Below are 72,089 nucleotides of genomic sequence, written 5' to 3' on the forward strand. Positions count from 1 at the left end.
TGGTGGTGGTTGGCAACTTTCTCATTGATTAAACAATAGCTGTTCCTCTATATCACTAGTTAAGGAACTTCTGTATTTAATAGATCTCCAGAAAATTCCCCAAAGAACCAGTCTAACAGTTAAGTTAAACATAAAACTTGTCATTGTTGTTAACAAAACACTAAATTAGTACCAACCAGAAGAGAAAACCTGAGTGTGTATGTGCACGCATAGTTGAGAATAAAGCAATTTGGTATATTAATTCTAAATGGGTTTTATGAGTTACACATTTTTGCCATTAATCTACTTTGATCAGTTCCTCATCTTTCCTCACCACCTCCACCTCCTTTGTAACATATGCTTCTCAGTGATACAAGCATGTGCTCTGAAGGCACCTAGCACTGATAATGCCTAAGATCCCAGGGTACCAAAAGGCACTGTGGGAACATATCCTTGTGGAATGTCTCCCATCTCCTGATACCTGAGGTGCAGTAAATGGGGTGACAGGATGAACGCCAAGGAACTGAAGCAAGTAGAGTTAGATTTGTTGTTAAGAACTTGAAGCTGTGGCCCAGATTTGGAAACCTATGAACCACCCATCCCAGGGCTCTCAGTAATCCCATCATGCATTTCATTAGCACTCTTTGCACTCTTCTAAACGCTTTACAAATTAATTTTAATTAATCCTCACAGCCTTATGAGGTAAGTATTCTAATTTTCCAGATGGGGGACTGAGGTTCAGAGACATTGAGTATTTTTCCTAAGATCACACAGAAACTAAATACTAGAGCTGGAATTTGAAACTAGGCCTATTTGATTTCTACATTCCTACTTAACCACTAAGCTACATAGTCCACCTAACAAAAAGTACAAAAAAGGCCTTTTCAGCTCAGTAACACATATGACAAAGCTCCTATGAGACTCTGTGCTCCTTGTTCATCATCTGTCATCTACTGCGCTTAGTAGGGTACCTGGTAATAGTGGGTACCTAATGAACATGGTGAATGTGAAAATACATCAGTCAGAAACAAAACATTTGTATTTGAGCGGATCATTCAGAATGATATTTTAGAAATAATTACTAAATACTCTTATGTTTTAATTTTCCTTTATTTAAACTTAAAACATTAAGTGGTATATCAGCCATTTTTCCGGGCCCATGATAGGTGCTCAACTAAAAACTAATTTGAGTTCAACTTCTATATTTCTACCTCTGTGACTTTTTGCCCCTCTGTTTTCCCTATTCCCGATCTTTATGTTTTAATCTCTCCCACCAGTCACCATTTCCTTTTATCAGTTATGAGACTGATAAGTAGACTAATTTAAATTATTTGAAAATCTTCCTGCAAAAAATCAGGACCCCAGAGTAACCAGTTTTCCTCTTTTTGCCTTAACAGATGATGTGGATAAGAAATTTTTCATTTGTTTGGCTAAAAAACAAAACAAAATACTTAATTACCATATTGTAATTGATTAAAGTTTATAGAGCAATCTAAGTTTGTCTAAAAATAAAAGTTGGTTATTCTAGCCATTTATAATTCAATTTACCAAAAATACCTATGTATTTCTAGTGTAAACTTAACAATGTTACTTGTAAAAGAAATGAAAGATAAGTTCAGGAAACAACAGTTGTATATCCACCCTAACCTAGCAGCAAACCTTTAAGAAATGAATAGCCTAATGGTTTAAGTGAAACAACGCCCCTCCCAATCTAATCTGATTTTAATTTCATGCATCTATTGCCTGATTTCTAAAACCTATACAATAGGTTTTACTATTACTATGTTAAGTCTACTACTTTAATGATCTCTCTACCAACTGCCAAATGTTATTTTTTTTGAAGTAAGAATAGAAGAATAAATGGTGAAGATTCCATAGATAATATTTATATAATCACTTAGGTGGCCCACTTTCATTGCCTTCTATCAAACTCAAGGACCTATTCCTTGGTAACATATGGGTAGAGTTTCATAATAAGAGCAGGTGAAATTTAGCTACTTATAAATTTATATGCTGGTAAGAGGCAAAAGTGCAAGGGTTTAGAATGTTTGTGTCTCTAAATATTGGTAAATATAAATATTAACTAAATGACAATAGTGGCTTATAAATTCATGCTAATTTTGAACCAATTTAATACTACTTACATACTTACATGCACGTGCTTAGTTGACTTTAGCATTAAGAAGTTAAATCCATATAAGTTGCTCCCTTACTATATTTAGGAGAACCAAATCATTGAGGTCCATTATTAGTGGCAAAATTGTTCATCCTTTCTATCAGAATCCACCACAGATCACTAGTGGGCAGGAAGCCATTTATAATTTTACTCACCATCTTACTCATTTGCTGATAAAAAAGATGGTGTGAAGATTACAATTCAGTACTTGGCTCTGAATTAAATGTATCAATGTACTAATCACCACTGTAATAAGTAAAGATCACAGGAAACTCTAGGGCCAAAGGATGACACAAATGTAAAAGACATGATTTCATGAGTCAGGAATATTAATAATTTTAGGTGAAAAAATTTGCATAACTCTGTACTTACCTATTTGAGAAAGGAATAGTTAGGTAGACAGCTTATGAAATCCCAGTTAAGCTTTATTTTAAAAGTTACTATGTTGTTTTTATTCTACTTCAACCAGTTGCTTATACCAATCAGAATCAGCAGAGCTCATTTTTAGATGACAGAAATATAAACATCCAGATTATGAAAGTCATCGTTTCTTTCAAATGCTTATGTGTTCCTTGATACGGAAAAAAATATTTAAGAGACAATTTCTTTTTTACAAAATTAGGGCAAATCATTGCTGTGAAAAATATAATTCTACCCAGAATCACTGGGGCAGCTTAGGAATTTGAAGGAAAGTTCTTCCTCTTGTGTGTGTGTGTGTACTTTATTTTCATTTGCAGAGTGTAAAACACTTAACATTGAAGAGAACAATGTTAGCTTGATGGCTGAAGGCATTCAGTAAAAAGAACACAAACTTGTTAGATCTATGTTTCATTCAGAGATTTGCTATTAACAAGTTCATTGTAAAATTATTTTAGTTGAAAGAAAACACTTTTTAACTGCTTCCTTCCTCCCTACTTTCCTCTACCTGGCTGCCCTCCTATCTTTCTGTTACATATTTATGAGCCCTACCCGTTCTAGGTTAGCTCACGTAAGAAAAAAAAAAAAGGTGCCCCAATAGCTGAAAAATTATATTGGTAAAAAGAACACCTTATATTTAAAGGGTACGGTGAGTTACATTGGGGAATAAATTAAATAAATCTAAGTTCTAGGATCTGTGCTTTTGTTCCCATTCTTTATTCTAGTAACAGTGTGCCGGCCTGGTGCCAAAAGTCATGAAATTCTGACCTAAGAATTATGTTGTATCTTGTAGAGCAGTCAACTTGTAATATTATTTTTCTTGAGTTTTGTCTTTTTCTGTGTGGCAGTGGTCAAATAGGGCCTTCTAAACCTCTGGAGAAGTGAGATCTGAATTTGGAGAGGACATGGGGAAGAATCAATCTTCAACAGATAATCTTTAAGTCCAGACCCAGGAATATCAGATCTGAAGTGACAGCATCTTTTCTGTCTTCTGACAAACCTCATCAACCCCAAAAGTTCCAGTTGCAAGGATCCAAGAAAACTCAGTAAAGATTACTTTGGAATCACTTTGTTGTGACAAAATTGATTCATGGTGACTCTCCTGTTATTTGTGAAAAATCAGCTAAAGAAAAGTAACTAGAATATTCATACAACATCAGTGGTTAAAGCTACACTAAAATGAAACTCTATATACTAATTATCTTCAAGAATCCCTCCTAAAAGAAAAGGGCTTGCTAGGCTACTATAAATACATTATAAAGCGAGGTAATCACATATCTGTGTAAATGCATATAATTCTAAACTTAAATGGAATTACAGTTTACATATCATGAAATGTAGTTTCAAAAATTTCACCCCAAAATCTGTAGCTTAGAGTATAAATAAAAAGATGTGGGGACTTCCCTGGTGGTCCAGTGGTTGGGATGTCACTCTCCAATGCAGGGGGGTGCAGGTTCGATCCCTGGTTGGGGAGCTAGTATCCCACATGCCTCGCGGCCAAAAACCCAAGACATAAAAACGGAAGCAATATTGTAACAAAATTCAATAAAGACTTCAAAAAAAAAAATGGTCCACATCAAAAATAATCTTAAAAAAAAGAAGATGTGGGTACAGAGAAAAAAACGTGTAAGACCAATATTTTACCAAGAAAAGATAATCTAGTTATTGCTTACTGTAATGTAACATTTGCCTTTCTTCTTTTTTCACTGTTTATACCAGTCACAAACTTGATTATTAATATTAATGAGGCTCCATTTTAAGTCTGTTACTTGAAGGAAAAACAGAAGTGGTATTATTTCAACAGTGGTATATTTTCACAAATCACAGACAACCAAGAAGAATGTATCTTAAGACACATTATTTTCTTCTCAACTTAGCAATGTAACCTAAAAAAGCAGAATAAGCTTCTGTTAAATATTTATTCTTGGTATTAATATAAAATACCATGCTTCTCAGCTTTAAAATTTCAAGATAAAATTCAACTAAGTATTGAATGAAACAATGGTTAACATGTTTAAAAATCCTTTCATGGGAAAATGAAATGTTTGATGATATTTTAACCTGAAGATAAATAGATAGATAGATAGACAGATACACATTTCTCAACCATATGAATCTTATAGCCATATTATTTCCATATTGTGAGTATATTTGTAGTTTTGGTTAACTGCATACCCAACTCAATATCATCATCATCATTATTATTATTGTTTCTTCTGCAATATCAAGATGTTATATATTTTCAGAAATGTTTATTTTGTTTTTATGCCTATGTTTTCAAATGTTTTAATAAGGAGTTGCACGAAGAGATCTAACTTAGAGTATATATCATAGCAGATGAAGAATTTAAGTCAATTAACATCTCTAGCTATAAAGTAGGATAACATGACTATTCATTCTAATAATTAGACAAACAAAAAATCAGAAAGAGTTGATTAGAATGTGATAATGGGTACAGGGGTGAAAAGGGAGATGAGAAATCCACTAAAGACTTCAAATTCATATGAATTCACCTGCTTTAAGAGAAATATAACAAATAAGCTTAAAGAAGTGTTAGAGTCTAAAACAAAAACAAAAACTATAGCTAGTCTTCTAGAAACATGAAGAAGCATATAGAACTGCAGACTTCTAACAAATAAATAGGAAACAGTAAAGATGAATACTATCAATAATTAAAGGTGCCAGATCAATATAGTAGAAACTCAACAGATAATTTTTGATTTACTGGTGGAATTAGATTTACAAAAGAAATATGGCTTAAATTCTGACTGTACTAAACTACAAATGTAATGAATTACAGTAATTATAAGTGATATAAATGCATTCCATAATGTGATTATTTTCTGTATATTAGTATAAAATGGAGTTACTGGGTTACATAGAGAATTTTTGTTACATTTTTTTAATCTATTGCTTTACCTAATAAAATTTCCTCCTCTATGTCCAGAAGTTAAAATGTCTGTATATTACTTTTATTTATACTGTACTTTTCCAACCTGGCTCTTTTAAAAAAATTATTTGACTGAAAAGTTATCAATCCTTTTCACTCTATAATACCAAAATAATAAAGTATTTGATATAGCTAATTATGGTATTTCTGAGAAGCTTATGAAGTGCACAAAGATTTACTAAAATTCTTATTTCCAAATCCTGGTTTCTTTCAATATAGAATGACTAGAAAAGTACTATCTCAGAGCAAACACAAACGGCAACAAATTAGGTTTCCTCATAATATAAAAATAGATAATTATTTATAAAAATCCACTGACATAGTATTTAGTTCTTTTAGAGGGTTAATCCATTTCTCAAAATAATTTATTCAGAGAAATAACTTCCTTACCAATATAATTCATTTTGTTCATTTTCAGCTTAAGAAGTTGTTTTTCTTTTTTTTTTTTTATTAGCACCTTTTAATTATTATTTATTTATTTATTTGGCTGTGTTGGGTCTTCATTTCTGTGCGAGGGCTTCCTATAGTTGCGGCAAGCGGGGGCCACTCTTCATCGCGGTGCACGGGCCTCTCACTATCGTGGCCTCTCTTGTTGCGGAGCACAGGCTCCAGATGCGCAGGCTCAGTAATTGTGGCTCACGGGCCCAGTTGCTCCGCGGCATGTGGGATCCTCCCAGACCGGGGCCCGAACCCGTGTCCCCTACATTAGCAGGCAGACTCTCAACCATTGCGCCACCAGGGAAGCCCAAGAAATTGTTTTTCTTTTTTCAAGGGATCAGCAATGAGTTTTCTCTTCATTTCAGGTAAGTCCTTAAAGATAATTGCCATAATTTCACAGAAGTTAATAAGCATTAGCAATAATGGCATGTTGAATCTCAGTCTCCACTTGTAAGACAACAGCTTCACTTCTTTCAGATTATTTCAGACTATTCCACAAGAGTCTGTCCTCGAGATTAGCACTCTACAAAACTGAAGAAGGTACAGTTTGTCTGCTATTGCACAGATTCACTTCTTTTCTGGAAAAGCCTCTCTTCCAGGTTTGGGGCTTAGCCTTCCATACAAGGCATGGTAGTGTCCTACCCCAGGCTACTGTGTATCTACAGTTCAATTAGAACTTTTAAAGACTGAATTTTTTAAGACTCAAAGAAACAGATGGTGAAATTTTTCCTAGAGTGACAAGTGACTGGAGAAATGTTTTGGGACGAGGTACAGCCGAAGAATTATAAAATTGTAGTATTTATAGAGATCTTAAATATAACAGTTGAACTCCAGTTTGCTGATAGGTCCTCAAATTATAGGCTGCTACTGACTCCACCTTCTCTTCAGGCCAACATTACCTCTTCAAAACAATCCACAACCTTTATGAAGGTTGTGCCTGGGTAGAGATTGAGAGGGTTCCAGAAAATCTGTAAATTTTTTTCCTAGTAATTTTGGAAAAAATGTATTCTTGCTCACTTAGTCTCCTTAGGGCAGGCCTGACTACCCAAGCACACAGTTTTAGACCTCATCTTATTCATCTTTGTATCTCTAGGTACAAATATTTTCAGATGTGAATTTGTTTCAACTTTTGGTCTCTGCAGTATTATTTAGTTCAGAAATGTAAGAGGTAGGCAGAGAACCTTCCTCTTATACAGGAAAAAACAAGTTATTATTTCCAGTTTTTTTTTGTTAAATAATATGCCTCAGGTCACTTTTAATAAACATTGAGCTAGTAAATTACTACTGTTTTCCAGGTACTCTTCTGGGTTTGGGGAATTAATCAGAGAAAATTTGATACCTATTAAAGCTCTTGTTTTTTCTAGACTGTATAAAATCTCAGTCCTTGGATTTTAAAAATATTTTGAAACATCCTACTATTTATAATCTGTCAGATTATACCTGTTGAAAATCAATAGTAATTTCTATGTAAATAGTAGGATCAGAAAACTTTCAGTTGAATGTTAATAGTCAAGCTTTAAAAATCAATTGTAAAAGTACAAGAAAATTTAGAAAAATTACTGATAATCCTAGCCTCTAAAATAACCATTTTAATGCAATTTTCATATATATGATTATCCTACATATAGGATAAGAATATACAAAAGCCTTGTATCTTATTTTTCCCCTTAATTATACCAAGAACATTTTCCCATGTCATTAAAAATCTTGTAAACAATTTTTAGGGCTACATAATAATCCATGACTATAATTCAAAACATCATTTTCTCATTGTCAGATATTTAAGCCATTTCTCTTTTATCATTGTTATCATAAATAATATACCTGCATGTTTTATTATTTCCTTAGGATAAATCCCCCAGAGTAACGCTAAATGAAGGGTATGATCATACTTAAGGTAAAGAAAAAATATTGTCACATTGCCCTCCAGAAAGATTGTACTAATTTACATTCCCACCAGTAGGGTTTACCTGTTTTGCCACACCATTACTGGCATTGATGAATTTCGCTGGATCATAAATTTGCTAATTTGACCATTTTTAATGGGCTACATGTTTAATGCATTATAAGCCACAATCATCAAGTAGAAAAGAACATTTTAAAAAAATCAATACAAATAAGGAAAAATATAAAAACTCCAAGAATGGTCAGTATATGATAATGTTCTAGGATTGCAAAAGTTTATTTCATAGGAAATAAAAATGCAAACATTGTGTCTTTTTGAGAAAAGCTCAGGATGCTATTTAAAGTATGAAACTTATGAAATATCAATTTACTAGGTGAAAAGTTAGAGCAGAAAAAATACATATACCTAATGAAAATACAGATAAAATTGCTACTCTGGTTTCAGAAAGCTGTGTTAAAGATGAATGTGGGACTTCCCTGGTGGCGCAGTGGTTAAGAATCCGCCTGCCAATGCAGGAGACACGGGTTCAAGCCCTGGTCCGGGAAGATCCCACGTGCCACAGAGCAACTAAGCCCGTGTGTCACAACTACTGGACACGGAGCCTATGCTCTAGAGCCTGCGAGCCACAACTACTGAGCCCACGTGCCACAACTACTGAAGCCCGCGCACCTAGAGCCCGTGCTCCGCAACAAGACAAGCCACTGCAATGAGAAGCCCGCGCACCGCAACGAAGACCCGATGCAGCCAAAAATAAATAAACTTAATTTTTAAAAAAAGATGAATGTGGCAGTTAGATTGCAAGATTTGTTTGCAATAACTGTGCATAGAGGACATAGTTACTATACAAAAGAACCTCTCCCTTCTGAAGCTGTAATTTTAGTGTTTGCATGTAAGAACTGGCATGTCTGCTTTTTTGCAATCTTGCTTTGCTTGAGGTAAGTGTGTGAGGACTGTCTGAACACAAGAGATCTGAAGAGATTGTGTTTCTCACAATTCTCTTCTGCTTTCAGTTGTAGTTGGGACCCTGTCCCTAAATCATATCATATCATTAGTTCTACAAAGAATTTGTATTGCTCTCCAGCCCACTAATTCCCTCCGCTCCCTTTTTTAACTACACAAAAGACAAGAATTTCTAAGAATAAAATCAAGAAATCTGTACTCACAATTTAAGGCAACTTCAATAGAAACTTTTTGATCTTTGTTTTCCTAATTAAAAAAAAAAAGTTTTCCTGGTTCAAATTTTTTAACTGCTTTTGTGGAAAAAGAGATGTGAATTGTGAAATATTAACAAATTAATAGTAGATGTGTTTTTAAAAATTGGAAATTACATACACAACTAGATAAAAGAAACTTAAATGTCCATTGATTGACTTAATTGGATTCTGTCAACATTACTTTTTGGTCACAGATAACTTTTGTGTTTCTCAGACAAAAACTTTTCTCCAGCACTGTCCCAAACAACTTTGATATTAACTATACATTAGCCTCCTTCAAAGGAGTTTCCCCTTCCCACAGCCTCAGGAAAAAGATCACGGCATATAAAGCTCTTAAATGTATCTTGTCCTCCTGAAGAGACTGTTTCTGGTTCGTATCCCTCCCCACGTAGGGACACTAATCTTCCGCACTGAACTTGTAGTTGCCACCAGCACATGCCGCTCTCATCTTTGCCCATGCTACAACCCATGCAAAGAATGGCAAAGGTCAGCACCTGGCTCAGGCATGTCACCTCTTCCAGGAAGCCCTCAGGAACATACTTTATCCTGTCTAGATGTGCCCCCGCCTCTGTGTTCCCTATAGCACTTCTCTCGAATTATTTTTATCTCTTTATTGGGCTCTCAACCTCATAAAGACAGATTATTTTTGCATTTGTCTTTTTACCTCACATCCTGGGACTTCTTAAAGCTAACTGAATTACTGTCTCCAGCTCCCCCACATAATGTGAAGGGTTATCGCTGTTTTGTTACTGTCCTCCTTCCGGAGCCCATTTATAGGAGCCTGCCTCTACCACCTATCACTTGGTGCCAGACAATACCTCCAGACCTACTCCCATATATTCCTCTTAAACGTTACAGAATAAGTTGCGCTCCTTTTCACCTACCTTCTCTGAGAGTTTACGCCTCTAGTGTAACTTCAGCATAGCTAAAGAAAATAATCTCACTCAGTTGAGCTCATTCATAAACATAACTCAGTCATAAACATGATCGCGCGTGCTTAGCCTGGGGTTGAGAGAATCGTGAGAGGCGTTGAGGCTGGGTTATTTTATGGTACTTCAAAGTGTGGGTTTTGACTATAGACTTCCTCGTGAAGAACTCAAAGCGGCGGATAAAGCACTTGAAACGGAAAATAAGGAAAGCAGTGGAGAGAACAGGGAGGTGAAACTAGGAAGCTTAAAGTGGCAGGACAAGCTGGGAAAACGGAAAGCGAGGTCGAGAAAGTTTACAAACACTCTTGGGAAGACGAGTTGCAACCACTCCCGTCTCCCACTCTGCAGGCCGCCTCGCGCGCGGCGCGGAAAAACGGTCAGCCTCTCCGGGCGCTCTCCCGGGCTCCTGCTGTCCCCGCCCGCCAGGCAGTTTTCATCCAGCGCTCACACTCACTGAGACGCTGCGAAGCACGCAAAATTAAATTCCAGGAGGCCGACGGCCCATGCTAGGAACTTCCGCGTCATTTCTCTTTGTCTCCCCCCCACCCCCGCTCCTCCCCGGGGGCAGGAGCCGCCCTCACGCCCAGGCCAAGCCAAGCCAACGCCCACGCGCCGGCGTTAGAAAAATGCCTGCTCTGGCCCTAGTTCCTCCTGGTCACCAACTTAGAATAAATTGCCCCGCCCCTACGAGCTAGGTTGGTGGACACACTAGGAACTGGACGGCATCTCAGGCCTTAAGAACTGAGCGAAAGGCCAAGGTAGCTCCCCTCTCCGCGCTCCCCTTCCGCGCCTCCTCCCGGCGCCACGCCCCAGCACTTCCTTCCCCACCCTACTTGGGAGTCCGCGCTGCTTATTGGCCGCGTTTCCTGCCAATCCAACGGACGTCGACGAATCCCGCCTTAGGAAAGGCGAAGATCGCGAAAAGGCGTGGGGCGCGAACCTAAAGCCCCCAAGCCGCAGTTTGCTAGTGAGCCTCGGAGGCAACTGGCCGCCTGGGGCGCGTGGGCGGGGCCTCACTTGCATAACGTCCGCCCGTCGCGTCCTCGCGCGGGCCGTAGTCCCGCCCCTCACCCAACTAGAAGTCTGTTGGGCCGTAGGCGGGTCACTCCGGCCCAAGCAAGCCTGTGGCGGGCGGTCCCGAGAGCGGATTGGCTCTGAAGGCGGCAGGGAGGCGACTATAAGAGTGGGGAGCCGAGCGAAGGGAGAGGCATACGGTGGTTGCGCTCGCGGTGCTTGGTGCGAGGCGACCGTTAGTTGAGGCCGCGGATTTTCTGCCCTTGGTGTTGTCGTCTAACGTCGCTTGCCTGTCTCAGTCAGGATGTCTGCCCGCGGCCCGGCTATCGGCATCGACCTGGGCACCACCTACTCGTGCGTGGGGGTCTTCCAACATGGCAAGGTGGAGATCATTGCCAACGACCAGGGCAACCGCACCACCCCTAGCTACGTGGCCTTCACCGACAGCGAGCGCCTTATCGGGGACGCCGCCAAGAACCAGGTGGCCATGAACCCCACCAACACCATCTTCGATGCCAAGAGGCTGATCGGTCGGAAGTTCGAGGACGCCACAGTGCAGTCGGACATGAAGCACTGGCCATTCCGGGTGGTGAGCGAGGGAGGGAAGCCCAAAGTGCAGGTGGAGTACAAGGGAGAGATCAAGACCTTCTTCCCGGAGGAGATCTCCTCCATGGTCCTCACTAAGATGAAGGAGATCGCCGAAGCCTACCTGGGGGGCAAGGTGCAGAGCGCGGTCATCACCGTCCCGGCCTATTTCAATGACTCGCAGCGCCAGGCCACCAAGGACGCGGGCACCATTACGGGCCTCAACGTGCTGCGCATCATCAACGAGCCCACGGCGGCGGCCATCGCCTACGGCCTGGACAAGAAGGGCTCCGCGGGCGGCGAGAAGAACGTGCTCATCTTCGACCTGGGCGGCGGCACCTTCGACGTGTCCATCCTGACCATCGAGGACGGCATCTTCGAGGTGAAGTCCACGGCTGGCGACACCCACCTGGGCGGTGAGGACTTCGATAACCGCATGGTGAGCCACCTGGCGGAGGAGTTCAAGCGCAAGCACAAGAAGGACATTACACCCAACAAGCGCGCCGTGCGGCGGCTCCGCACCGCCTGCGAGCGAGCCAAGCGCACCCTGAGCTCGTCCACTCAGGCGAGCGTCGAGATCGACTCGCTCTACGAGGGCGTGGATTTCTACACGTCCATCACCCGCGCCCGCTTCGAGGAGCTCAACGCCGACCTGTTCCGCGGGACCCTCGAGCCGGTGGAGAAGGCGCTGCGCGACGCCAAGCTGGACAAGGGCCAGATCCAGGAGATCGTGCTGGTGGGCGGCTCCACTCGCATCCCCAAGATCCAGAAGCTGCTGCAGGATTTCTTCAATGGCAAGGAGCTGAACAAGAGCATCAACCCTGACGAGGCGGTGGCCTACGGAGCCGCGGTGCAGGCGGCCATTCTCATCGGGGACAAGTCAGAGAACGTGCAGGACCTGCTGCTACTCGACGTGACCCCGTTGTCGCTGGGCATTGAGACGGCTGGCGGCGTCATGACTCCACTCATCAAAAGGAACACCACGATCCCCACCAAGCAGACACAGACCTTCACCACCTACTCAGACAACCAGAGCAGCGTGCTGGTGCAGGTGTACGAGGGCGAACGGGCCATGACGAAGGACAATAACCTGCTGGGCAAGTTCGACCTGACCGGGATTCCCCCGGCGCCCCGCGGGGTGCCCCAGATCGAGGTCACCTTCGACATCGACGCCAATGGCATCCTCAACGTCACCGCCGCCGACAAGAGCACCGGTAAAGAAAACAAAATCACCATTACCAACGACAAGGGTCGTCTGAGCAAGGACGACATTGACCGGATGGTGCAGGAGGCGGAGCGGTACAAGTCGGAAGATGAGGCCAATCGCGACCGAGTGGCCGCCAAAAACGCCGTGGAGTCCTATACCTACAACATCAAGCAGACGGTGGAAGACGAGAAACTGAGGGGCAAGATTAGCGAACAAGACAAAAGCAAGATCCTCGACAAGTGTCAGGAGTTGATCAACTGGCTCGACCGAAACCAGATGGCGGAAAAAGATGAGTATGAACACAAGCAGAAAGAGCTCGAAAGAGTTTGCAACCCCATCATCAGCAAACTTTACCAAGGTGGCCCTGGCGGCGGCGGCAGCGGTGGTTCAGGAGCCTCCGGGGGACCGACCATCGAGGAAGTGGACTAAACTTGGACTCGAGTCAGCGTAAACCTCTTTTCCTTTCTCTCTTTTTCCTTTTGTTTTTGATTCTTCTTTGAAATGTCCTTGTGCCAAGTATGAAATCTATTGTTGGGAGTGTTTAGCCCGGTGTATGCTTATGAAAGAAAAGGTGCAACAACTTAGTTTAATTATAAAAGGTTAGTTCTAAAGTTTGGCTTTTAAAAACATTATTTGAGGTTTGTCTTTAATGTATTTTGCGTATTTGCTGACTTGAGCGTTTTTGGTTAGCTTAGTTTGTACATGGAGTTTTGAGATGGGAAACCTGAAGTTTGCACACGTTCTGTGGAAGCTTGGTAACAATAAAATATACAGAAGCTTGAACTGTTTATTTTTATGTACTACTTTAAGAGGAAAGTGAACATTGCAGTAATGTTAAGGGCAGGCATACTTTTTGCAAACAAATGCATAAATACAAATTTAAAAGTAAAGCTGAAATTGATCTAAAAATTATTGTGTTGGAGTTTTCAATTTTCCCTTCTTACTGTTTTACCCATGTTGGTCTTTAACTAAGATATTAGTATAAGATGAAATTTATCTAACTCAGTCTTGCCTAATTTTCTGATGAGGTTCCTGCTTTGAATTACCAGCAACTTAAGGGGAAAAGATCTGGGTAAACGTTTTCCCCCCTTTTAATACAGAAACCAGAGTGGGGTCTGACAGTATGCCCAAACTCCTAAGGCTTGGCTTAAGTATTCAAGTGAAAATCCACCTGAATATTCCAACAGAATACAAGGTATGTTCCAGGGTTAAGTACAGAATGATTCTTTCTCTAAACAAAAGCTGGGGCAGGTGTTGTCTTCTGATAATAGCCCAACATAGTATGAAACAAGTTGCTTTCTGCAACATACAGGTGCCTGAAACAAGATCCAGCAGGCAAACGTTAAAGCCACTTAATACTGACTCCAAATTTAGTCAAATTTGTTAACTTTAATTTTCTAGTAAAACAGCTCAGCTTCTGGGCTTATGGCAAATTCAAGAAGAATATGTTTTCAGCAGTTAAATTACTTGCAGGTTAGAGGAAGATAATATAGTTTTTTCTTCTGATTTGAGAATCATAATGCCTTTTCAATACCTGCCTTAAATCACTAGAATATATTTCTGTTTTAGAAGACAAACTGCAAGATAGTCCTGTATTTCGTCAATACACAACTTGTCCATTTTCCAGTATTTCCGATTTGAGATTGTTACAGATGGGAATATTACAATCCTTTGAGATCCACTATCCTGGGCTTAAGCTTTAAAATCCATATCCTTAGGAGAGGAGGGGGTTCATATTTTAGTGGAATGACACATCTGCTTTGTTCTGATTGATTCTCTTTAAGGAGAATGTGGAAGAAATTCAGTAAAAGCTGATTGGAAAATGCATAGTTAACCTAATGTTTTCACCATACAGACATTTTAATATCGTCTTCCGAGTGATGTAGATTTGCTTCATGTTGCTCATAACAGTGACTTATAGAAGCTAATTTTAAATTTAGTAGTGGACACTTCCATATCATGCAGAGATTAATTTTTGAAATAATATAAAAACGAGAGAACAAAGCAGCCTAAAAATATTGAGCTTTAGTAATGATCCTCTCACAGAAGAGCTGACTCTTTGTACGTATACTTTTTTTCTTTTTTAGCAGGTCTCATTTGGGTGGGGTGGGGAGATAAAAAGGCAGTTGTGAAATTGCTTCAAAATAAACATTTTTAAAAAGGTAGTTGCTCTTTACACTCTGAAAGCTGGACATAACTTGGGTTTTTCAGTGCTCATGCCAGGGTGGAAAGTTTTCAGCAAGGAGGCGTTAAGGGTGTTTCATTGACTGCAGATAGCATCGTATAAATATTTGACAAACTACCTTGGTACTAACAGAATCAGGTGATTAGTAGCCTTAGAGTGACGTTTAATATGAGTTTTTACCAAGATAACACACATTCTTAACCTTTTATTAGTCCTTTATTGAAAGTGTTTATCCCTTGCTTTACCTTCAAAGTATATAAAGTATAATGGAGTCTTTCTGTAAGTGCAATTTGTTATTAGTATGACTCATTTTAGACCTCATTTTGGGAGAGATTAGTTTTTAAAGTATCAGAAAAATGACCAATGGTAGTCTCTTTGGCCTGGCCTCTGGTAACCTGCTGTAACACTAACATCAATCTATGTAGATACTTCATTTTCCATTATTTTGAAAAGTAATTTGTAAAAGTCCTAGCCTCGAGTGTTTTTAATTCTGTCTTCTCAAATTTACCTAGATCTGAACATTGCTAAGATAAAGCCACTGAAGTAGCCATTCAGTGTTTCCAGGGGTCAGTTGAAACTGGTAACTCGATAACTCCTGGGAACTCCTTAGCAGATGTTAGATCAGCTGTAGTCAAATGATAATGGAAAAAGTACTTGAGCTTAGGATGAGGCTAAATTACAGTTTAAGGAATAATTAGCATCACTTGAACTTGAAAGTAGTGTTATGCTAGGGACTAGTTGTCATGACTAAAGCTAATGCGATACATATAGAATGCTAAGGGATTGAAAAAGTACATTTATCAGAATGGGGACTTAATTTCTTCTTATCTGAATGTCTGATTAACAAAATGGCTGTTTTGAGGCAATGAATCTAGACACCTGTCAAAATAAGGCATAGCAGGTTGTTTACAGTGTTTCAGATGTATGAAATTTCAAAACAAGCTTACCCTAAATTTTTTATCATATTAATTTGATATGTGTAATGGAAATGCATGCACTTGACTTGTGTATTAGGAGATATTAGTGCTCTTTACATCTTTAAATTTAGCATGCATGGTAGGATATTTAATGTATCACCTATTCAATATGTCAAGGAGAGCTAAGAATTTCTTTATCCTATGTACAATTTTAAACATGAATATAACCTGGCTATCTAGATGAAATCAAAAGATTTCTTTTTATGAAGCTCAAATACTGGGCCCATGATAAGGTATTCACCTACTTTAAGTTGAATGTAGTTTATAAAAGTTGTATTGTGGGGTATATTTCCCTTGCTTTTGAACACTGGAATTGAAATTTTAAAGTATCTCAGATCCATATGTCACAAGACAATTGCTAAGGGAATACATATATTTAGGTTAAGGAACAACAGGAATATTCAATTGCTTCTGTATAATGTGTAAGTAGGTATGAGAAAACTGTTGTGAAGAACTATCCTTAAGCATTAAAATTAGATACAGAATTTAAATCCTTGAAGAAAAATTATGGATCTTTAGAGAAAGAGCCAAGTTTTTACTCTTGATATAGCTCTTGGGATGGAAATATTTTAGGGTATATGTATTTCTAAAATTTAATAGAGTAATACTTAATGTTGAAATGTCTTTCTCTTAGAACAAATGAAGTCATAGGCTCTTTTCCTCCACCCCTTTAAGTATAGATCGGGATGTTTGTGAATTGAAGATTGGGGAAATAAGCAATCAAAAATGGAGTTGCTAATTCAAATACTGGCATTGCTGTTTTCTTACATGTTCGTTTTAAAAGTAGAATTATAACACTTTGAAAATCTGTCCATTATGACTTTTTCATAGTATAAGCATGCATTATATCCAGTTAATATCTTGGGCCTAAAATTTGAGACCAGCAACTTAGTTCTATGTCATATGCTCTGAGTTCTTTGACCTTGAGATATTTATCTTAACTAGGCAAAAAAAAAAAAAACAACTTTCCCTCACAGGACACTTGAAATTATTAAATAGTTTAGATGGCACCTTTATCCCTACTTTATAGCATCGTGAATTGTTTGGTTTTTTTTTTAAAGAAAATTATATTTCCATTTTAGGTTGTGAGTTTCTCATGCCATTTAACAAAAAATCTAACTGGTGAAAAATCTAACCTAAGAAATGAGTGGGTCACTTTTAAAATAAATAATGATTTAGAGCCATAAAAACAATTGTTTTATTCCCTCTTTTGTTAGGGCCTAGTGATACAGAAATATAAGATGGTTCCTTAAGAGTTATCGAGGCTTTCCTTTAAATATTATGTCCCTCTACCACATGTGATGTAACTTGTCATGTAACTTCTCTGTAGGTCATTGTTCTGGGCTCTCAACGCTTTTATTTTTACCTTAGTTTTGTATTTTAGACAGCCTAAAGTTAAACATGGTAAGGTATAAAAGATCTTTGGTTTTCTATTAGCATTTCTTCACTCATTGAGATAACTGAAGAGGTTGCCTGGAAGTGTTGGGAATGGGTACCATCCAGAGTCCTTGGTCTCTCTCAGTCCTTTTTGGAGCTTCAACTCATTATTTCTCCTCTTCCCACCCAAAGTTAAATACCCTGCTTGGAGAAAAGCTTTTGGTGATTGGGATATTTTGCTAAATTCTTTTTAAGTGAGTCATCTTGTAATAAGCCAGCCTCTAAGGCTAGAGCCTGAAAGCAGCACTGCCAGCGTACAGGTGGGTTTCCTTATATCTGAGCCAACCAGAACAGCTGCCAGCAGTGGACTCAACTGAGTGGAACATGAATCTAGGTGATTACAATTTTATACCACTGTGACCAGTGATTGTGTGTTACCAAGTAGTGAGACTGGGAGGGTTGGGGGAAGGGGAAGCAGTGGGATATCTATTGCTATGTTTTTAAAGTTTATGTGAGTATACAATCACTATTTACTAACCATCTCTTTAACGCTAATTAAGCTGTGGGGATAAAACAAAAGCAGAATATGTTAGACATTCCCAGTAATGTAGTGTCATCTAGCATTGCTTACATCAGTGATGGAAGGAAAAAAATACCAAACAATCTGCATATCAACTCAGTTGCAAGAAGTTACAGGACACATGATTTGAAAAGTGTAAATACAGAAATATCAGTTGAAAACCGATTGATACAAAGCAAGTTTCTCTGCTTTGAGAGACACTAATTTTGAGTACTTATTCAGGGTGATGCTTTACACACATTACTCCTTAAAGAGCCTCATAAACCCCTCATTTGGATATCTTCAAATGGGTTCCACATCTAGTTATGCAGCAGAACCCAGTTTTGAAAACCTTATTTCCTCCCTTGCTCCCCTCCTGCCACGCCCCGCCCTAAATTAACCTAGTCCCAACCTGTATGTTTTATATTTTATTTTATTTGTTTTTATTTTTCTAACCTGGATTTGAACTTCATTTAGTGCTATTAAACTTTGGAACAAAGGGGAAGCTTCCCTAAGGAACCGAAGACCTTTTGGCTAAGATCAAGTGTAGCATCTGTTCTTATTAGTTTAATATCTGATACATCTTCTATCTGAGAATAACATATTAAGTGGATTTTTGGAGCAGGGAGTTGGAATAGGAACCTGCTCTGTCCACTCCAAAAAAAAAAAAAAAAAAAAGTTATTCTAATTAAAAACAAAAAACCAGTGATGTGGTTGAGTTCTCGGTGGGAAGGCACGAAGAACTGACCTCTAAAGGAGGAACCCCGGGGCAGCTTTGCTGTGAGACGCTAGGGAGCCACAGCAGCCAAAGGTGTCAGCATGGGCGGCAGCGACACCCGCCCGCCACCGCCGCGGAGGAAGCAGGGTCCCGCCCCCGCCCAGCGTCGGCGGGGTTTCTCGGCGCTCACGGGCACTTGCCTCCGCGAAGGTCGGTCTAATGCGGCCAGCGGGAGACCACGTATCGTGTGCCCGAGCTTTATTCGAGGAGGCGGCGGTTGGACTCGCAGCCGACTAGCCGGATGTAAGTGCACCTGGGCCGCCCCCAGCCCGCGGCGGGTGGAAGGCCGACCCCCGCCCGCCCGCCCGCGGCGCCCGATTGGGGCTCGGTGGCGGTGCAGCGACGCCCTCCATTCCCTCGGCCAAGGCCCTGCTCTCCGCCCTCCCCAGGCGGGGGCGCCGCCTTAGCCCGGGGCGAGGCTCACTCGAGGAGACCTGGCCTTAGTTGTCTACAAAAACCAGACGATGGAGGTGTGTTCGGCAAACGGTCAGAATTGAATTCCGGCTCCCCCGCCCCCCCGCCCCACAGATATCTAGGTATAGGGAAGTTCCACCGCACCATCTCTAATTGGTTGGCTGAAAAATAAATAGCCGTCCTGCGGAGGAAGCAGTCCTGCTCTGGGTGGGATCCCCAGAGAGGAGAGGCTGGAGGCTGGTAGCTACCACAGCTTGGAAAGGATAACCTGGTACTTCGCCCACTTCCTCCGAAGGGTGGGGTCAGGGTTAGAGCCGCTGTGTAACTCCTCTGAAAGATTGGGGCTGCCTTGGGCACCAGTTTATTGTGGTCTGAGTCCCAGTTAATCAGTAAATTGCTATGGTGAGGTGACGCAGGCTCCTAGCCTTCCTCTCTTCTTTCCCTTCCTTCCTTTCTCCCCTACTTTCCTCCCTTCCTTCCTTTCTAGTGAAACTACACCCAAAAACAATCAAAAAAGATAAAATCCTGGCTTCAAGTTAAAAAAAACACAACAGTTTAAGACTCTACATCTTTATTGAATAGAGTTAAATAGCAACTAGTGAGAATTATTGTTAAAAGTTCATTGTGACATGTGGATTGTAAATTGAACCTTTAATTATTTTTGCTGCAATCATTTCATTTTACAGCAGTTGGGATTACGATTAGGGATGTGGTACTGGAAAGATGAAACCAGAACTCTTGAATTCAGAAGGTAAATTTTAACAAAACTTTATTATAGCTTTTATGAAAATTACGTGTGTTTGGGATAAAAAAATTCAAGCAGTACAGAAGAGTATAAAGAATAAAATAAATATCTGCTGCAATCGCAGCATCTAGAGATAACCATTTCGGCAGCCTTCCTGATATCCCTTTCTGATGACATTTATCAGCTGCTCCTATGTACCAGATACTGTGCTAATCAGTTTACCAACCCTTTGAAACAGCTGCGTGTTAATCCACTTTTACAGATGAAGAAACTGATGTCAAAGGGTTAAGAAGTTTGAAGGAAACTAAGTGACTTGGCCAAATCACACAGCTCAGAGGTGATTAAGATGTTTTAAATCTAGGTCTACTTGGTTAACAGTCCATATTCTTAACTAATTTATAAAATTGCATTTTTGAGTTATAGAGTTTTGCATTAATGGGACCATATATTATACCTGCTGCAGTAGACTGTAAATTTTACAAGGTAAATTTATTAGGTTAGAAAAAATAATTTTGGACTTCCCTGGTGGCGCAGTGGTTAAGAATCTGCCTGCCAGTGCAGGGGACACGGGTTCGATCCCTGGTCCGGGAAGATCCCACATGCCGTGGAGCAACTAAGTCTGTGCGCCACAACTACTGAGCCTGCGCTCTAGAGCCCGCGAGCTACAACTACTGAGCCCATGTGCCGCAACTACTGAAGCCCACATGCCTAGAGCCCGTGCTCCGCAACAAGAGAAGCCACCACAATGAGAAGCCCGCGCACCGCAACGAAGAGGAGCCCCCGCTCGCCGCAACTAGAGAGAAAGCCCGTGCGCAGCAACGAAGACCCAATGCAGCCAAAAATAAAATAAATAAATACTAAAGTAAAAATTAAAAAAAAAAAGAAAAACTAATTTTAATTCTCCATTGAGAAAATACTGACTCTATTAAAAGTGTATCACTAAACTAACAAAACTAGCCACTATCTGCTGTGCACCTATTATATCGCAGACATTTGCATATTTTTCGGAGTCTTAAAACAGCCATGGAAAGCGAGCACTAATATCTCCATTTCATAGATGAAGAAACAAGGCTCGGGGAGATTAAGCCACTGAACCAAAGTCATCCAGCCAGTAAGTAGCAGAACTGACATTTTGAACCAAGGTTTACCCAAGTCCTTTCCACTTTATACACTGTCTCCCTCTGATAGACCGCAAGCCCTCAATGGCAGGAACTGTCTTAGTCATCTTCATGTCCCTGGAGCCATCTGCAGAACTTCACAGAGTAGGCACTCACCAAATGTTTATTGAACAAGTACAATCAACCAACTAGATTCAAGCAGAGGAAGACTAGAGGCACAGGGCCCATTAGAAGGCTAATTGTAGGAGGATTATAAATAGTTATCCAGGTAAGAAACAGAGTCAGAGAGAGAAGGACTAAGAAATATGCAAGAGATGAAATTGACAGGATGTTTGGATAGAATTGATTGATACCATATAGTGCCTGAAATGGCTCCCAGGTGTCTGGCTTGGGTGATTGGTTGGCTGGGATTGCCCTTCCCCCATATACAGAATAAAAGAGGCAAAACTGGTGATGTGTTTTAGGTTGCTATGACGTGGACACATCTCTTAGGCTGTTGGTCAAATGGGGCTGGAGGTCAGAAAAGGAGTTGGCTGTGCAGATGTAATTTATAGTTACATTATAAATATAATTAAGTATTTAATAGCAATTAAACATGAATAAAGGCTAACCATTATATTAAAGTCAAAATCAAAAGTTTACATTTCATGGAATATTTATTTCAGTGTTTGAGTAATCTGTCATTTCCACAGCAGTGATTTCAATTTTTCTTCTCAGATATGTCACAGAAGATTCAGTCGAGTAGCTCCTGAAACATCATACTTAGTGAATGTGAGATAGTGACAAAGACAGCAAGATAGCTCTGAGATTAGACAGACAGGATAATCACAGGAGTCAAAATATACACGGTAAAGCACAAGAAAATGTGGGTGTAAATTTTCAGTGCCAGTATTTTCTTTTCTCAGTCTTCATATATATATAAAGGCCATCTCAATCCTCTCTTCTTATGATAAAAATTGCACCATACTTTTTACTTACTGATCTTCTTTATAAATGAAGTTATTTTGTAGTATTTTTCAAACTAATTTTTCAGTGCTAATCTAATAATAACCCACCCCAAGTGGCACTTTTTCCTGTATGATCCTACTAACGAATTTATAGATATCAGTTTCGCACTGACTTTATTATTCATAAAACATTCATATTCATAAACTAAAGTTTCTTTTGGTTCGTTACCAAATTATTCTTTAAAATGGCTTGATTGATTTCCCATGTATATTCCCCACTTGATTTTGGAGAACATCATGGGATGGTATGATTTAAAAGGTAGATTGTGTGACATAATGTTGAATGAAAAAGGCCAGACACAAAAATGTAAATATTGTATGATTTTATTTATATAAAAGTTTACAGTAACAGACAAAAGAAAAGAACTGTATTGATAGAGGTCAGAATAGTGGTTACTTTTTGCAGGTTATCAACTGGTAGGGGAAAGTACAAGAGAACCTTCTGAGGTGCTGGAAATGGACTATATATTGATTTGGGTGGTGGTTACATGGGTATATACATAGCAGAAAATTCATCAAGCTGTCCACTTAAGGTTTATGTGCTTTACTGCATAAATGGAAGCTATACCTCAGTTTAAACAGTGTAAAAATAAAACCCCCCAAACACCAGACTGTGTCAAGTACACAAATTGGGTGCAGTTAAAGATGGGGAAAGGAGTACCATGAAGAATAGATGGGGGCAACCCTTTCATGGGTTTTGTGTTTAAGCAACTCAGTGTGTCAAACCTGAGTATTAGGATTACCTTGGGAGTCCAGCTGCTAGGGGTGATGCTAAGGAAAAGGAAAGCAGACTTTTGTATGTTTTAGGCCAAAGTTAATGTTTGGCTTTGTTGGAAATGTAGATACTGATTCCCTTTTAAAGTCTAAGCATGTCCCATCACACATTAAAACGTAGGTTTGAAGTCAGAGAGGACTCATGAGCTGGAACATGCTCTTTTTTTTCAGAGACAATGCTGCAGACACCATGTAACCCCAATTCATGGTGATGAGACAGGGCTGAGGCAGAGGAGGTGGAGAGGACACAGTGGTAAGAATGGGAGCTGCAGAGGCAGAGGCTTGTTCAGTCACTGTTCTCACACCAGTTCTATTTGGTGTCACTCCACAAACCTTTATGAGCATGTGTCATGGGATTGCATCTGTGCTCTAGAAAGCCCTCTCCCATAGTAACATGGAGGGGCAAGATTAGAACTCGGGAGACAAGACAATTATGCATTCCTCTAAGGGGGAGATGGAGACTTGCAGGAGAACAGAGTCAAAGAGTCATGCTAGAGGCAACTCAGATAAATCCGGCCTTGTGTGCAGGGGGAAGTAGCTGGTAAGACTGGCTGTGAGACAAAGGGAGGAAGGAGGCAAGAACGTCTGGGTCACTGAGTGGGTGATAGCATTGTCTATTGAGACAAGGAAGGTGGGAGAGCCGGTGTGTTTATGGAGGGGTGAAAGGTAACAAGGTTACTTTTCAGGTGTGCAGAATTTGAGATATAGTCGGCCCTTGGTATCCGCAGGGGATTGGTTCTAAGACACCCCTGCCCCCTGCAGATCCCAAAATGTGCAGATGCTCAAGTCCCTTATATAAAATGACATAGTACAGTCGGCCCTCTGTATCTGTGCGTTCCACGGGCTGACTGGACCTGCCTGTGAGATGTCCAGGTCAAGAATTCAGTAAGCAGGGGTTTGGTTTTCCTGAGAGGGGCCGGTGCAGAATTACAGTGGAAAGTGAACTGACTGAGGCCAGAAGCCTAGGAAATACCTACTTCTAAAAATTATGAAATAAGTTTTAAAATATCATATTATTTTTAATAACCAGAAAATACCATTAAGCGAAAACAACCAAAAAAACTTTACGATCCCACATAAAGAGTATGACTGTTAACATGTTAACAGTTATTGTATAGCTTTCCAAATCTTCTTTTATGTATGTATACACACACATACATTTTTAACTTACTCTATTCTCCATTTCCATATCTTTTTTCCTCATTACAAAGTTGCACATACTTGTTGAAAAACAAGTATATAAATGTACAAAGTAGAAAGTGGGGGGTTCTGCCACAGTTCTGCCCCCAAAGGCCACCGGTGCACCAGTGTTAAGGCTTACCACCTTATTTTTATTTTTTTGTGTTCAACATACTGATGATATTTATTTTACATTCTGTGACTGATAATTCCAGTACCTGAAATCATTGTACGTCTGACTTTGTTGCCAGCTTTTTTTTCTCTTATAGTGTTATTTAAAACATTTTAACTAAATATAAACATTTTAAACTTTTTATATTGGAAGATTTCAAACATAAACAGAAGTAGGGAGAATGGGATAATGAACCCTCACATACCCATAGCATAGCATCAACAGTCACCACATTAAGGTCAACTTTGTATCATCTATACCCTCATCTTCTCCACCCCTTGATTATTTTGAAGTAAATTCCAGATATCATATCATTTCATCTATAAGTATTTCAGTACATATCTCAAAAAAAATAGGCACTCTATTAAAAAATATAACTAAATTACTATTTACTGGCCTAAAAATACAAAAGGTAATTTCTTTTTTTTTTAATTTTTATTTATTTATTTATTTATTTATGGCTGTGTTGGGTCTTCGTTTCTGTGCGAGGGCTTTCTCTAGTTGTGGCAAGCGGGGGCCACTCTTCATCGCGGTGCGCGGGCCTCTCACTATCGCGGCCTCTCTTGCTGCAGAGCACAGGCTCCAGACGTGCAGGCTCAGTAATTGTGGTGCACAGGCCCAGCTGCTCCGCGGCATGTGGGATCTTCCCAGACCAGGGCTCGAACCCGTGTCCCCTGCATTGGCAGGCAGATTCTCAACCGCTGTGCCACCAGGGAAGCCCCAAAAGGTAATTTCTTAACATTGTCACATATGCAGTTTGTATCCAGATGTCTCCTATTGTCTCATATTTTAAAAGTTTGTTCCAGTCAGGGTCCACACAATTTCCATACATTGCAGTTGGTTTGATATGTCTCTTAATCGGTGTGCATGTCTTAAGGTTTTGAAAGGTATCTTCACGTGGCCCTCAGGAATAGCAGACAGGCAAAGAAAGAGGAGCTAACTGAAGAGAAAGCATGATTAGAAGGGTCAGGAGGAAAGCCCTGAGACACACAAAGGCCTTCAAAGGCAAAATAAGAAAGGGAATTTGAGTGGGGAGTGGTCAGCAATGTCAGATGCTAAAGAGAGCTCAGGATGGGGCAAAAAGAAGCCTTTGGATTTAGGGGTCGCTCAGGACGTAGGTGAGAAGCCATTTCAGGAAGGCAGTGGAGTAGAAATCAGATTACAGTAGCTAGAGGAGAAGAATCTGAGATAAAGAGTACTCTATTTTTGCTAGTTTCTCATCAGTAAGTTTACCAGTGAAAAAGGAAAGCGATAGTAACCTTTAGGGGATCCAGTACTAAGGGAAGGGACTTTTGTTGGTTTTGTTATAAAGGTAGGAAAATTTTGAGTTTGTTTGGGTAGAAGGAAGAGATGGAAGAGAAGAGAAGGAAAGTGGGAATGGGATCAAGAGCGCAGATTAGCTTGGAAAAGGTAGAAGCAGAGTTTCCGCTGGGTGTGGTGGGAAGGAAGTAATAGAGACAGGAAAGCTTGGGAATTTGAAGGTGCAGGAAGATATATCTCTGCCGCTCTCCTTACTGAAAGTAAACCAGACCCTCCCAGGCTACTACTGGGAGGAGAATCTTTTCGTAGCAGTGCTGCTGACCCTGACTCATTCCCCCGAGATTGCTGCTCGCTTTCCAGCTCCCTCCTCGGTAACTGCCACCACTGCCACGCTGGGCTGGGCCGGGGCTCCGGAAACCTGCATTCACCCAAATGCCCTGACCCAGTACCTAAATGGGGGCATTTCCTGAAGCCAGTGGACAGGGGAGACAGGGAGGGCTTCCCAGGGGAGGTGCTGTCTAAGACCTGAGGAGGAGAAGGCAAGGGGAGCTCTGGTTGTGGAGGAGGAGAGTGCGTTCTAGGCAGAAGGCACAGCACGTGCAGAGGCCCAGACACATTTGAGACTGCAAGTAGTCAGTACGCTGGGTGTAGCGCTCCAGGCGAGTGTTAAGAGAGGAAGTAGAAGTTTTAAACCAGGGCAAGATCGTGAAAGGTCTTACAGACCATGCTGAGGAATTTAAACTCTATTCAGAGGGCCCCCGGGGTGGGGGTGGGGGGGCGGGGATGGAAAGGTTTTAAATGGGGAAGTAACGGGCCAACCAACAAGGCATGCTTCTCTCTGACACAGTGTCTGTAGTCCTAGCCATTCATGTTTCAAATGCCCCCTACTCCCAGCTGGGAGAGAACCAGCCGCCTGTCTGAGTGTTTGCCAAGGTCGTGGACTCCCCTGAGGACCTACAGCCAAGGAAACTACACCTCCAGAAGCCTCGAACTTCTCTTGTTTTTCAACATAGCCTAAGAAAAGACTCTAGTAACCACTGGAGAGCTCTAACTGGTGTGGAAGCCAAGAGTGGTCCAGCCCTCTGCATTTTAGTGATGGGTTCTAGGAGAAAATATGACGGCTTTTTCTCATTTATTTCAGGGCAAAGGGAAATGATGTGACTGTGCTGTGATATTAGGAAAGCACATCAACACAGTGTCGTCTGTGATTCTAAATGGGTTGCCAGATTGAGGGGGAGACTATGGGGACTGGAAGAAGGTACAGATCTAGGTCAGACTGTGGTTTGGGAGCCAATCAGAGGTGCAGTTCAAAGGACAATTTTTAATTATTACTAGTGATGCTTCTTAGTGATTCCAAATGCACTGTGAACATAGGCTGCTTTTAGAGCTATGGCAGGACACTCACAAAGAGAAATCCATCTCACCATCTGATCCGGAAAATGACTTCAGTCAAGTGAAAAGCCACACAGGCAAGTGTGGGAAGACGTGTCCAGAGGTCACAGAATAAGGACTAGAGGTTTAGCAGTAAATGCCAGACTATTGGCTAAGGGCAGGCACTACCTGCCACAAGTTTCAAATACTGAGACACGGTCAGCCTCTCTGAGCCTTAGTTCTCCATCAGTAAAATGATAGCCATGTACTAGATGATCTTTTAGATGTCTTCTAACCCCCAAATTCTATGATCTTATGATTTTATAATTCTAAGTTCATTTGACTTAGTTCATAGACCTGATCTATAAGATCCCAAATGTATCCTTTCCTTATCTTAAGGCTCTCTTGTCTCAAATCAACTCAGGCAAACTAACTAATAGGGCAAGAAATGTTGAATTATAGGGATGGGACTGAGGCAAGGTTAGGAGGGAAGCAATTTCATTTGACATTAACTGAAATTGGGTGTTTCTATCTATATTCTCTCGTCTTCTAGAGAAGAGAAACCCTGGGAAGGGCTGGTGACCTGAGATTTCTTTAGCCTGTTGGGAAAGTTAACAGCCAGTGGCTTGTAAGTGGTCAGAATGTTGTGACGGTCCAAGAGAAAACTGAAAGCTACTTTGTGTTCTTGTTTAGGGTGGTTATATTAATGCCGCACATTAGATATCCAGCAAGTAGAATGGACTTCAAAGAGCTGTTAGAAAATGTCTGAATGTTTGGGGGAATTGAGGATTTTGTTAAAGGCTATCTAAATGGCCTGTCAATAGAATGTATCAACAACATACTGTGTCTTCCTCTATACCTCTATCAACTTTTTTGGGGGGAACGCAGATAACAAATCAATACATTCTTGTTATTAAAAAAAACCCTGAAATAATACAGAAGTATACAGCTGTGGAAGACAGCTCTCTTCATCACTACGCCTCCTCTCTACCCCATCTCTCTTTGGAGGTACCCACCATCACCATTTGGTATCCTTTCATTTCTTTTTTCCGCCACCTCCTTAGTATTTCAGCACACCCTCCCTCTAAATACCCAATCCTTGGAGACCAGTGATAAGAAGAGGACAAGAAAGAATGAAAAGTTTAGAAATCATCCACTAACCAACTTGGTGCCAATGGTCTGAAAAGAAAGAAAAATACAAAAAAATCATTCCCTTGAGGTGATATCATGTACATGCTTTTAGATTCTAACCTAGTCTACAACCTGAATATTGCCAGGATGTTGGCAAAAACTCCTGGAAGAAGAAAGTACCAAACTGATTAACTTTATCATTCCCGTGGGAGGTATTTCTCTAAAATGATGACTTTGTGGGTAACCAATCCCAGAAAAATTTTAAAGGAAGTTGTTTCAAAACTGTTGTGTTGACAAAGAGATGATAAGGGTATATATGCATGATTAGGGAATGACTAAAATCTGGGGAAAAGTGCTTCTACTTACTATATCTATGCTTAAACTTAACAGAGAGACACGTAACTGTGGGCAGAGATTAAGCTTCTGGGTGGTGTTACCAACGTGGCATTGTTTCAGGCAGAAAAATAAACGTCATGATCCACAATGGTCACCAAACCAATGTATTTGGCAGACACCACAGTTCTAGAAAATGAACTCTCTATGAGGCAGGGACCACATCCTGCTAGTCTTCAAAACGCTTTTCTCTGTTTTCCTATTAAGCATTTGCTGATAATCCTGAGAGTCTGTGCATTGACTGTAATCAGACACCACTTATTTTCAATGTTATAGCAATGCCTGACACAGAGTATGGCCTCAGTACATATTTATTTGTTGCTTAATTGTGGTCCATTGTTCGTTAGGCCCATTACTGCTTGGTAATGCTTGTTTCAAAAACTATAGAGTCAAAGCAATCCTGAGTTAAGTAAAGGGTCCTGAAACCTTCTTCGAGATAGTCAAGCTTCTAGAAGAGTCCACAGCGGTGACAACGAGGTGGCTGCTTGGGGGGCGGGACTGCCTGGTGGGTAAACACATGGCTCTGTGGCTAGAGAACCTGTGCCCGGTCCTGGCTTTGGCACTTGCTAAGTGATCTTGGTCAAGTTACTTAATATCTTTCTAAGGTTCAATCTTTCTCATATGTAAAAATTGTAATAATAGTAATGTTTTCCTAATAGAGTTGCTGTGAAGATTGAATGAGGTCGTGCTTAGAAGCACATAACAAGTACTCAGTAAATCAAAAAATCCTTCCAGGGGCTTCCCTGGTGGCGCAGTGGTTGAGAATCTGCCTGCTAATGCAGGGGACACGGGTTCAAGCTCTGGTCTGGGAAGATCCCACATGCCGCGGAGCAACTAGGCCCGTGAGCCACAACTACTGAGCCTGCGTGTCTGGAGACTGTGCTCCGCAACAAGAGAGGCCACGACAGTGAGAGGCCCGCGCACCGCGATGAAGAGTGGCCCCCGCTTGCCGCAACTAGAGAAAGCCCTAGAACAGAAACGAAGACCCAACATAGCAATCAATCAATCAATCAATAAATCTTAAAAAAAAAAAAATCCTTCCAAACTGATCACGAGCTTTCTGTTTCTTCTGAAGTTACAGCAGCATTTTCAGATGGAAATGTTTTGTGTATGGTGGTATTCAGGAGGCTAGTGATACGTAAAGGCTGAATATAAAGTCTGATCTTTTAATCTTTTTCTAGATGATTGTACCACATGTAAATACATGAATTTTGTACCACATGTAAACACATGAATTAAGTACAGCTGTGCCTCAGATTCTCTCCAGGACACTCACAATATGTGCTGGTCCTCAGGTTCCATGAGCTACGGTCATGCTCTGATTAGTTTCCCCCGGGAAAAGGTTAAGTACCTAATTTTCTCATTTCTATTACAGTTTTACACCTGCAGTAGAACTCAGAGAAAGAGGAAAGAAAGGCAAAGCAGTTCACTTTGCTGAAATTGATGGTCCAGCTTCAGACAGGTAGCTTAACTTAGCACCATGGCAGTGTTGCTGATAGCACCTCTCAGCAGAATGGCTTAAGCCTCTACAGACTCTAAGAAAATATCATTCCCATCATCCTAGGTTGAAATGCAAATAGCCATCAAGGAAGGAACATGCACTATTTCACAATTATGGTGGGAGTTACAATCATCCCAATAATGTATCCCTGTGATAATTTGGCTATTAGCAAATTTTCAGCTTCTTATACTTTAAAAAAAATCTGAAAATGATAGCTATGCCAAAAATAGATGATTTAAATGATCTATTTTGGATCAAACTGGTATTTACATTTTATGTAAGGCAGTGTGCATTCCTCCTACCCCTAGCATAGTAAATATAATCTTTAACAAAATGTATTCCAAAATGATCCTACATTAAATGAAACCCACACATGACACTCAGGGTCTCCTTACTTTATAGTAAACACCTCATGTGCCTCAGGGTAGATTAAATACAACTAAAACCTTTCAAAGCACTACTAGAGACTGTTATATCCCCAAAACAGGTTGACAGATAAAAGGTTTGCTTTAAGAGACGATAAGTCACCCAAAGGCTTAGAGAAACGAAGTCAGCAGGGCAACGTTACACTCCACGATGCTAAATGTGAGTAACTGCCTCATCATCCTTACGTGTTACCTGGTGTCAACCTCTAAGGTAGCTCTTTGTCCCTCTTTCAATTGTCCATCTTCTCTCCTTTCAGTTGTTGCTTTGCTTTTGCTACAAGATACTGAGATGCAGCATATCTGTTCTTTTACAACATTTATGAGGTATGTAATGCTTGTGAGATATTTTAGATCTTTTATCCTTTATTTTGAAATCATCCCATCTGATAAATGATGACAAATCTGATTTTTGGAGAAAGGGCTGGCTCTATACAAGCCATCCTCTCAGGATTCAGTTTCAAAGACTGAGACCAAAGAGAGGAAGCCAGAAGTCACAGGATCCCAAAATAAAGTCCAGGGCAGGGAGTATGGTGAGCACGTTGTCAGAGTCCCATTGAGACTGCACTACGTATATGTTGGTTAAAGGGTATACTCATTTCCTGAAGATCAGTTTTCTCCGCTAGTTATGTTTGGCAGCCCCAACAAGTACTAGGTGTGTGACTCTGGGTGAGCTTTTTGATCAGCCCGAGCCTCAGTTTCCTTGGATACAAAATTGGAAGTAATGGTGTCTCCACGTGGCTGTACGTGGAAGGTGCTTCTCATGGCAGCTGCACTTGCAAGTGCTCAGTGAGAGCTGGGTATCCTAGGCTGTGGGCAGCGCTCACAGATTCCCTCAGCATTCAGTAAACACCTGAGATATGGCAAACACCTGAGATTCTCTGCCTGAAGCTTTATTCTATGGCAGGAGCACACTCAGCCTGACTGCAGGGCTACAGGGCAAGCTTGGGGCACTAGGGAGTCAGTGCCCGAGAAGCAGCCTCCGATCAGTGATGTGCTGGAGGGAGAGTTGATAGATAAATATCCCAACTTCCATCTGTCAGGATAACTCTAAGTTTTCTACGCTGTCTCCTAGAGTCCCGCATGGTACTGAACTACATTGGTCCACAGTGATAACGAACTTGTTAACACACCCTTTCCATCTCACCTCCCCACTCCCCTACTGATGTTTCTTGTGATCACTTCCTAGTAAACTACTTACTTGCAAATCTGTCTCATGGTGTGTTTCTGGGAGAACCCAACCTAGGACAGGTAGTTATTAATACTGTGAAAAAAAAGTCTGCAATGCTCATCTTCATCCTGCTCTCAAGGTATGGTTCAGGAATGCATGCCAGAGTAAGAATTTCCGTTTGGGGCTAGAAAGGAAGCAGCAAAAATCTTGTAAGAATAGTTAGAAAGAAAACAAAGCCTTCTAGTTTTAAAACAAATGAGATAGGATTGTAAATCAATGCAGTCTTTTTGTAGAGCAAAACTTACGAAACTTTAATGTGCAGATATTCTATGTCCTAGCAATTTCACTTCTAGGAAGTTACTCAAAGATGTGGCTATAAGAATAATTACTGCAGCAATGTCTATAATATTTTTTAAAAACCTAAATATCCATCAGTAGAGGATTAGTTAAATAAATTATAAGCTGTAGCATACTTTATCCACCTGTTTAAAAAAATGAGGAAAATCTATACATGGTATCATGGAAAGAGGTCCATGCTACACAGGCAAGTGACAGAAGCAAGTTGCAAAGACTTGTATATACATCATTATCCCATTTGTTACCAAAAAAAAAAAAGTAAGGCATATATTCATGCATATGTATGTGTGCTGGTGGAGGAGGACCTTATATGTGATTGCCTATGCTCTAGAAGGTTTAGGACGGATTCATGCCAAACTCTTAACAGTGGCTACCACTAAGGAGTAGGATGGTGACAAAGGAGTGAGGGGAGAGTCTTTTTACTTGTTACATTTGTGTACATTTTTTAAACAACAAAAAATTACCTGTATTATAAAAACACTTTAAAAATGAAAACTAATTGGTAAGCAAAACTATAATTCAGTTGTGACCTCTCAAAAAATTTTGTTTACGAAAATCAGGTTTCTTATATCTTCAACAGTTATAGTAGATAGAATTTTAAATGGTAAATTAGTTGTGTGACGGGTATGGTAATATGTGTTTCTACTTATTCTTGTGTGCCCATATATTTTTTTATGACAGGCTTTATGTTTGAAATATGTTATCATTATCTTCTTTTAATCTCCCCATAGGAATAAGAATCTTGACAATTTCCTCATGGCATTGTTGTACTATTTATATTATTACTTGGAAAAAATCTCACAGGAAAAGAAACCCAAAAGCTGTATGGTGTAAGTAGAATTTTGTAGTGCACTTTATTTTTATTTATTTATTTATTTATTTTTGGCCACGCCACGCAGCTTCCAGGATGTTAGTTCCCAGACCAGGGATCGAACCCGGGGCCCTGGCAGTGAAAGCACTGAGTCCTAACCGCTGGACTGCCAGGGAATATCCTGTAGTGCACTTTAAAGCTTTATCACTGCCAGTATTAAAACTAACTTTTGTCTAGGGTAAAGAGATGATGGAAATTTTAAAATCTTGGAGTATGCTAAAACATTTTACAGGGAGGAGTTCACCAGTTTTAAAGCTCACTGAATAATTCAGATGGGTATTCTGTTAACTAAATATTGCAAATAATATAGACCAGCACTGCCCAATAGAAGAGTATGCCCAATATGTGAGAGCCATATATGTAATTTAAACTTTTCTGATGCCATATTTTTAAAATGTAAAAAGATACAGGTGAAATTAGTTTTAACAAGATATTTTATTTAACCCAATGACTCAAAAATATTATCAGTGCAACCTGTAGTCAATACTAGGAAGTTATTGATGAAATACTTTACTTTTTTGTAGTAAGTGTTTGAAATGGTGTCTATTTTACAAATACAATATACCTCAATTCAGACTAGCCACAGTCAGTGCTCAGGAGCTACATGTGGCTCACAGCTACCATATTGGACAGTGCAGATATAGATATTGTTTCTATGTTTTTCATGCTTACAAAGTTCTTGCTAAAGGGTTTGTAAGCATCTAATGAAAAAAAATAAGAATTTAAAAAATTAACAGATATGACCCAAATGATATTACATATCATAGAAGAAAACAAGACTTCTTAGGCTACATGTGAAGAATTTAATCACTTTAGGTGGAGGTGGCTCGAAGCTATACAGGGCAAGAATCTGGGAACTCAGAGTCCAGAGCAGAACAATGCCTCCCAGGCTTGGTGACCTTTGCAAGCCATGGAACTTTCCCAGTGCCCAGGCTGCCCTCCCCAGTTTATGTGGAACCGACCCAGTGATTTTGCTGTTAGGAATGCTGGATAGAGTCATCAGTTTGTTGTTGTAGAATGTTTTCAAAATGCAAAATCCTTGCATATAAACAAGCAGTTTGAAAAATTTTGTGAATAGATAAATGTCTTGGGATAGCAGTTTCGTAAAGAACCAAATAAATAATTCAAACACTGCTACTACAGTAAAGCCATTATAATATGCAACATCCAGCAGAGCAGCCAGAGATCATGAAGTGTTTCTGTGGTAGCAAGCAAATGGGCTCAAACCAGCTGTGGGCTCAGAAGGTTTGAGGAGTCTTACTATTTCCAAAGAAGAAATTTATTAGACTTTGGTAGCATATTAGCTTATATTTTGTATGGTTTTTTCTAATTCTGTGGGTTATTGCTAATCAAGCAGAGACATTGTTGGGGGGGCGGAATGAATTGGGAGATTGCGATTGACATACATACACTCTTGATACTATGTATAAAATAGATAACTAATGAGAACCTACTGTATAGCTCAGAGAACTCTACTCAGTGCTCTGTGGTGACATAAATGGGAAGGAAATCCAAAAAAGAGGGGATATGTGTATATGTATAGCTGATTCACTTTGCTGAACAGTAGAAACTAACACAATATTGTAAGGCAACTATACTCCAATAAAAATTAAAAAAAAAGCAAAGACTGTTTCATTTCTTAATTTATAGAAATAGATAACAGAAGAAAGGTTTCTTAGTTATTTTTAAAATATACTAAAGGGCTTCCCTGGTGGCGCAGTGGTTAACAATCTGCCTGCCAATGCAGGGACACAAGTTTGAGCCCTGGTCTGGGAAGATCCCACATGCCGCGGGGCAGCTAAGCCCGCAAGCCACAACTGCTGAGCCCGCGTGCCACAACTACTGAAGCCCGCGCACCTAGAGCCCGTGCTCTGCAACAAAAGAAGCCACCGCAATGAGAAGCCCGTGCACCGCAATGAAGAGTAGCCCCTGCTCGCCACAACTAGAGAAAGCCCGCACACAGCAACGAAGACCCAACGCAGCCATAAATAAATTTAAAAATTTATTAAAAAAAATAATAATAAAATAAAATATACTAAAAATTATTAGGGGGCTTCCCTGGTGGGGCAGTGGTTGAGAATCTGCCTGCTAATGCAGGGGACACGGGTTCGAGCCCTGGTCTGGGAAGATCCCACATGCCGCAGAGCAACTAGGCCCGTGAGCCACGGCTACTGAGCCTGTGCGTCTGGAGCCTGTGCTCCGCAACAAGAGAGGCGGTGATAGTGAGAGGCCCGCGCACCGCGATGAAGAGTGGCCCCCGCTGGCCGCAACTAGAGAAAGCCCTCGCACAGAAACGAAGACCCAACACAACCAAAAATAAATATAAAAATAAATAAATAAATAAAACATTACTATTAAAAAAAAATTATTAGAACCCAGTGATATATGGTAGACTTTCATGGAAGGAATCAGTTACAGAATGACAAAGAAAAATCCAAGCCTTAAAATTAATGGTTCTGTGGTGTGATTCTAAAAAAAAGCATAACAACTTTTCCTTTTCAAGCTTCCAGTAGTCTGTTGGTTTATTTATTATAATAGAAACAAATATAAATTGCATTGAGATATCTGGATATAAATAACTTTAAGAAAAAAATTAATTTCCGTCAAAATAGTGAGCTATAACATAGGGATAATAGTAGCATTCACTGTACACTTATTGTCCAGATTAGATGAGTTAATGCATATTATCTTAGCCTAGTGGTTGGCCCTTGGAAGGAAAGCCTATAACCTGTGAGAGGAGAGCAAGAAGAGTTATAGAAGGATATTAAATATACACTTCGGTGGTCTTAGATGACTAAATGCCCTAATTCCAGAAGAAAAAACCTTATCCCCATTTAACAGAGGATGAAGCTGAGGCTCAGAGAGGTTAAACAGCTGGCTGGTGTACGTGCCAAGTTAGTGATGGAGCTGAGGCTAGAACCCAGGTCTCTAACTCCAAAGTCTCTGCCTAAACCACTGTGTGGTGTCCCCACATCCCTTACCAATCAACTCGGCTCTCTGTCCCCGAGTTTATCCATTTGTAATTAGGACTTACAGCTTCTGAACAAAGGTACAATTATGTATGCAGTTTTAAACATCCTATCATAAGTATTTTCAAGTTATTACAATCTTCGTAATTATAATTTTTAATGGTGGCATAACTTTCCATCAAGCTACTGTATGTTAATAACTTATTGACCTACCTATTAAGAAGCAATGTAGTATAGTGGTTAAGAGTACAGACTTTGGTGCCTGGCTTCAATCCCACGGGGGGACACATATGTTAGGTTAATGTCAAATCCTTAAATAGTACTTGGCTCTATTACTACAGCCTGTATTACTACTCATATTATCCCTCTATTTTATATATTTTGGGAGTCTCCAGTTTTTCTGATAGTCAAATAGATAAATAATAATTGCATTGAATATCTCATGCATTAGATTTCTCCCCTAACTTTGGATGATGTTTTACAAAGAATAAATTTCCAGGAGAGATTATTGGATCAAAGTTTATGACCAATTGTATGGCACTTGAAATTATTACTAAAAATTTTTCCAAAGGGTTATACCTGGGTTTATTTTAAATGCCAGGCTCTACCCAGACCTACTGAACCAAAATCTGGAAGAGGGGTTGGCCTTGGGAATTTACACTTTTAGCAAATACCCCAGGCAATTCTTACATATATTAAAACTTGAGAACCATTGGCGGAAACGTTTCAAATCATTTCTTCGTTGTTGTTTGGTTTGTTTTGTTTTCAACAGCAAAAAAGAGATTAACTATAGGCAGGTCTGGCAAAGCAGGGGTGAGGATGAGGGAAGGAAACAGGGAGGCAGGCACAGTGATGGTCACTGGGGTGCTCGTGGGTGTGTGTGTGTTGGGTTTATATGATATTTGGGCATTTAAAGTTGGAACCCACCTTATCTATTCCAGAAACTCATTTTATTCCAATTACGCACAGGCCTTCTCACCACAGTGATAATGTTTTGTGCTTTGAAACGCCCATATTATCCTTAAACCCACCGCCTTTCCCCACAGCTTATCCTCATGTGGTCAGTCTAGTGGTTAACATCAGAAGGGGCAGTATGTTGTCTTTCTTGTTTAGAGTGCATTTCGTTTGGCTTTTATCTTTCTGAAAATAAAAAGGCAGGGAAAAAGCTAGTGACACTTCATTTTTCAATAGCAATCATTGGAATGTATTGTCGGCAATGTTTCCTACTATACTGTACCACAAAAATGTCTAAAATTAGGCTTCAGACATGCTGTAACCTAAAAACAGGTTGCCTTTTAGAAAGTACATTTGCAATTCAATTGGAACTGGGGCTGTGTTTTCACAGGGAAGCAAGGTGATTGTAATTGATGCCAAAGTTCCCAGAGTGGTATTCCACAGATGCCTCCTTAGCAAACACAGAACTTAGGGTGAGCAAACGTTGAGTAGTTCAAACATTGAGCCCCCGAACTTAGTAATAACATCAGAAACCCAGGGGAAGCTAAGGTGGGAAAGAGTCTCCATGGCTGTTTTAGCAAAACAGCAGGAAAATGGGCTGCTAACTGCCACAGAAACTAGTATAGGGAATTTGTTGGTCGAGCTGTTCTATATAAATTAGGACTTCCTGTGTATAAAATTGAGGATACATATACAATTTATAAAGAATCTATTCAAAAAGTGAATATTCAGCATAAACTTGAGATGCTGATTACAATGATAAATATCAAAGGACTTTGAGGAACTTTCTCTGCCACAGCTCAAATAAAATAAATAAAATGATAAGTGAGATGTGTTGACTCACTTATGTTTCTTTCAAAATAGTTTATACTTCTGACTTTTTACTAATTAATATAGACATTTGCCAACATTAATCCAGATTATTGTTTTTCTTTTCAGGGGCCTTGTAGAGAAAAAAGAGATGGAATTGGTTATCAGTAAGTTAGAAGCAGCACAGAAATACTTGGCACAGAAGTACTGTGTCCTCGTCCTGGGCTTGGGAATGCCTGATAAGCATCACATGTGCTGCGGAAAGTAAGTCCCCACTTAGGATTTTGTTAGATCTTCACTTGTGTGTAGATCCACATCCTTACAACCCTTAGCTTTGACTTTTGGTGCCCCTGAGAAAGGTTCCTTTTTTGTTGTACAGAATCACTGGGCTCAGCTGAGACTCTGTCCCAAACACATGTGACGTCTTGTTTGAGAGAGCCAAGTGAGTATAGGAAGAATCCCAGAATCTTGGCTGATATTTTTTTTTCTTTTTTCAAATTAAAGTATAGTTGATTTACAATGTTGTGTTAGTTTCAGGTGTGGCAGATGTTTTAACAACCTTCTGCTATTTGGGTTTAAATTTCTCTCAGGTTGTATCAGTTCAATGAAATCTTGCTTTCTGCCAGGAAGGCTTCTTGCTGTCAGACAAGGGCCACTTGGCTGCCTTGGGCAGGAGGCCGAGTGATGGGCCAGTGTTGAAGCGGTTATTGGGTGTGTCCCCTCCCCTTCTGCTGCTTGTTTTGCAGCAACAGTTGTGGGTATAAGTGCGTAAGGTGGGAGTTGCAAGATGACCCTGTTTGTGGGAAGGTAATTTTTACCTTAGGATGACAGTTCATACACTACTGTAATTAAAATTTTAAAGTGTCTTATCACAGGAAAGTTTGGGGTCACAGGAGAGAAAACTCCAATCCTTAACCCAAAATCTCCTTCTCTTAAGTAGTAGTTTCACAACAGGCTCAAGATCCATGCCATGGTCATGGCCAGACCTTTTAAATTTTTTAAAAACTTTATTGGAAAAGAACCCAATACGTGATTTCTCTCTCTCCACATTCCCCCACATTTTCAAAATACAAATATTTGTATTGTACATACTTTTTTGTGTTCCACATTTTTTCTGTGTACCTTCTTCTATTATTCTGCTAATATAATCTTACCTACCACTTTGAATAGCAACTGTAGTCATTCTGTTGTATAATATACCAGTTTGCTTAACCATTCCTCTTGTGTACATTTGTGTGGTTTCAGTTTTTCTGCTTTCTAATGCTTTTGCATTGAATATCTTTATATAAATAACTTTGTTCATTTGGGCTGTTTACTTATGGCTTATTACCCAGAATGTACTTATCTGGAAGGCATGAACACTTTTATAGCTCTTGTTACATATTGCCAGATTGTCCTTTAAAAAGGTTAAAACATTCTTTATCACCATAAGCAATAAGCATACTTGTTTTTATTAGTTTAATATTTTTGATAGCTTAAAGGTATATAAAAATCTTAAGGATATTTTATTTGACTGAATATTTTTCATGACTATAGAGTTTGTGTTCTTTTTTTGTGTAAAATGATTTATTGCCTGTTCCTCCTCTAGTTTTAACCATCTATCAAGTGGAAACTGGGAATTTGTATAATTTATATTTCATATAACAAGGATTGGTTACTTGTTTTTTCTAGTTTGTTGCTTTCATTTTGATATTTACGTTTTTACACATTATGAAAATGTTTTAAGTTTTTATTTATTTGAACATTTCCACCTTGTTTCTGATGCTATTCAATAGTCATACAAGTTCTTGCATTCCTGGGTTCATTCTGTTCATTTCCAGGCTAAACTCCTCACCTTTCTTTCTTAGTTTTTAAAAATAGGATTTAAAAAAAAAAAGCTTTGATCCATTTGAAATTTGTTATATCTTATCAGATGAGCTATGAATCTAAGATATTTTTTCTTTACTAATAGCCAACTTTCCTGTAATATTTATTAGTGATTTTTTCCCCTGTAACATTTCTTGTTTATTAGATGTTGAATTTTTCTAATATTTTAACCCATTTTAGGGAATTCCTATTGAATTTTTTTGATTAGTTTTTCTGTTTTAAACATCAGAACTATACAGCTTATATTTTGCTTTGCTTTATTCAACAAACATTCTTGCTCTGTGGTAATCGTGGTGCTAAGTGCCAGGGTACAAGGAAAATGGTCTCTCTTTTCAAGGAGCATACAGTCTGTTGGAGGAGTCATCAGGTAAGGAGACCAGTGACTGGTGCAATAGAGGTATAGACAGAGATTGGGCACCCAAAGCAGGAAAGGCGAGGAGCGGTGGACCTCAGGGAGTGCAGGCAGTGAGCTGGGCTGGAAAGGAGGTGATTTAGCTGAAAACAAGTACTCACTCCTATTACCTCCAGAAACCTTGTATTTGGTGATCTTGCCTATTTGAGATCAATTTCACTATTAATCAAGTTCTAAGCAATATCTACCAAGAACCTTTTATCGTTTATTGTGTTAAGATCTATACTTTAGCTTAGGAAATAGTGTCGTCTTTGCTATATTGAATCCTCTCAAAGAGCTGTAAGATGTATTCTCCATTTATTCATATTGTTCTTTATTTTGTCCATTAAAGTTTTACATAGTAATCGTTAAAGAAATTTGTGTGGTCCTAAATTAGATTAGCACTTATGTATTCATGTAATCAATTTTTTAAATACCAATGTGAAGTTTTGGTTCATTTATTTGTTTTTAATTGTATAAGTACTTCATGAACATATCCTAAGGGTAAAAAATTTAAATAGTTATGTATATAGTTTATAGTTAGTTAGTATGTAGAGTTAAAAATTAAAGTCTCCTACTTCCTCCACCATCCTTCAATATCAATCTCTCCCCAGAAGTAATTACTGTTATTTCTGGCTCGATGTATGTCCTCTTGGTTTTCTATCCAATTATACGTATGCACTTACATTGTTGTTGTTAAATACATTGGATAATGCTATGTTGTCATTCTGAAATGTGCTTTTTTCACTTATAAATCTTGGATATTTTTGAAGATTAGTACACATAGATCTACCATATTCTTTTTCAAAAATGGAATAGTTCTTAAACCATGGATATTATGGATTTATTATCATTAATTGATTATTTCCCTGTCGATGCATGTTTGGTAATATATTTTTGATGACAAAAATATATAAGAATGCATTTGGTTTTATCAGTTTATGTCGTAACCTATGACACATATGTTAAACACATTTCCTGCCTATGTAAAATTTTAATTTATCTCCTTGGATTTTCTAGTTGTATAATCATATCATCTGTAAAAGGTAGTTTTTAATTTCATTTTTTCCTAGAGTCATATTTAAAATTTTTAATTAGCTATAGTAGTAGCATTTCCTGTATCTGATTCCATTAAAGAAGTGACTGAAGTCAGCCTTACTTTTTTTTCTGTTATAAAAGAGAATAAGCTAGCACATGCTATTTACTTATTGTATTGACCCTTAGTTTAAGTGATGAATTATTTATCATGTCGAGAAAATAACTCATTGTTTCCCTATATGTTCAAAATTAGTTTTGTTCTTTCCTTTTATAAAATTAATGCATAGTCTTGTACAATAATTAATCAATACATAAAAAGGAAAGGGTAAATCTGTTGTCAACATTTCATTTATTATCCTTTCAGACATCTCTATATGCACACCCAGACACACAATTTTACATAAATAAATAGAATTTATTATTCTGTAACATTACACCTGTAAAATATACCCAATAACATACTTACTTAATAGACCAGTTGTGAAAATTAAATGATATAATACATATAAAACACTTAGACCCATCCTTGGCACATACTATGTATTCAGTAAAGTTAGCTATTATTATTCCTTTTTTGTTGTTATTATTGTTATTGCTATTAACCTGTGGAATATGGTAGTAAATATAACTCTACAACATCACCTTTAATGGCTTCCTGGTATTCCAAATATATTTAACTTACTGATGAACAGTTGGAATATTTCCTTTTTAAATATTAGAAATAACACTGCAATGAACTTTCTTATACCTATATTTGATGTACTTGTCTAGTTTGTCCTAAAGATAAATTTTTTACAGTAGAATTCCTGGGTCAAAGAGAATGCATATTTAAATATGATGGATATGTTTAGATTTTAAAAGTCCTGTTCAAGAATAGATGTTACTATGGGCAAGAAAATAAATGGAAAAACAGATAATTTGCTAGAGTAAAGGGACTATGGGCGATTTAAAAAGTGCCTTGCATTATGGAGGACTTCCCTGGTGGCACAGTGGTTAAGAATCCACCTGCCAATACAGGGGATACGGGTTCGATCCCCAGTCCAAGAAGATCCCACATGCCACGGAGCAGCTAAGCCCGTGCAGCACAACTACTGAGCCTGCACTCTAGAGCCCGCGAGCCACAACTACTGAGCCTGCGTGCCACAACTACTGAAGCCCGTGCGCCTAGAGCCCGTGCTCTGCAACAAGAGAAGCCATCTCAGTGAGAAGCCCGTGCACCGCAACAAAGAGTAGCCCCCACTCGCTGAAACTAGAGAAAGCCCGTGCGCAGCAACGAAGACCCAACACAGCCAAAAAAAAAAAAAAAAAAAAAAAAAAGTGCCTTGCATTATCAAACAAGTTGTTGGATCTTTTGAGACCTAGACTATGATATTTACTGTTTTCCTGTTCTCTCTTAAGGTTGTATGATTTGTCCCCACTGCTTTGTTATAGTTTGAGAATCTAAAACGCTTAATGAAATTCTGTATCATACTTTGCTGTTCTCACCTGGTTTTTCCAATTTATTTTACTTTATTTTTTATAATTACCATTAACCCTTACTAAACATTTTACCCTATCTGCATTTTAATGTCTTTCATGTGAGCGTGGATTTCTACCCTTTCATGTAGTGAACTTTATAACAATTCCATGTGGTTAAATTTTTTCTTTTTTCAGTTCTTCTGAGTCTTGAAACCTTTTCCTTCCACCTACAAAAAGAAACATCAGGTGGGACAGAGACTGTATTGGTTTAATAACTTCATTGTTTAGTTGGAATAGGTTCTCTCTAGGCTTCTCCAGGGTCTAAGGGGCAAGCATATGTCCTCTCCACTCTTCTTGGCTATTTATAAGGACATAAATTGGTCTATAAAGTTTAAAAACAAAAATGCATGTGAGATTTCTCTCAACTAGGGACTTGATGTTTATTAATGTTTATATCAATGTATTTTCAGTTCAGGCTCATTGTCTTTGTTTTTTGGTTACATTTTGGCATTGTTGGCCATTTCTCTTCTCTTGCACCCCTCTTGTCCACAGTGGTAGCTATACTCAGTCTGTTTGCCATGTCTACCATCTCTGTGATTCACTTTGTGTGGTTTACCATGATTTGGGAATGCCCTCTTAATGCATCTCCGGCAACATTCATTCTTTATTCTACTACATCATTTCTGCTCTTGAGAGTTTTCACTGCTATGTTCAGTTCTTTCATGGAGTTGACAGGTTTAGTGCTGTCTTCCAGTGCAGCAGCCATGAAAACGTGCCACTCAGATCTGCTAAAGTGCAGGGTGTAATTGACCAGCGGCCCCTGCTGCTGCACTCTGAATCCACCACCAGGTTTGTGCTGAGGCCACTCGTTCCATGGACTGTCTCCAGCCAATGTCTGAGGGCAGCGGGGACACTAAAGCAGGCTCAACCCTGCCAGACATGGGACTCCTCGGGTGGGTGACTTTGGCTTGAGGGCTTCCCTTTGGCCTGGTCAGAACTTTCTTGTGAGGTGCAGTAGTAGAAGGAATACAGAGAGATTCAAAATTGGGGATTGAGAGTTCAGCATCAAAAAACATTCCTGTGGCCCAAATACAGAAGGCCTTTCCGGGTCCCTAGAGCTGTTGGTAGAGATTCAGCTTGCCACAGACTCCCTTATTTAGGAAGAAGTGGTGTTTTCTCTTCTTGACAAAACTTTTAAGAAAGGTAGTATAGTAAAATTATAGTCAGCTTTATAAATTTTCCTATTTAATCACTTGTAAAAATCACCTTTTCTCAACTTAACATTAATTTCTTCTGTCTTTAAAGCATCACTTCTAATTAAGCAAACTAGAATTTAAGTTTTGTATCAGTCAGCTCAGGCTACCATAACAAATTGTCACAGATTGGATGGCTTAAATGACAGAAATTTATTTTCTCATAGTTCTGAAAGCTGGAAGTCTGAGACCAGGATGCCAGCATTGTCAGGTTTTGGTGAGGGTCCTCTTCCTGGCTTGCAGATAGCTGCCTTCTTACTGTGTCCCCCATGGTGGAGAGAGAGAACCCTAGTCTCTCTTCCTCTTCTTAAAAGGACAAAAATCCCATTATGGGGCCCCACCTTCATGACCTCATCTAAACCCAACTATCTCCCAAAGACCCTGCCTCTAAGCACCACCACATTGGGGGGTTTAAGGGCTTCAACATATGCGTTAGGGTGGTGGGGGGAGACACGAACATTCAGTCCATAACAAGGTTAAAAAACCACCTACTCTAAAAAATTTTTTTTAATTTATTGCCCATATTGTTCGATTTTTAAAAGAACATAGGCATTGCAAACTAATTTGGGGATGAAAAACAAACTGCAAATATATCATAATTAGAGATTTTTAAAAAAAATAAATTTATTTATTTTATTTATTTTTGGCCGTGTTGGGTCTTCGTTGCTGTGCGCGGGCTTTCTCTACTTGTGGCAAGCGGGGGCTACTCTTTGTTGTGGTGCTCGGGCTTCTCATTGCTCTGGCTTTTCGTTGCGGAGCACAGGACCTAGCTGCGCGGGCTTCGGTAGTTGCAGCACGCAGGCTCAGTAGTTGTGGCTCACGGGCTCTAGAGCTCAGGCTCAGTAGTTGTGGTGCACAGGCTTAGCTGCTCCGCAGCATGTGGGATCTTCCCGGACCAGGGCTCGAACCCGTGTCCCCTGCACTGGCAGGCGGATTCTCAACCACTGTGCCACCAGGGAAGCCCCATAATTAGAGATTTTATCATATCTTTTAGTTTCCTAGATATAGAACCTCCACTTAAGTTGTACTTTTAACAGTACCTTTTTATTACAATATATTTTTTATACAAGCTTTTAATGGAACTCATGTTTGCAAGTAAGTGATTGCCTCAGTTTAGTCCTAGCTCATTTCCAGGAGATGTTGGTCTTTTTGCCATTGTAGGCAATGTCACCTACTTTCCTCCTGCTTGTTGGATAGCAGTTTGGAGAAGAATCAGTTAGGAGCTCACCAGCCACCATTCACATAACAAATTTTATACAGGTCAAATTGCTGAACAAAGGCTATTGAGGAAAACAGATTATAGCATGTCCTTACCAGTAAAAGTTGTTAATTGGCTGTGGGTATTGACTGTGTCCTTGTCCATGAATGAAGTTTATATTGCTCTTTTGGTTGTTTTTATCTAGGAGAAGATAAGGACAATGTTTTTGCCAGTTGTGAGTGATTACCTGATTTTAACATATCATTATTTAACTTCTTCCCAATATGAACAAGCTGATATTTGTATGAGAACATTTTCATGTGTATTTTCTGATTTTTCTCTCTAATGTATGCATACTTAATATTGGACTAGAACACCTTATCCCTGGAGATAAGTTAATGATTTCAGTAGAACCAGCAATTTGGGGGCTGTTAATTTAGTGCTTTCATGTTTCTTGAGAAGTAGGAGGACATGCCTTTCTATTCTAAATGCATCTGTGAAATCCTGATATTACAAAAGCTTTGGCAAAATTTTGATGAACATGTTCAGTAAAAGCTCTCTGTGTTTTCCATGGTAGATAAGAAAACCTCCTCATGGCACAAGCCATAGAATTAGATCTGATCTTTGGTTATGGCCAATTCTGGCTCCAACCCCACCTCTACCCTAGGAGGTATACCCTCCTCCTCTGCGGTCAGTGCAGCTGTCACCTGACCGGTGACCAAAGAGGCTGGCTGTGGGGATGAGGATGGGGAGAAAGGCGTTTCTTTGAAGCTCAGGTGTTTAAATAATCTTTAAGCCCTCCCCCTGCCACCTCCAGTCACTTGCACCAAGGCCTCTTTTCCCTCCCCCAAACACATTCCTTTGAAATTTCTCTTCCCTTGTACAGAGCAGGCCTTGACCATCATTTAAACCTGACTTCACCTAAGGCAGCAGGGGGCAAGTGGGAGCACAGTTTTTTTCTCTCTCCAGCCCAGAACCCCATGGGTCTGGCCCTAGGCTTTGCACCCCTTCAGGAATGACTAAAAATATGATAAGCTCTCCTCATTTTGGTTTAGAGCTAAGAGTCTAATATAGCAAGAAGGAATAAGAAAGCACATAACAGGCCACTGACAATCTCTGGGTTTACCAACAGCTTGGCTTTCCCCTCTTTCCTTTGGATTCCGCCCTCACGGGTAAACGTACAGCATCTTTGTTGACCAGCACGGCAGCCAGTTGCCACGTGTGGCTATTGAGTACTTGAAATGTGGCTGGTCCACGTTGAAATGTGCTGTAAGTGTAAAATATACACTATACAAAAAGTTTAAAAATGAATAAAATATCTCATTAATAATTTAAAATATTGATTACATATTGAAATGATAATATTTGGGGGGTTGGGGTACAATATATTATTAAAATTAATATCACCTGTTTCTTTTTACTGTGGCTCCTAGAAAGTTTTAAGTTACATTTGTGGCTTGCATTATATTTCTATTGGATTGTGCTGTTATCAACCCTGTTTCAATTTGTAGAGGATTTGGAGGGCCTAAATTTGTTATTTATACTCAGTACATTTCTAAATTTATAACCAATTTATAATTATTATGTACTTATTAAAATTATAGAATATATTTATAGTTATTTTGTATGTATAAAATTAAAATATAAAAATAATTTTTGAAAAAAGGAAAATGACTCAGGATTCACCAGCAAGAGATGAACTGGCAGATTTAAATATGCTCATTCCCAAATGTACTCATTCTCTGTCTCCAGTTCCTGGACTCATTTCAGTTTTACATGCAGAGCTAAATCAGAATGGTCAAAAGAAATTGAAAAAAAAAAAAAAAAAAAAGAATGGTCAGAAGAAACCCACTACATTCTGTTCTTCTTCTTTTTTTTTTAATTTACCATCTTAATCTTTATTTATTTATGTATGTATGTATGTATGTATGTATGTATGTATGTATGTTTGGCTGTGTTGGGTCTTCGTTTCTGTGCGAGGGCTTTCTCTAGTTGCGGTGAGCAGGGGCCACTCTTCATCGCGGTGCGCGGGCCTCTCACTGTCGTGGCCTCTCTTGTTGTGGAGCACAAGCTCCAGACACGCAGGCTCAGTAGTTGTGGCGCACGAGCCTAGTTGCCCCGCGGCATGTGGGATCTTCCCAGACCAGGGCTCAAACCCGTGTCCCCTGCATTGGCAGGCAGATTCTCAACCACTGCGCCACTAGGGAAGCCCCACACATTCTGTTCTTAATTTCTGCACTGTGAGCTATATCAGTTTGCTCTGGACTTTAAGAGAGAAAGAAGTCCCAGTTTTGTGACAACTTGAGGGAAAGGAGCGGAGGTTCATGGTACCTTCTCTTCTAATGTTTAAAGAAAGAAAAACGAAAGAAAAGGAGAGAAAGTGTGTGTTTCCTGGTCAATCACTCTGTCATTTCAAAACCTTGCTAAGATGGTGCTGGTTTGGGTTGTGCCAGCGTAAATGCTGCTCTAAACCTTCTCCCAAGGACACAGGCCAACTCAGTATTCCAAAGCCAGAGTTTGGTTGGTTTCCGCTTCAGCTTGACAGGTGTGCATGGTCTCTGGTTTCAGCTGGCAGAGGCAGTGGAAGGGCGGGAATACCACAGAAGCACTCTTGTTGGGTAAAGGCTTTAGGTGACACAGAAGGAGGCTTGTCCTAAAAAGTTTCTGCTGGGCTCTGTTGTTTAATGGTTTCATCTCTGAAATATTTTAAAGAAAAAGCTTATTTTCCTAGCATTCTGGGTTACAAGGACAAATGTGGAGACCTGACAGGCCTGATTTTTAGTTCAGACTCTGTCCCTAATTAAATAATGTCTTTGGACTTCAGTCTCGTCATCAGTCTCCCCACCTGTAAAGTGGGAATAATCATGCAATCTTGTGAGAACTAAATGTGATCATAAATGTAAAGGGCTTAGCACAGTATTTGGCACATAGTCCATATTTAGTAAATGTTCACTGTAATTACTGTTGCCTTAATTCTTTGTTGAAGACTTGCACGTGAGGCAATGAAGCATCTGCCAGAGGGGAGGGACCCGGGAGGGACCCACCCCAGTAAAAGCTGAACCACCTCTTCAGTGGTTCCTCCAAATGGAGGGCTAGTTTGGGCCCACACAGCCCATGAAGTCTCTGTGAAAAAGCTGGAGGTCCTGAGGAGTTTGGGTCAACTTCCCCAGACCATGGGAGTCGGGACAGTTCTGGAGAACCTGATACCAGGGCCAATCCTAGGAGTTAGTTACTCCAAGGAAACCCAAAGCAAAAGCAGAAGCAGACCCAGGATCAACCTTGGAGTGCCCTGGGTCTGGCCTTGGCCCCCAAGACTGATCAAGTGACTGCAGGTGCATAGCCCCATCATTCAACTCTCAAGTCCTCCCCTAGCCAGGCCTGCTTTCCCAAGGCTGGCAATCAGAATCAGAATGGTCTGTGTTCTGAATGGAGAGGGAGGCCAAGTTTACTAAGTGTGCCCATGCCAGTACCCTTAACACTGAATTTGTGTTGCAAGGACTCTTGGGCGTTTGCCTACCTTTAAGAGACAAGGCTCGGTCTACATACCTCGTTCAGAAGGAAGAGTGCACTTTTCTTCCCAGCCAGTTGATTGTATGGCATAGATAGACCTGTGTCTGTTTTGTTTCTGATTCTTTCTGTACCCAATAGCCATAACCATTGTTTAAGATTTTTTTTTCTTTTTCTTTATTTTAGACTTAGCCTCCAGTTCTTTACTTCCATACCTACTAACACCTTGTGTTACCTCTTCACCACCTTTCCACTCTCCTCACCTCCCTAACACTCACATTACTAGAAACATTTGGAAGAATACAGCGAGGGCTGGCTTGTTTATCCTGAATTTATATTGATTAGCTTTTTTATGAACCCCACTTTAATGGGGTTTTTTTAGTTTTTTTAATAGTTGATTTACAATGTTGTGTTAATTTCTGCTGTATAGCAAATTGATTCAGTTATACATATATATACATTCTTTTTCATGTTCTTTTCCATTATGGTTTATCACAGGATATGTTGATTAACTTTTGACCAAACACTAGAGGTTTTGATCTGGGTAACCTAAGAAGTTGAAGAAAAAGACATTGGCGCTCATTATCAATGCCTTTTGATAGCATTTATGTGACTAAATAGGTATGGGACCACAGGTAATGATCTGCAAAAGGCCTTTTGAAGATAAGGGGTTGCCTAGATCACTGAAATATTGAACTTCCCTTTCCAACCTATAGTTGTGGTTTGTTATATTTCAGGGGGAAAATATCAGATACACAAAAAGACTGGAAATTCTTTGAGGTGAGTCACTTACGTTTAGGGGCTCTGCTCTTTGATATGAAACATGAAGTATAGCAACAACCAATAGACATTTGTCAGGCACCTATGTTTAATGAATATCCTTTCTACAAAGGATACTAATAAGCTGTGTGCCACTCCTTAAATCTTTGGTCTGATTTTCCTTCTGCAAAGGTGAGTACATGTATAATTTTCCACAGCCCTTCAGGCATGTGGAGAGAGCAGGTCACCTGGGTTTGCGTCTACTTAGTAGTGTTCTATAGACAGGTGGGAGTTTTTCATGTCGTAACTGTGGGTTCCGATTCTCGTCTGTTTTCTGTTGTAGTCCTTTTATACTTTCTGTACGTATGTAGCCTGGATTGTCTTCCGACGTCAACACTTCACAGAGATTGAGGAAGAAATAGGGAGGCTCTTTCGTTCCGACATGTTCAACATTCCTCGAAGGAAGCGCGAGGATGAAGAGTCAGGAGGGGAAAAGAAACGCATGACTTTTGTACAATTCAGGTATGACCTTTTGAGTCTCCTAAGCTCAAGGACATTTCTAGAAAACAAGATGATGTGACCTAAATGTCACCCCCACCCCCAGGAGAATGATGGCAAAGCGCCCAGTGATGAAAAAAGCCATTAACATGCGCTCTCCAGTCATGTCTACTCTGCTGCCCTCTCTCAGAGAAAAAGCTCAGAATATCTCTGAGAAAAAGTACCGTCAAGTAGGCATGAAATTCCCAGCCCGGATGCAAGAACACAAGGAAAATCTGGACTCTGTGCACATGCCAATGTAAGTGGCCCAAGGAGAGAGGAAAGAGAGAAGACTGAGTGTTGCTTCCTAGGTGGGGCCCAGGAGGGGCAAGGGCTCAGACCTGGTACCTCTGCCAGAAAGCTGAACAAAGGTGGAAGCACCGTCTTCTTACCATCCCCTGTTCCTCTTGACCTGTTTTCTTTCCAGATCAGCTCTTGGTATACCCATCTAGACTAGAAAAAACTAGAAAATTAGGCTAGACTTCAAATAGTTCTAATTTGGTGAAGTGAGTAGCAGACTTTGTAAGACTGAGGTTTTCCTGTTAGAAGAATCATCTTTGGGAAATAAGGGAAGGGCCAGTACAAAATCTTGCTATGGGTCGAGTTTTTGAATCCATATTTAAGAAATAGATGTGTGTGTGTGTGTGTGTGTGTGTGTGTGTGTGTGTGTGTGTATCAGTCTTAGCTTTATACACACGCACAAGCCAACCATATACTGGGTTGGCCAAAAACTTTGTTCGGATTTTTCCATAAGATGTTACAGAAAAACCCAGACAAACTTTTTGGCCAACCCAATACCTTAGTCTTTGGCCTCAGCAAATATTCAGCTATACCAATAATTCTTTCCACAGAGTTGGCATCCTGGGGGAGCCTCGATGTCAGTTCAACCCCCATACCCTTATCCCCCTCGATACAGAAGAAAGCATGAAGTCTGGGAGACAGTCTTGCACGATAGAAAGAAATAACATGAGGATTCAGGTTACACTGGACTTAGTCATGAGAACGCTGTCCTCTCAAACAACATTCCCTAAATAATCTGTACATTCCATTTCTGTAATTCCTGTATTTGAAGTAAACTACTTTGACTTAATCACTTTATACAAGACTAGTGTTTATTATTAAACTTTAAAAATTGTTCAAATTATTTTGTTAAAAGTTCAACAATAGACTAAAGAATTCCAGAAAGCTTTTGAAAAGCTCATTTTCCTATATTTAATAGTTTGCTTTGTTATTTATTTACTTCCTTGCCTTTTACATGACCATTTAGAGCAATGTATTAGGACATTTAGTCAGTGTTCTAGTGGACTAGTGAAGAAACATTCTGTTTATTCATTTCTAATTTCCTTTTTGTTTCATGAGAGGAGTGTAATTGGTACATTTGAAAACAAAATTTCATAAAAAGGCAAATTAAATATTTTTAACATTAAATCTCTTTCTATGGCTATATTATTATTGGCATTGGGATATAAAGTACATCTGACTCATTTAAAAGCCTTTTAGCATATATGTTTCATTCATTTTTTTCATTTATTCATTTCACAACACATATGTTTCAAGCCCCTGCTCCATTCAAAGCCTTGTGCTGGAAAATGTAAGGAAAAAAGGTCATCAAGACAGAGACCATATCCTCTTGTCTGAGTAGTAGAGAGGACCAGTAAAACACATGCCTGCTAATGATACAACATTGAATGTGTTAGAGGCCATTAAAGAGGTAAATCCAAGTGCCCTTTGAGACAGATCAGTAGAGCCCTCACTTCTAGGGGAATCGGGAGCATTGAGATTTGAATCTGGTGTCGCAGGGACTGGGTGGCACTAAAGGGGGACCGCCAGTCAGAGGAAGACCATGTGCAAAGGCACAGAGATGAAAAGGTGTGCCCTGTGACCGAGGAAGGCAAGCGCCATGGGTGTGCGAGGGGAAAGGTGTGCGAGGGGAAGCAGAAGAAGAGCGGGCTGCAAAGGTCAGCCGAGCCTCCACATGCCCCACCAGGGAGTGAGCTGGATATTATTTGGTAGGCAGTGAAGCTTAGGACCCGCTGATGAAACCCGTTCATTGGCTGCTGATTATATAGTATCATCATTTAAAAAGTCCTATAGGAGTTTCGCCAACTAAAACAACTGGTCTGAATTTACCTTTCTGTGGCCACAGGTTTATCCCCAAACTTCAAAAATCCTCCTTTCTGCATTTAGCTAAAAGTTCGTTTAACGGAAAAAACTGGATGCTTTTTCCCAGATTTAATATCAAGAGCAGAGGAACAGCAGCTCCAGCCTGTCGATCATGTGGGGCAGCTTCTGTTCAACAGGCACTCTGTCTTCACTCTCATCCTTTATGTTCCAGGTCAATTCCTGTTATTCCTGTTAAAACTGCAAAGTTTTTAAAAATCAAAATCCTGAGGGGGGAAAAAAGAAAAAGAAAAGGAAAAAAAAAGAGGGGGGGAGAAAAAAAAAGGGGGAAAAAAAGAAAAAAAAATCCTGGACTATGAACGAACCCTTCTTGGACTTTTTATTTACATAGAGCATTTGGTTACACACTGTCATAACAAATTTTTATCTAGAACATGTTGACATGGTTTGATTTTTGATTTTTGGGTTTTTTTTTTTTTTTTTTTTTTTTTTTTTTTTAATTTATTTATTTTATTTATTTATTTTTGGCTGTGTTGGGTCTTCGTTGCTGTGTGCGGGCTTTCTCTAGTTGCGGCGAGCGGGGGCTACTCTTCATTGCGGTGCGCAGGCTTCTCATTGCGGTGGCTTCTCTTATTGTGGAGCACGGGCTCTAGGCGCATGGGCTTCAGTAGTTGTGGCACTTGGGCTCAGTAGTTGTGGCTCACAGGCTCTAGAGCGCAGGCTCAGTAGTTGTGGCGCACGAGCTTAGTTGCTCTGCGGCATGTGGGATCTTCCCGGACCAGGGCTCGAACCCGTGTCCCCTGCATTGGCAGGCGGATTCTTAACCACTGCGCCACCAGGGAAGCCCTGGGGTTTTTTTTTGATATTTAAAAAAATAAACCCTGGGAATTGTGGGACTTTTATAACTGTCTTTACTAGGGCACTGGGCTTTTTTTCCTGCCTCCTTTCTGGCCTATGAGGCTTCAGTGTACTTCATTTATTAATTCCTTCAACTGTTGATTCATTTTTTCATTCTACAATTACTATATCTCCACTCTGTGTTAGGCACCCTGTTAAGTCCTGGGAATTCAGTATGGAAAAAATATAGCCAGCTCTGACTTGGAACTGACAATCTTGGAGAAGACAGATAGGAAATGAATACTCAGATAATGAACTAATTGCAATGATGATGAATGTTGCAAAAGAGAGGCCTCATCTGCTTCCAGTATGACTCAGGTGGTTATTGGCAGGGCTGAGTTCCTCGCAGGCTGTTGGACTGAGGCCTTGGCTCCTCATAAGCTATTGGCCCAAGGCCTTTCTTAGTTCTTTGCCACACGAGTCTCTCCAAAAGGAGCTTGCAACATGTCAGTCGGCTTCATTAGCGTGAACAAGTGAGAGAGGAAGAGAGAATGTGCAAGCAAGACAGAAGTTAGTCACTTACAACCCAATGTTGGAAGTGATATTCCATCACTTTTGCTCTACTTTATTCACTAGCAGCAAGTCACAAGGTCTAGCCCACTCACAAGGGAAGGGGACCACCACGGAGGTGAACACCAGGAGGTAAGGATCATCGGGGGTCATCTGAAAAGTCAGCCTGCCACACTGGCAGAAGAAACATATGAAAGTCTTGAGGCTGGAAGCAAAGCTCCTTCAAGTTGCTGAGATAAGGCTTTTGAGGCGGTAGAGAGGAAGGGTAGAAGGATGAGGTGTGGCTGGAGAATAAGCAAGAGCCCTATCATGGAGGGTTCTATAAGTCTATTATGGATACACTTAAGATCAATGCGGGTTGTTGCAGTGTGATTGTGCAGTTTTTGTCTTGCACAAAGCCACCAGCGAAGGAAGTGGATGGGGAATGAGATCCAAATGCATATCTTCACCTCATTCTGGATCTTTCCAGGTGGAGTCCCTTTTTGTAATTCACAAAGCAGCAGTCTTGAATGGGTACCCTTTAATGGGTTTTAAGCAGGTGCATTGTTAAACCTTACCAAGAGGGGTTTTTTAATTCAAAATATTCAAGTAAGAGAACAAAAAGACAAACTACAGGCTGGGGGAAAATATTTGCAAAACACGTATCTGATAGAGGACTTGTATGCAAAATATACAAAGAACTCTTAAAAACAACAAGAAAACAAACACTCCAGTCAAAAAATGGGCAAAAGGTATGAACAGACACCTTATCAAAAAAAATATACTCAGGACAAACAAGCATATGAAGAGATGCTCTACGTTATTTGTCATTAGGGAATGGAAGTTAAAAAAGCGATGAGATACCACTACACAGTTATTAGAATGGCTAAACTGACAATACCAAATGCTGATGAGGATTCAGAACAACAGGAACTCTTATTCATTGCAGAGTCAAAATGATGCAGCCACTTTAGAAGACAGTTTGAAGTTTCTTACTTTAATTTTCTTACAGTTAATATGAAAATGTAATAGATAGCCAACACAGTCTTGGAAAGAAAAACAGTTGGAGGGCTAATACATTCTGATTTCAAACTTATTACAGAGCTACAGAAATCAAGGCTGTTTAGTACTGGTATAAGAATAGACATTTCGATAAATGGAATAGAATTGAGTCCAGAAATAAAACCATGCATTTATGGCCAACTGATTTTCAACAAGTGTGCCAGGACAATTCAATGGGGAAAGAATAGTCTTCTCAACGAACAGTGCTGGGACAACTGGATATTCCCATGCAAAAGAATGAAGTTGGATTCCTACCTTACACTGTATATAAGCTTTAACTCAAATGGGCCATAAACCTAAATGTGAGGAGTAAAACTAGAAAACTCTTAAAATGTAGGTGTAACCTTCATGATCTTGGGTTAGGCAATGGTTTCTTAAATATGAATGACACCAAAAACATAAGCAACCAAAGAAAAAAATTGATAGATTGGACTTCATCAAAATTAGTAACTTTTATGCTTCAAAGAAAACTATCAAGAAAATGAGGGTGATGATTGTATAGCAACTCTGTGAATATACTAAAAAAAATGGAATTGTACACTTTAATGATGAATTTATGGCATGTGAATTATATATCAATAAAGCTGTTATAAAGAAAAAAGTGAAACACAATTCACAGAATGGGAGGAAATATTTGCAAATCCTATACATAATAAAGGTCTTGTATTCAGAATACATAATGAACTCTTACAGTTTGACAATAAAAACTAAATAATCCAATTTAAAAATCAGCAGAAGCTTTGAATAGACATTACTCCAAAGAAGATATACAAATGGCTAATAAGCACATGAAAAAACACTCAACTTTATTAGTCATTAGGGAAATGCAAATCAAACCCACAGTGAAATCCTACTTCACACCCACTAGGATGGCTATGAGCAAAAAGTTAGAGAAGAACAAGTGTTGATGAGAATGTGGAGAAATCAGAACCTTCACAACATTCCTGATGAGAATGTAAAATGATGCAGCCACTTTAGAAAACTGCTTGTCAGTTCCTCAAAAAGTTAAGCATATACCATATGACCTAGCAATTCCATTCTTAGATATATACCCAAGAGAATTGAAAACATATGTTTACACAAAAACTTGTACACAAATGTTCAAAGAAGCATCATTCATAATAGCCAAAAAAGTGTAACAAACCAAATGACCAACAATTGATGAATGACTAAACAAAAATGTGGTATATCCATGCAATGGAATATTACACAACCATAAAAAGGAATGATGTACTAATTCATGCTACAAGGTGAATGAAGCCTGAAAACATCATGCTAAGTGAAAGAAGCCAGACACAAAAGCAACATATTCTACGATTACAATGATATGAAATGTCCAGAATAGGGAAATCCATAAAGACAAGGTAGATTAGTGGTTGCCAGACACTAAGGGGAGGAGGGAATGGGGGGTGACTCTAACAAGATTTCTTTTTGGGGTGATGAAAATGTCCTGGAATTAGATAGTGCTAATGGTTACACAACCTTGTCAATAGACTATCACTGAATTGTACACTTTAAGAGAGTGAATTTTATGATATGTGAATTATATCTCAATTAAAAACAAAACAAAACAAGGAAAGTCTGAAAAATTGCCACCTGATGTCTAAATCTAATCTAGTATTCTGGATAGGATCCTGAAACAAAAAAAAGGATATTATGTAGAAACTAAGGAAATCCTAATAAAGCATGGATTATAGTTAATAATAATGTATCAATATTGGTTCCTTAATGTACCATACTAATATAAGATGTTAATAATCAGAAACTGGATGTGGGGATACAGGAATTCTCTATCATATCTTTGCAATTTTCTTTAAAACTGTTCTAAAGTAAAAAGTTGATTTTAAAAAATATTCAGCAAATACTTATGTCGCACCTGATATGTGGGCATAGAGCTGGACCACATATGCTCTTTGTTCAGGTTGCCCTCTGCGCAGAAGCAGAAGAATAAGATAAACACATGCACAAAAAGGAGGCTAGAAGTCAGAAATCAAGAAACACTATGCAGGGCTTCCCTGGTGGCGCAGTGGTTGGGAATCTGCCTGCCAATGCAGGGGACACGGGTTCGAGCCCTGGTCTGGGAAGATCCCACAAGCCGCGGAGCAACTGGGCCCGTGAGCCACAACTGCTGAGCCTGAGCGTCTGGAGCCTCTGCTCCGCAACAAGAGAGGCCGCGATAGTGACAGGCCCGCGCACCGTGATGAGGAGTGGCCCCCACTCGCCGCAACTGGAGAAAGCCCTCGCACAGAAACGAGGACCCAACACAGCCAAGAATAAACATAATAAATAAATAATAAATAAAAATTAAAAAAAAAAAAGAAACACTATGCAGTAGGGCTTAAAGGAGAGAGCCTCTCAGGTCAAGGGACTGGGAGATGGCCATAGAGACGGCTCTGGAAGATGTGAGGGGTCTGGATAGGCAGAGATGGGGTGGGGGTATCTGGGGATGCTTCCTGGGGTTCTCACAGGGTTCAGACCTGAAAATCGGGTGGTGATGGGGCCTTCTGCAGCTGAGCTGGGCTGTGGGGTTGGCTAGGGGAGCAATGAGGACTTCTTCATGTGGGAAAGATGGTATCTTATTTCTTAACCTTTTCCAGGGGCTGCAAAACCCTTTGTATTCCGCCTTTGTTCAGACTGCAGGGTCCTATAACATTTGAATCATCATCCTTTTCTAGGATTCAGCCTGTCCAACCATGTCAGCGTTTCCATCTTTACCTCTGTTTTGAGCCTCAGTTCCATCATAGATACAAATCATCCTACTTAGAATTTGGCATATGGCATTTTGATCTCTAGCTAATTTTTTTTTTTTTTTTAGCTGCACTGAGTGGCTTGTGGGATCTCAGTTCTCTGACCAAGGATTGAACCTGGGCCACGGCAGTGAAAGCCTGGAATCCTAACCACTAGGCCACCAGGGAACTCTAGCTAATTTTCATACCAAGAAAGAAAAATAAATGTACCTCCTCCAAGCCCATTTCCATTGAGCTCTCCTCCCTCTGAACAAGTTTCAGTTTGCAGAAAGCAAGCAGTTTCAGGGGACTGAGAGCATAGGGTGAACTGTGCCCTTGTTTTTGCAGGACGTCTCCAGAGCAGTCTGTGTCTGGCAGCGGGTTCATAAAGTTGTTCTCTGCCTCTGAGTTTCTTTCTGTGGGGTGGTGCCCAAGGTGGTCTAGGCAAGCCATGCTAAGGGGCTTGGTGTCCTGCACCACTTGCTTTGCACCTTGGCCTCCCTTGTCCTCCTTATGCAGAATGATTTGTTCTCATTTCCTTTACTTCTCCTGCGTCTAACCCAGAGGCCTAAGCAGAGCAAAAAGGGGAATGCGCTGGGGCCAAAGAGCTCAGGTCACACTGAATCCTGGCACAAAAATGGCCACCCACGCCTAGGACCTTTGTGGGGGACACTTGTCCCCCAGCAACTGGCCAGTGTCAGAACATTGGAGCTATTTAGAATCAAAGTCTTAAGTCTATTGGTTGTTCCCCCATATCAACCTGTATTTCTTTTTTTTTTTTTTTTTCCACACACACACACCGTATTTTATTTTTACAAGAGATAAATAGACTGACACCAAGCATTGTACATGGATGACCACAACAAAAGCAACAATGATTGCAATTACCAAACATGAAACACACTCATAGTATGTCATAATATTGACATTCAGTCCAGTAATCCTCCACTGTAACAGCTCCTTTACTTTGCAGTGAAAATTGATTTGTATATTCTTTGCCTCTGAGTCCTTGTGGGATTTTTTTTTTTTAATTCGGACAGAAAGTCACAAAAATTATACTCATCCTCATCAGTTCACTCAGTCCCATGTAATTAATTTTTTTTTTCATCTTGATCTTTTGTTAGCACTTTTATGAGTTCATCAGTTTTTCATTAGAGTTCTGAAAATGCTTATTCATTCAGTTCAGCAGTACAGTCAGTTACTGTATTTCTTCTAGAAATAATTTTTAATGATATCATCTGCCTAATTTACCTAAGTAATCCTTGTTCAGTGTAAAAAGAAACCTTAGAAAACACAAAGAAAAAAATAAATGCGCATAATCTCATCACTCAGGATAACTCATTGTTAATAATGAGGTGAATCTCCTTTCAGTCATTTGTGTGCATTTACGTACAAACAAAAATGAGGTTGTGCAGTGTACCCTTGTCTGCAACCTCACTCCTTCAGAGAGAAATACATCGTGAACTCAGCCAGTACCCATCTAAAACATGATTTTAATTGCCCTGTGGTATTCTGTGGTATGAATATGTCACAATGTCCTTGCCCAGTCCCCTATTTTCTTGTATACATACCTTGTCTCTCAAACTACTGCTCTTTTCCTTAGGATAAAGCCCTGTGAATGACATTGCTGCATCAAAGAGCACACTCCTTCTCAAGACCTTATGATTGCTGAATTCCCTCCCCAAGGCTAGCCCCAAAGCAAGGCTACCTCCATCTGTGTATGAGAATGCTCACCCCTCACCTGGGCATTACCATTCCTTTGAATCCTTGCCAATTCTATGGTAGTGAAAAATGGAATTGTATGTTCATTCTAATTTATACTTTCTATTAACAGTAAGGATGCATACCTCTTCATATTGGTCATTTGTGCTTCCCCTTTTCTGATTTATCACAGAAATAATATAATGTGAAATGCATTGAGTTTCTTTGAGTAAACGCATCACCCAACTCAAGGAACTATATTATAGTAGCACAGATAATAAAAATAACAGTACCTTGTCATAAATTCTAGATCAAGGCAGATGGTGTCCGGGTATTCGTTCTTAGTTGATGAAATTTTTTTGTCCATCTTTTAGCTCAGAATCTCAAAATGCTTTCCAGATCCCAGTTAAACTTGTTAAAACACTTTTTAGGTACTTATGATAGGAGTTCCATCTGCCTTAGCCACTCCTGACCCACCAACCTCACCTCCAGCCTGGTGGGAGAAAAACAATCTGAACTTAAGTACCTGATCATTACCTATTCATATCCTTTGCTTATTTTTCTATTAATGGACTCTATACTTGTCTTTCTCTTATTGATTTGGCATTCTGATCTCGGGTGGCCTCGGCCTGAAGCAGCCTGAAGCAGGGTTTCGGTTCCCGGCCAGAGATTGAGGTCGGGTCGCGGCAGTGAGAGCACCAAATCCTAGCCACTAGACCAGTGGTCACTGACAAGGCCCTGGCCCTTCGGCTTTGCAGAAAAGAATTCCCACAAAGATGAAAAGTAGTGAAACAAGTGAAGTGTTTATTAGAAAAAAAGAGTACAGTATGTGTGGATAGACACACAGGTGGACTCAGAGAGAGAGTTGCGCCCTCGTGGTAGTTTGAATCACTTTTATGGGGCATTTCTTCTTGGTTTCCTTTGGCCAATCATTTTGATTTGCCTGGTTCAGAGTCCATATTCGGTATATCTCAGGATCCTCCCATGTGTGCGTGCGCATCTCTTAGCCAAGATGGATTCTAGCGAAGAGGCCTATGGATAGTTGACATCACTTACTATGGGGTGGCGGCCCCTCCCTTTTTGACCTCCAAGGAGCTTTCTAGTCGGGAAGGTTTCCTTGACTTCGAGAATGAAAAATATGTGGTCTCTTATCTTCTATCTGGGCAGGGTGCAGCCTCCTCTCTCAATTGTCCTGCTAGGGACAATTGGAATATCAGTCCACAGGGAACAAATCTCCAACTGCTTACCCTGGTCAGGGAGACCCATCTACCTCCTGCCTCAATTCTTGGAAGAAATTGCAAAAGTTCCTATGAGGAACACAGGTTACAGGAAAGCTGAAGATAGTAAGATCCCATGTGTGTAAAAAACACATATCATTATATGTGTAGAAAGTCTGGAAGGAAATAACTAAATTATTAAAAGCGATTCTCTCTGAAAAGTAGGATTATGCATGATTTTTCTTGAAACATTTCTTTGCTTACATGTATTTTCTATTTTTACTTTTTATTTTTTATTTTTTTTAAGAAGAAAGACTTTCTTTTTATTTATTTATTTATTTATTTATTTTTGGCTGTGTTGGGTCTTCGTTTCTGTGCGAGGGCTTTCTCTAGTTGCGGCGAGTGGGGGCCACTCTTCATCGCGGTGCGCGGGCCTCTCACTGTCACGGCCTCTCTTGTTGCGGAGCACAGGCTCCAGACGCGCAGGCTCAGTAGTTGTGGCTCACGGGCCTAGTTGCTCCGTGGCATGCGGGATCCTCCCAGACCAGGGCTCGAACCCGTGTCCCCTGCATTGGCAGGCAGACTCTCAACCACTGCGCCACCAGGGAAGCCCTCTATTTTTATTTTTACAACAGATATTTTTTCAAAAGCATCCCTGATTTCTTGCAGAGTGGTGACATCTAGCACCCACCCCATCCAGCAGTGCACAAGGGACCACAGCGCCTAGAGCAAAAGAATAGGTAATTAGCCACAAAAGGAGAAACACAAATGACCAGGATGAAGGGTTATTCATTCTCACTACTGATTAGAAGTATAAATTAGAACATATGATTCCATTTTCACCTATATAATTGGCAAAGATTCCGAGAAGTGATCATGTTTAATCTTGGCAAGTGGGTGGGGAAGTAGGCATTCTCATACACTGATGGGAGAGTATACTCTGGTATGAGCCTTCAGGAAGGCAATTTGGCAGTAATATATTACCTTTTGAATATATTTGTGTATTTTGTGTATTCATTTAGGGCTGGTTCAGATATCTGGCTCCTACACGTCCATCTGTGGTGGTGTTGTCCATCATTGATTTAAAACTTATTGAAGGGTGGAACTGTGTCATTCCACGCAGCCCTGTGACCAGATAGACACTTCAGAAGTGCTTTTTTTTTTTTTTTATAAATTTATTTATTTATTTATATTTATTTTTGGCTGTGTTGGGTCTTCGTTTCTGTGCGAAGGCTTTCTCTAGTTGCGGCAAGTGGGGGCCCCTCTTCATCGCGGTGCGTGGGCCATTCACTGTCGTGGCCTCTCTTGTTGCGGGGCACAGGCTCCAGAAGCGCAGGCTCAGTAGTTGTGGCTCACGGGCCTAGTTGCTCCGCGGCATGTGGGATCTTCCCAGACCAGGGCTCGAACCCGTGTTCCCTGCATTGGCAGGCAGATTCTCAACCACTGCGCCACTAGGGAAGCCCCAGACGTGCTTTTGAGGACAATTATGGTAATGATAAAATAAATGACTTATCTTCTTGGATTTACAAATGGTCATCAGTCATTTGTTGATAGCCTAAGCAGGTCTCAGTGCCTTGTGAGGTCTATCAGGGACTCAAGCATAAGGTAAGGTTCCTGTCCTCAGGGCTGACCTACAGAGTCAGGACAAAGCTCAGTAACAGCATGGGGGAGCATGCAGGTAAGGCTAAATTGTGAAGTGGAGACTACCACAGGCTGAGCAATGAGCCAGCTCGGAATCATCTGTGCAGAAATAATGAGGACCTCGGAGAGGAGGGGCTCACATCTCGTTTCCACTGGTCACTCCATCCTCCTTCTGCACTGACGCTCTGATGAACACTCTTACCAAGCAGCACAGCTGGTGCATTTGAATTTGCCTCTTTTTCCTGGCAGGCAGTGATTTCTTTCAAAGTGTATCTCAGGGCAACCCAAATGGTTGATGAGGGAAAACTTCTCTGTATAGAAATATTCCAGGTCAGAAATGTAGAAGGAATGATAGAGTTAGAATCTTACCATCTTGCAAAAACCTTAATGGAATAACAGGTGTAGGCAATGATTATCAGCTGTACTTAACATCACGAGAGACATCTAGTCCTCAGGTGCCTGGATGGGAATAAACACCACCACTTATGAAGTGTGCCTGCCAAAAAACAAAACCCAAAGCAGATTGAGCCTCTAAATCTAACATTTGATTTATAGGAAATTCAGGGGAGTAGGAATATGCTAAATAATACTACAGAGATTCCATCAGAAAAATTTTAAATGGAGGGAACTCTATAGAAACAATGCCCTATTCTTCAGTAAATGACAAGGGGGAAGAAAGGAGGAAAAGAGAAACTTTAGGTTTAAAAAAGAGACTTAAAAGACATCAGTCAAAAAAAAAAAAAAAAAGACATCAGTCAAATGTAATGCGGGGCCCTTGCTTGGATCCTGATTTGAACAAGCCAAGTATTTTAAGATATATATACTACATATAATGTATACGTATATTCATATGTCTATGACATAATCAGGGGATATTTGGTATTGAGGAATTTTTGGTAAATTTGGTAAATTTGTTTTGATATTGTTGTTTTGTAACACTCCCTCACCCTTTTCTAGAGGCACAGATTTAAACATTTACAGAAGGAAAAAAAAAAAAAAGGCAGGCAATGGAAAGGAAAATGAGAAAAAATGAGTAGGTGTCAACTCTCCATAAACTACGGGAAGTGATTGCAGGTTGACTGGTGATTTTTACGTCCTCTTCTCCAGTCCTTTTACTTTACAAGTGCAGACCAAACCATGTGTGAGAATGTTAAACAAACAAACAAAACACACCCTCCAGGAAAAGAAAACAATAACAAAAAGCAGAGAATCAGTGACACGCTCGGACAGCTGGGGATCAACTTGAGACTGTGCCAGTAGCAGGGCAGTCAGGCCTCGTGTGGATCCGGCCATGGGTTTAGAGCACACTTTCTCCTTCAGGGACGTGTGTTCTTTCACGTGACTTCTCTGAGCCCACTGACTCTGGATGAACGTGCTGCTTCCTCCCCAAACGCTGTTGCTTTACTTGGGAGTAATGATCTCCTCCTCCACGCTCAGCTTTTTCCCTTCATACACATGCCTTACCGTGGCCGATAATCACACGCTGATGCAGACCTAAAGAGCACAAATGGAGCGTTTGCTTGAAGACTGAAGAGTCTTGTGTCACTGCACACAAAGACTAAAGCGAGGAGGACCCCTAAATGTCATCACACGCTGCACACTGTAACATGTACCCGTTAGAGAACAATTGGGTGGATTTTTAGAGCTGGAAAATTTTTTTCCATTAGGTCTCACAGCAAACCAGGAAGAATGGTGGTTACACTGCTGGCTTTTCAAGCCAGGACCCTGAGGTACAGAGCTGTTGTTACCAGTCTAGAACTGTCAGTTTGTCTTACTAAACCACTGCTTCATTGTTTCACAAATATTTATTGTGTACCTGCTGCACTAGGCCCGGAGGATATCCCCACGACAAGGCAAACATGGCCTGTGCCCTTCGACGCCGCTGCAGTCCCCTCTGGCAGAGGGTGATTGAGAGGGAGTTAGCGGGGACCAGACGGTATGTGCTCTGTAGGTTGTGGCCAGATGTTGGGATTTTATCTAATTGGGATGGGAATCAGATGGAGGACCTTAGGCAAAGGAGTAATATGATCCAATTTAGTTTGAAAGGATTGCTCTGGCCACTGTGTGGAAAATGGGCTGGGAGTGGGGGATGGAGAATGGAGGCTGGGAGGCCCGTTAGAGGCTACAGCGGTGACCCAGGAGAGGGAAGATGGTGACTTGGACTAGGGATGGATTCTGGATAAGGTAGAGTTGACAGGATTTGCTGATGGATTGGATGTTGGGGATGAGAAAAGAGAAGGTGAGGAAACCTCTAAACTTTTTGGCCTGAGCCATTGGGTGTTTGGTGTTTCCACAGGGGAGACTGGATGAGGAACAGGTTGAGGGAGAAAACCTTGAGTTCTATTTGGGAATGTTAAATTTGACATGTCAACTAGTCATCCATGTAGAGATGAGTTGGCCTTAGGATATAGAGATCAGGAATTCTGGGGAGAGACCAGAGCTGGAAATACAGATTTTGGAAGTAACTGGTTGTGGGCCTGGATAAGATTACCTAAGGAGAGTGAAGCTAGAGAAGACAAAGGATCAGTTTAGGTCACTCTACAGCTTAGAGGGGACAGAGGAGGAACAAGCAACATGCAGGAAACCCCTTACGTGCTCCAACAACTCAACTTCAGAATGTGCAACCAGCCAGTGAGGTAAGAGGAAAAGTGGAAGACCAGAGAAAAAAGTGTGACATGAAGTAGGGAGTGAGCAGCTGGGTAGAAATGCTGCAGAGAGAACTAGTAAGATGACAACAGAGAGGTGACCATCAGATTTAGGGACGTGGAGGTCAACTGTACAGAGGTATGGAGGTGTGGATGTATGGAGACCCCTTGAAATGGGCTGAGTAGAGAAAGGCAGGTGAGAAAGTGGACCAAGACTGTGGACAATGCAAGGTTTGCTGTGAAGGGGAGGAAAGAAATGGGGCAGGATATAGGGGGAGATGTAGGGTCAAGGGGCTATAGTTTTATTGTTGGGTTGTCTTGGATTTTGGCTTTTTAGAGACAGGAGATACTAGAACGTGTCTGTATGCTGATACAGATGATCTAGTAGAGGTAGGGGATATTTGTAGGGGCTGAGACCTTGAGGGCTCGGATGGGAAGCACAGGTTGGGGGTTGCCCTTAATGGGAAAAGGCATCTGCAGTCACAGGAGGAAAAGCAGAGGGTGTGACACTCTTTCCCCAAGTTCTTTTGATTATCTTAGATGCCCGGAGGCCCCTTCCGTGTGCATTACTTTAGCAAGGCCCAGTCTCTGAATTTTCAGAAGAATTACAGATAGCAAAAATTCTTAGCCAAAGTAGTGCATTCTGAATGCTGGACTTTCAGACACTGCATAGGAAATACATAGCTGGGCTGGGAAGTGTCTTTTTGGTTTCCCTGAAGCCACACTTTTTGGGTGATCATCTACTCCACTTATGTGTAAGACCAGTTGGGAAAGTTGTATCATTTTTTTCCCCCTAGGATCCCTTAACCAAGTCATGGATCATCAAGCATTAAAATTAACAGCACCTGAGCTCTGAGTCGGCTTCAATGCTGTAGATCTTACTTTGTGCCCTGTGGGTTCTATTTTAAGTTCATTTCTCTTCTAGAATTGACTGCCAGGGGAAAAACTTTTCTGTGATTACTTTCATCACAGAACAAGAATATATGACTTATCTTGGTTTCCTCTTTATCTTTTGCTTCAAGGAAGCACAGAAATAAATTTACTGCTTAATCATAAGAACTTAGAGCTTTGGTCTCTCAGATTTTTATTTTCTATCTTCACAACTTTGTGTTGCTTATCCCTTTTCTTTTGTTTCTTTTCCAAATTAATTTTTTTATTTTGAAATAATGGCATATTTACATGAAGTTGTAAGATATAATACAGAGGGATCCTGCGAACCCTTTACCCAGTTTTCTCAATGGTAACATCTTGCACAGTTACAGAACAATTTCACAACCAGGATATTGATATTGATCCAGTCAAGATACAAAACATTCCATTGCTATGAGGATCCCTCACGTTACACTTATAGTCACACACTTCTTTCTTGTCCCCACCCTCTCCTTAACCCCTGGCAACCACTAATCTCTCCTCCATTTCTATAATTTTGTCATTTCAAGAATGCTATATACATGTAATCATACATGTACCTAACTTTACAGTACCTAACTTTTTGGCATTGGTTTTTTTTCACTCGATATAACTTTCTGGGAATTCATCCAGGATGTTACATGTATCAATAGTTTGTTCTTTGCAGCACTATTTACAATAGCCAAGACATGGACAGATGAATGGATAAAGAAAATGTTGTACCTATATACAATGGAACATTACTCAGTCATAAAAAAGAATGAAATAATGCCATTTGCAGCAACATGAATGGACCTAGAGATTATCATACTAAATGAAGTAAGTCAGACAGAGAAAGACAAATATTATATGATATCACTTATATGTGGAATCTAAAAAAATGATACAAATGAACTTATTTACAAAACAGAAACAGACTCACAGACTTAGAAAACAAATTTATGGTTACCAAAGGGGAAAGGTGGGGGGAGGGATAAATTAGGAGGTTGGGATTAACATATATACACTAGTATATATAAAATAAATAATCAACAAGGAGGGCAATTCCCTGGTGGTCCAGTGGTTAGGGCTCTGCGCTTCCACTGCAGGGGGCACGGGTTCTATCCCTGGTCAGGGAACTAAGATCCCGCATGCTGTGCGGCACGGCCAAAAAAAAAAAAAACCACAAGGACCTACTGTATAGCACAGGAACTCTACTCAAGACTGTAATAACCTATATGGAAAAAGAATCTGAAAAAGAATAGATATATGTGTATGTATAACTGAATCACTTTGCTGTATACCTGAAACTAACACAACATTGTAAATCAGCTATATTCCAATATAAAATAAAAATTAAAAACAAATAGTTTGTTCCTTTTTATTGCTGAGTTGTATTCTGTGATGTGGATGTACCGAAGCTTGTTTAATTCGTTCTTCAAAGGACATATGGATTGTTTCCAGTTTGGGCTATTACAAATAAAGCTGCGATAAATATTCATGTACAAGTTTTTGTGTGAACATAAGTTTTCATTTCTCTGAGCTTATACTTTTCTTTTTTAATTAATTTATTTATTTTTGGCTGTGTTGGGTCTTCGTTTCTGTGCGAGGGCTTTCTCCAGTCGCGGCAAGCGAGGGCCACTCTTCATCGCGGCACGCAGGCCTCTCACCGTCGCGGCCTCTCTTGTTGCGGAGCACAAGCTCCAGACGCGCAGGCTCAGCAGTTGTGGCTCACGGGCCCAGTCGCTCCGCGGCATGTGGGATCCTCCCAGACCAGGGCTCGAACCCATGTGCCCTGCATCGGCAGGCAGACTCCCAACCACTGCGCCACCAGGGAAGCCCCTGAGCTTATACATTTTATAGTTAATTGTACCAGGTCTTTTTCTGTGAGTGGCTAGTATATAATCATAAATAAAGACCACCGACTATTTTTGTATTGTGATTGTTATTAGCATGTTATTATCTTTCATCTTCCAACTCCTCTCATGGCCTGGAAAAAAGCAGATGAAACTTGGAAGAGCTACATAGTGTGTTCACAGGTCCAGTGGAGACTGAATTCTGATATATGTTCTCAACTCCCGGCTTTTATGTGGCTATTATGGAAACCACTGCAGCTCTTAAGACAGAGTTTATTTTTGCTTCTTCTCTCTGGAATCCTGGTCGATATGAAACAAGCTTGATTTCTAGTCGCTTGCTTAGGAATGGCTCAGAGGTGTGGTTGGATATTCTTTCAATGTGTGTGGGCAATTAAAACAAAAGTTCTAAAACAGATGCAAGTACAGCTGTCCCCTAGATTCACTTCATCTTGATCTCACATTTGAAATTAAGATAATCACTTCATGGCACCGTGGTTTTATACAAATCTCTGCTAAAAAGAATGTTCAATTTAGAGAAAGATACAGAATGAATCCACCATGAAACCCAAGCCATGTGTTTTTATTGAAACCACAGCTGACCAACCATAATGGAGAAATGGAGGGTGAGAAAGCGTGTGTAGCTGTTCGTTTTTGAGGTTCTAAAGTGACACGGCCAGATACAGCTGTCACTCTCTCTGCCTATATTAGTCTAATATCTGGCAATTAAATTCTATTGGCTCATTTGTTTCATTCAGCATTCTGCTCACTCTGTGCCGGGGACTGGGGTGGGGTCTGGAAACTGGGAGATTGATGAGATGCTGTTCCTATGCTCAAGGGGCTCACAGTCCAGTGAGGGGTAAGGTGATGTCTAAACAGTCACAAGATGATGCACTAAGAGCTTCCAAAGTGTATTCCAAAGTCTGCAAGTTGTGCCAGCGGCAGCCTCCGGTCACCAGGCGTGGAGGCAGCAGGGGGCTACTGGACTGGTTTGGCAGTGTGGTCTTGTCTGTGGTTATAGCTTGTTATCCACTCTCCTTTAATTCTTGTATGTTTTCCAAGCCTTCCTGGTGATTCTACCCAATGTACTCCCAGTAAATTCTCTTTCTTCTTAAATCAGCCAATGTTGATTGATAGACTGCTAGTTTCAGGTTATTAGGCATCCCTCCAGGATTGATTTATGAATGTAAATGCAGGACTAAGTCTCACCCAGTTGTGAAAATGATGAAATACTTCCATGTCAGTTGGTAAATAAACACTGCTCCCAGCCCCCTAAGGCCCCAGGCTCCCTGGTCCCTCCCCTGGGACCCTCTCTCTTCTTTACAATCCATCATCTCAAGGTGTTACACTGGGCACAGGTGCTCTGGTACTACAGGTGGCATTCTTTCTGATTGACAGGTGCCTCTGGTGATGCATCTAAATGTACACGGTATACATATATGTTATGTATGTAAGTATATATACATATCAAAAATTCAGGATGAATTCGTGTCAAATGGGAACTTACTGCACATTCTGTGTGGCTAATGTGAGACCTTTCCATATAAGCACATGTAGATTTGTTTCCTTTTCAAATGGCTGCTTGGTGTTTCATTACAGGGATTTAACTACAAATGATTTAACCAATTTGGGGAGGTTTTAAAAAATAGAGATATCCTTCCTCCACATCTCAGTACCACCTACAAGGGTGTGGCCAAGACAGCAGAGTAGGAAGACCCTGAGCTCAACTCTTCGCTCAGGCACACCAAAATGACAGCTATTTATAGAGTAGCTATCAATGAGAACAACCTGAAGACTAGCGGAGACATCTTCGACAACTAAAAATATAAAGAAGGAACCACAACGAGATGGGTAGGAGGGGTAGAGTCACAATATAGTCAAGACCCACACCTGCAGGTAGGGGACCCACAAACAGGAGGATGAGCACCATTGCAGAGGTTCTCCCCAAGGAGTGAGCGGTCCAAACCCCACACTGGGCTCTCCAGCCAGGAGGTCCTGCATTGGGAGGACGAGACCTCAGAAGTTTGGCTTTGAATACCAGCGGGGCTTAATTTTAGGCGACCCAGAGGGCTGTGGTAAAGAGACTCCCCTCTTAAAGGACACATCCAAACTCTCACACACTCTGGGACCCAGGGCAGAAGTAGTCATTTGAAAGGAGCCTGGGTCAAATCCACCTGCTGACCTTGGAGAGCCTCCCAGAGAGGCAGGAGATAACTGGGACTCACCCTGGGGACGTAAGACACTGGCGGCAGTCATTTTGGGGAGCTCATTCTATCACAAGGACACTGGTGGTGGCAAGTGCCATTTTAGAATCCTCCCTCTAGCTTATGAGCCCCAGGACCCAGACTTGCCCAGTATCAGTCCTGGGATGCCCCTAGCCAAGCAGCTAGCTGGGCTGGGACACAGCCCCACCCATCAGCAGGTCAGCTGCCCTAGGCTCCTCTAAGCCCCCGGCTACCCTGGGACCCAGCCCTGCCCACCAGTGGGCTGGTACTAGCACTGGTTTGCAACCTCACCCATTAGTGGGGTGGGGGAGGGCACCAGCCCTAGGAGCCCCTAAGTCTCAGCCCTGCCCACCAGTGGCCCAACATCAGCTCTGGGACTCCCAAGGCCCTGCAGCCAGAGATCCTGGGACCCAGTTCCATCCACTAGTGGGCCAGCACTAGCCCCGGGCCCCCTGGTCCTGCAGCCAACTGTCAAGATCCAGTCCCCACCTGCCAGCAGGCCAACATCAGCTCTAGGACCTCGAGCCTTACCACCAGAGAACCCGAGACTTTGTATGGTGACAGATGGTAACTAGACTTATCATGGTGATTATTTTGAAATGTATAGAAATATCAAATCACTATGTTGTACACCAGGAAGTAACATAGTGTTATAGGTCAATTATTCTTCAAAAGTAAAGAAACAAACCCATAGAAAAAGAGACCAGATTTGTGGTTACCAAAGGCGGAATGTGGGGATAGGTGGGGGTGGGCAGAGGGGGAGTGGGGTGAAGGTGGTCAAAAGTTACAAACTTCCAGTTATAAGATACATAAGTGCTAGGGATGTCATGTACGACGTGATAATATACTACTGTATTATGTTATATGTGAAATTTGTTGAGAGTAAATTCTAGGCATTCTCATCACAAGGAAAAAAATATTTTTTTTCTATTTCTTGAATTTTGTATCTATATGAGATGATGGATGTTCACTAAACCGTGGTAATGATTTCATGATGAATGTTAGTCACATCATTATGCTGCTCACCTTAAACTTGTGCAGTGCTTGTACTGTACTTGTGCTGTGCAATTACATACTGCAATTGTACAGTATGTCAATTATATCTCAATAAAACTGGAAGAAAAAAAAAAAACACCTGCAAGATGGAGATTCAGGAAGTCTAGGGAGAGGCTGACCATGTGAATTTTCCAAACTCTCCAGGTGGTTCTCCAGATCTGGGATTTATTGGCATGAGCAGTGCATCAGCTGGCGCTGCAAACATGGAAGCAAAGAAAAAGCCATGAAACTTCCTTTATAAAAGAAGGCCTGTCTTCTCCTTTCTAGGACACAAGATATAAAATAAACAATATAAAAACTTGTGTTTAAAGACTTCCAATCCTTAAGTTTATAGTTGCCCTGGCTTGCTACCAGATTGTAATTTTTCTCTGTTTAGCAATAACTAAAAGGAATGCCAGTCTAGAAACAAGATGAGGGGCAGAGCCCTCTCAATAAGTTCCGTATATACAGGCCAAGCTTTTGTTTCCAAAGAACATTGCTGTCTCTCTTGTATTTAGAAAAAATTCAACTTTGGTTGTCTTCCAGGAACTGAGCAGTGGCCAAACATCAGTATTTCTTCAGATTTGAAAGTGAATCTTGATTTTTTTTTTTCATAAGTCGGCATAAAGCTCAGATAATCAACTACAGTTCTTGGAAAGGATTAAACTGTAATTCAGTTCAGCACTTCCAGGCAATCTGGAAGCTAGAAAAGTATATTTATGGGAAAAGAGGTTTATATAAATACTTTATTCAGTGACCCACATGATAGAGTTGAGAATAAGCATCTTGTGTTGGTGGATGATACCAAATTAGGTGGAGTTGCTAACATCCCATATAGTGAGAACTAAACTCACTGTGACCCTTTTAGATTGGCCTTGACACACTTTTAAAAAATGACACATACCACAAATACAAGATGAAAAATGGCTCACAAGAGCTATAGTGAAAAAAAATATGAGATTTTCAAAGTTAACAACTATGTCACAAGTACAGAATTAGTCAGCAATAGAGAAACTATTGAGAAAACAAACAAAAAAACATGATACTGGAATGTTAATGAGGAAAAGATATCAAAACTCCTGAATACTTTTCCCACATATGGCCTGGGTCAGGCCTTAACTGGAAAATACTCCTATCCAGTTTGGGACTTCATAATTTGGAAGTCTATCTAAAAAAATAAAATGTGCCTGAAAAATGTGGGTGACTTATGAGATAGGGGGAGAAAAATCTCTGAGAGAAAAATTAAGCTAATTGGAATTATTTGAACTGCAGAAAGAAAACTCAGAAACAGCTTTAGAACTGTCTTCAAATATTCATGGTATGATTATGGAGTGCTGAATATCTTTTTCTCTTTTCTACAAAAGACACAACTGGAAGTCAAGAGGTAAACACGCAGTAATTTGGATTAACTTTGATCTGAGGACATGTGTTCTTGAAGTAGATTAGTGTACTGGGTAGCTATGTATAATACCTAGAATGTACAGACCATGGACTCGGGAGCCAGAATGCTTGAGTTCAGATCCCAGCTCAGCTGCTTAATATCTATGAGCCTGACTTACCCACAACCTGTCTCAGTTTGCCCATCTAAGAAGTGGGAGGTCAATACTCTCTGCCTCATAAGGTTGTGGGGAAGATAGTATGAGATGATGTAGGCAAGTCCCGAAGGGATGCGATTACTTGCTGATCACTAAGGATGGTAAAACTTCTAGAATGGACTCCTGGAGGGGATCCTTGAATCTTTTCCTAGATTGTCTCAAACTTACGGTTAGATTTATAGTTCTAATTTGAGACAAGTTTGTGAACAACACATAGCATCTGCGCGAAACATCTCACACAATATTTTAGCCATCATTTCAAAATTGCCTCACTCTATCACATTCTTATAACACAAAATTATAAATCTTGTGCACCCAGCTGAGACTGCCTTGCACACAGTATGCATATGCGATCAGGTGGATTGCAAACCTGGACATGGCTCATGAGAATATTTGCTCCTTGGTCTTTTGATATTGCAGAGATATTATCAAATAATCTTCATATCATATACCTTGGAATATATTCATGTCTGAAATTTGTGTTAATGAGCCAGTTTAACTCAATTCAAATAAATTCCATTTAGTTCAACTAAGCATTATCGAGGACATGTGCTAGGCCCTTGGAACAACAAATGACTCTTGTTCTCTGCCTTTAAAGACCTCACAGTCTTACAAGAAGAAGAAGCAAAAATAGTTCTTTTTTTTTTTTTTTAAATAGTTCATTTTAATATCATGTG

The 72,089-nt window shown here is 40.4% G+C and overlaps 2 protein-coding genes, 1 non-coding gene and 1 pseudogene across 3 annotated transcripts; 3 read left to right on the top strand and 1 right to left on the bottom strand.

The window, feature by feature from the left end:
* Positions 1 to 6,291: 6,291 nt before the first annotated feature.
* Positions 6,292 to 6,360, bottom strand: LOC114238191 (small nucleolar RNA SNORD2). The gene has a single exon (XR_003623603.2). It is a non-coding gene; the product is annotated as a small nucleolar RNA SNORD2 (small nucleolar RNA).
* A 4,754-nt stretch (positions 6,361 to 11,114) lies between these two features.
* On the top strand, positions 11,115 to 13,598 carry HSPA2 (heat shock protein family A (Hsp70) member 2). The gene has a single exon (XM_007184283.3). It carries the CDS (start codon positions 11,328 to 11,330, stop codon positions 13,242 to 13,244), a length of 1,917 nt encoding a protein of 638 aa, XP_007184345.1. The 5' UTR covers positions 11,115 to 11,327; the 3' UTR covers positions 13,245 to 13,598.
* Positions 13,599 to 13,938: 340 nt separating this feature from the next.
* Positions 13,939 to 50,411, top strand: PPP1R36 (protein phosphatase 1 regulatory subunit 36). The gene is made up of 11 exons (XM_057542701.1): positions 13,939 to 14,010; positions 18,861 to 18,934; positions 29,631 to 29,717; positions 30,244 to 30,341; positions 30,439 to 30,505; positions 32,438 to 32,536; positions 37,440 to 37,574; positions 48,759 to 48,801; positions 49,124 to 49,302; positions 49,385 to 49,576; positions 50,169 to 50,411. Exons 1-11 carry the CDS (start codon positions 13,939 to 13,941, stop codon positions 50,350 to 50,352), a joined length of 1,230 nt encoding a protein of 409 aa, XP_057398684.1. The 3' UTR covers positions 50,353 to 50,411.
* On the top strand, positions 18,432 to 18,601 carry LOC114238186 (U2 spliceosomal RNA; annotated as a pseudogene).
* Positions 50,412 to 72,089: the final 21,678 nt, after the last annotated feature.

The sequence above is a fragment of the Balaenoptera acutorostrata genome, chromosome 3 (assembly GCF_949987535.1).
Source record: "Balaenoptera acutorostrata chromosome 3, mBalAcu1.1, whole genome shotgun sequence".
NCBI lineage: Eukaryota > Metazoa > Chordata > Mammalia > Artiodactyla > Balaenopteridae > Balaenoptera > Balaenoptera acutorostrata.

Bases quoted from the DNA above. Each gene is read 5' to 3' on its own strand.
- PPP1R36 (XM_057542701.1), top strand. From the start codon at position 13,939: ATGCCCAAACTCCTAAGGCTTGGCTTAAGTATTCAAGTGAAAATCCAC. The intron at 18,935-29,630 runs GTAAGTGCACCT...TTTCTATTACAG, and splicing joins TCGCAGCCGACTAGCCGGAT to TTTTACACCTGCAGTAGAAC. The intron at 32,537-37,439 runs GTAAGTAGAATT...TTTTCTTTTCAG, and splicing joins AAACCCAAAAGCTGTATGGT to GGGCCTTGTAGAGAAAAAAG.
- HSPA2 (XM_007184283.3), top strand. From the start codon at position 11,328: ATGTCTGCCCGCGGCCCGGCTATCGGCATCGACCTGGGCACCACCTAC.